The following is a 72,089-nucleotide window of genomic DNA, read 5'->3' as shown; positions in this document are numbered from 1 at the left end:
CTCCCTTTTAGGGTTTATGCACAGTTGATCAGCGTGAATATTAAGATGGAGATCATAAGACTGATAAACTGACTCTGTGTGACAATAAAATGCCTAACTCCAACTGGACGTTGGCATAGCATCACATGACGGGTAGCAGATCACAAGCCCTGAAGGAAATCTAAATATTTTACCCCAAAATATATGTTGTGACATATTTCAAAATGGCCCTACAAAGCTGTCTCTTGTGGGGGAAATTTGCATCTATAGAGAATCTCCTTCCCTTTTTTCCCAGATCTAGGAGAGACTGAGAGATTTCACTAAGAGTCTGACACCTTTTAAGATCCAAAAAGAGACATTTACCATCCATTCTCTCTGAAGCCTGCCACCTGGGAGCTTTATTTACATAGTAAGAACCTTGGCATCCACAACTCCCCTGTCTTAACTCAAGGATTTTTTTCTACTGACTTCAGCTCTTTCAACAAAGCTTAACTCTTTCAGTCAGTTGTCAATCAGAAAATCTTTGAACCCACCTATGACCTGTAAGCCCCGCTCCTCACCCCTGCCTGGGAGATGTCCCACCTTTCTGGGCTGAACCAATGTACACCTTCCTTGTATTCATTTATGCCTTCACCTGTAACTTCTGTCTCCCTGAAATATATTTTTAAACCACCTCGGGCACACATTTTCAGGCCCATTTAAGACTGTACCCCAGGCCATGGTGACTCATACTGGCTCAGGAAAAAAAAAAAACCTCTTTAAATATATGATGGTGTTTGGCTTTTTCATCAACCATGAGGACATTTCTGAGAGGCTGAAAGCAGACGCAGAGTTAAAGAGGCTGCTGTGTTTCTTAAGAGAAGACAAGGGTCTGTGCTGAAAGCTCCAGAGCATTCTGACAAGGGACAGAATGTGTTGTGCCCTGAGGTGCACCCGGGAACAGAGAAGCTTCACAATGCAGCAGGCTCCAGACCAGCTCAGCTCCCACCTCTGATCTCTGCCTAGGGATCAAGGGGCAGAATGGCTCAGCGTGAGAAAGTGATGTCCAGGGAAACAGAACACCAGGTCTTGCTTAGCTATGCTGTGGGGAGGTCCAGATAAAACCAGCAGGTTCCCAATCTCCTCTGGGGAAGGCCAGTGCAGCAGCCATAACTTAGGACCTTCCTGAATGTGCTGATACACATCATTGCTCACACAACACAACGAACTTCGATGGCTTGTCATTAGCCAACATGTCCCCACATTTGACACTCTTGCCATGGCTGGCAGCAATGTCACAGTCTCACTTTTGGAAGAGGAAGCCTCCTGGGCACCTCCCCAAGATCTTGACTGAAACTGTTAGTCGTTGCAAGAAAACCAGAGGCTAACATGCCACCATGTCAGGGAATGCTAGATTTTCTCATCAGGCTCAAGAGAACACCATGGACCAGAAGCGCACATTCCGAGCAAGGCCATGCCAGGCTTGGATCTCACAGCTCCCCTGAGAACTGGGGACACTCCACGGTAAACATCACATCAAGCAACATCCCTGTCTAGGGATATTATTCCATCCATCACATTATGCCAACTGAAAGGTGTGTGTGTGAGTGTGCAGGTCTGTGAACACATATTCATAGCTATAAATATGCAAACATATTCACGTGTGTAGAATGTGCACAACACATACATATGTATATATTTGTATATGTTAACATACACAAAAGTACATGTGCATTTCTATGTGTATGTGTGTATGCTATATGTACTAACACAGTTATATAAAATCTGACCTCCTTATGCCCATTTTAAATTATTGACTATGGCTCCCCTTCCCAAATTTACTGTGAGGCAGGAACAAACTCCCTTTACCTGTTCGGCAGAATTGGCAGATGACCCTACTGAAAGGGGATTAGAGTTGTACCTCTGAGCTCAAAATCTTACAGTGTTGGTTGACAGCTTTTTTCCTCCCTCCAGATTTATGGTGTTTTAATGAGCAAACCAGTGGCAGAGAATGTCATTATCCTCTCCTTTCACAGCCAAAGGAAGGATGGGCCACAGCATAAGTTCATACAAACAAACTAATGGAAGCAATTTGCACTATTGCCCAAATGGTTGGCTTTTTAAATCCCTCTGTTTCAGTCTCAATTGATTCAGAGAATATCCACATTTGGCATTATTTTTCCCTAGATAATAAATGAACTTGCCCTGCCCTCGACCCTGCCAGTAGCCGGAAGGGAAATATTGGAGAAGCAGTTGACAGGAGGGGACCACGGTCATGATTCAGCTACACACTCCTCTGTGTGCCTCTCAGCCTCCTGCTGCAATAACTCTGTTTCATAAATATTTAATATTTTAGCTATGTTATCTTAAACCAAAAGTTGACCCTTTTTCAAAGTAATCATATAAGTGATCAGTATTTGCACTGCCTGAGGAAACAGGAAATTTGCATCCAGCTTCTCTGAGCCAAAATTAAACATTTATACATTTTATTCACATTGCTTGTCATTAGGCCCAACTTACTAGGGCTCTCTGCATTTGGTTCCACACTAGAAAAATACTTTCTCTTTGAAATAAAATTGCCCACGAAAATTACACTTGTTCTAGGAATGGTAATGTGCCCCTCTAAACTTCTCTAAAAGGTCTTCTCAAGGAAGTAAATATTCGTTGGGAAAATATGCTCGACCTTTCTCGGAGAATTCTACATCTAAGAGGGCTCACGTGTCACTAATCATACCCCAGAACTGTTTGCTTGCTTTTGCTTTTTTTATTTTTTGAAATGATTCAATTTTTAATACCAACTTTGCATCTAGACTATTATTTTCCTTTTTCTACTAACGACCAAGAGGGGAAAGCAGACAGAGGGGCAGAAGGAGAAGGAAAATAATAGAGAAGTTGGCAGAAGGAAATGAAGACTGAGAAAAGTTGTAAGATTTCTAACACCATGAGAGTGAATTTGAGTCATCTTCAAAAGCTGAAGTTGAGTTACTTGGGTCTTTTTCAGCCTAAGATTTAAGTAAAATGTTTAACAGGATGATGTGACCAGCACCCATGAATTTAGAATAGTCTTTTCTTTGGCATTCCTTTTCACATTTGGAATTTCACAGCTTCCAAGACAATGGGCTTGATTTGCCCCATTTTATGTGGCCCCCCAACCTCTCAGTAACTTTCTTGGGGTCCTGATTAATGAGTCTCTGCAGGAATTCCTTGTGAAATTACATGATTGGCCATTCACTTGCCTATATTTTATTTTTAATCATTTTTTTTTAACTTTTACTTGGCTTTCGATTTTTTTAAATTTTTATAGATACAAAACAGTTGTATATATTTTGGTGATCTATATGGTAATAGATACAAGTATATAATGTATGATAATTAAACTAGGGTGATTGGAATATTTATCACCTCAAACATTTACCAGTTCTTTGTGTTAGAAGCATTCCAATTCCACTCTTTTATTTTAAAATATATGATCAATTATTATTAACTAGAGTTGCCCTGTTGTGCTGCCATACACTATCAGGGGTAGCCAAGGGAGAAAATACAATCATGGGTTCTTACTTTCAGTTTATGGTTGGGCAAGTAAAGCCTCTTTCTCATCCCTCTTTTCTGCATATCACTAGAGACAGAAACTAAAAACATGGCTGCAGGCTGCTAAAAGCCCACAACAAAACAAAACAGAAAAACAACAACAACAAAACAAGGCAGTTCAACAAGCTCGCACTTGGTCTTCTTCTTTCTGTTTAACTGTATTTTTTTACCCATTAACACTCTGTTCTTCATCCCTCCCTCCACACGACTGTTCCCAGCCTCTGGTAACCATCATTCTACTCTCTATCTCCAGGAGTTCCATTTTTATGTTTTAGCTCCCACATATGAGTGAGAACATGTGATACTTGTCTTTCTGTGCCTGGCTTATTTTACTTAACATAATGTCATGCAGTTCCATCCATGTCATTGCATATGACAAGATTTCATTCTTCTTGTGGCTGAATCATATTCCACGGTGTCTGTGTACCACATTTTCTTTATCCATTCATCTGTTGATAGACAATTCAGTAAAGTTGTAGAATACAAAATCGATGTACAAAAAAGTAGCATTTCTATATACTAAAAATGAACAATCTGAAAAAGAAACCAAGAAACCAATCTCATTTACAATTGCTATAAATAAAATAAAATACTTAGAAATGAACTTAATCAAATTGAAAAATCTCTGCAATGAAAACTATAAAAATAGATGAAAAAAACTGAAGAGGACACAAAAAAGATGGCAAGATATTCCATGTTTATGAATTGGAAAAATCAATATTGTTAAATGTCTATACCAACCAAAGCAACCTACTAATTTAATGCCCTATCAAAATATCAATTACATTCTTCACAGAAATAGAAAAAATAATCCTAAAAGGAATGTGAAACCACAAAAGAACGGCAATAACCAAAACCATCCTAAACACAAAGAACAAAGCTGGAGGCATCACATTATCTGACTTCAAATTATACTACAAAGCTACAGTAATCATTGTTTTAAAAAATTTACATAGATGTACAAAACCAACTAATGTCAATTTAATGAATTATTATAAAGTGAACAACGCATAAGCATTGTCATGCAACAGAACATTGTCAGCATTACAAACATTTCCTAAGTGACCTTTTTCAGTCATAACTCCTTCCTCCTCCCTTAATAGTAATCTCAATTTTAATTTTTATGGTCATCGCATCCTTGCTTTTTCTTTATGAGCACTACCATTTTTACCATTAAACACTGTGGTTTAGTTTTGCATGCCTGTTTTACTTTATATAAACATAACCATCCCTTATGTAACCTTTTCTTTCACACAGTATGACATGTGTGAGATTCATTCACATTGATGCGTATGGCTGTGGTTTCTTCATTTACTCATTACTTCTAAATCTGAGTTGTTTTCATTAGCTATTGCAAGTGATGAAGTGCATGGTATTCTTAAATATACTTTCAAGTGCATAAACTGTCATGGGGTAGACGCTTAAGGTTGGAACTGCTGGGTCTTGGAGCATGCGTATGTTCAACTCACACAGACATGCTGAACAGTTTTCCAGAGCGGTGTTCCAATTTACATCCATATCCAAGCATGTATTAGAGTTCCTATTGCTTCATACCCTTGCCAATGCTAAGTACATTCTTCCATCTCTTAAATGTTAGCCATTGTATATTAGTATCCCATTGTGGTTTTATTTAGTATTTTCCTGATTTCTAATGAAGTTGAGCAGGTTTGTCTGCCACTTTATCCTCTGTTTTTACTTTTTTCCCATATGGCATAATTTTTAAAGACTATTTCTGCCTCAATTTGTAGTGGGTGCCAACAATGTAACACAACTTTGCTGTAAATCAAGTGATGACACAGTGCAAATCTTTAATTTTGGACTCAATTCTATAACATTTGTTTAAATGTCCGTCTCTGTGCCAATACAACCTTTTCTCAATTACTGCAGTCTAGCTATCTAGAAAAGCAAGTGCTTTCGCTTTGTTCCTTGCCTCAGGGAGTGCCTTGCCTACTTTTGACTTCCTTGACATACGGAATAGAGCAGAGGAATAAAAGCTTCAAGAATTTGTCTAAGAGCAAGCAGGTGATATGCACACCCTTTTCCCGGAGCCTGGCTAATCAGCTCTTATCTCATTTAGACCATCCATTTGCACAGTCCACAGTAGGTGATGGTGTTCCTCCACAAAGACGATATTCTCAAGTCTCAGGTACATGTTTACCACTTTTCTATTCTTCACTCTTTCCTGCGTCTTCCACTTTTGGGGTCATTTTTTTTACTATCCTTCAGTATTTCTTTCAGTGCACATTTGCTGGTGACATATTTTGTGGCTGTGTTTTCCTGAAATCTATTTAATCTTCATCCTTGAAGGACAGTTCTGCTGGGGCAGTAGTTACTTTCACTCCATTGTTTTCTGCTTTTTTTGCTTATTTGTCAGCTGGATGAGGAGCCAGCTGTCATTCATTGATGTTTCTTCTGGCTGCCTTCAAGAGATTCTCTCCATCCCTTGTTTCAGGTTTCTCAATGACATGTGGAGGTGTATCTTTCCTTTATGCTGTTTGAGGTTTGCCAATTGATGTTAGTTACCAGTTCCAGAAAATTCTCAGTCACTGTTCTTTCAACTTTCACTTCTGCCCATCATGCCCCATCCCTCCTTCTGGGTCTGCAACTCAGTGTATATTAAATTGACTTTCTATGTCCTCTATTTCTCTTACCTTCTTCTATATATGCAGAATTCTTGTGACTTGCTGTGATTCATTCCAGAGAGATTTTTTTCCTAATAACTTCCAGTTTACAAATTACTTCTTAAGCTGTGTCTAGTAAGCTGTGAAGCTAGTTCATTGTATTTTTAATTTCGGTTTTTATATTTTTATTTCTAGAAGTTCCCATTTGTTCTTTTTTAAGTACGTTGTCACTTTTTATAGTCTTCAGCTCTCTACTACATTTTTTATTTTTCTTTTATCTCCTTGAGCAAACAAGCACAGCAATTTTGAAATTGGTGACTGATAAATCTAGTTAAAATTGAAGATTCCTTAGGATTGTCTATGTGGAGAATCATGTCATTTGCAAATAAAGAGTGTTTTACTTCCAACTTTTTTTTTTTTTTTTTTTTTTTTTGAGGCAGAGTTTTACTCTTGTTGCCCAGGCTGGAGTGCAGCTGCATGGTGGTCTCAGCTCACTGCCACCTCTGCCTCCCAGGTTCAAGCGATTCTCCTGCCTTAGCCTCCTGAGTAGCTGAGATTACAGGCCCCCACCACCACGTCCAGCTAATTTTGTATTTCTAGTAGAGATGAGGTTTCACCATTTTGGCCAGGCTGGCCTTGAACTCCTGACCTAAGGTGATTCACCTGCATTGGCATCCCAAAGTGCTGGTATTACAGTCATGAGCCACCGCTCCCGGCCTTACTCCTTACTTCCCACTTTCTATCTTTATTAGTTTTGTTTGTTTGTTTGTTGCCTTATTGCCCTCACCAGAACTAACAGAAAAATGTTCAATAGACATGCTAAGAGCCAACATCCTGGGTTCTAATCTTAAGGGAAAAACATTTAATTTTTCACCATGGAGCTGCCTTTGCTCTCACTCATATGAACACTGTCTTGGCCTCCTTCTTATCCTGTCCCTGCTTGTCATCCTTGACCTGCACATTTGGAGGCAGCCTCTATCCAGTTTCCATTTTCATGTCCTGGGTAAATAAGGCCCCACACCCTGAACCACTTGACCACTTTGCTTCTGCTTTAAGCCTGCTAGACCTGATAATGCAACCTTGGAGTCCCTGTGCTTATTCCTCTTCAAATTAACCAGTCCAACCCTGTCCCAGGAAACCCAAACACGTGATGTTCTAGACCCCAATAAAGGCTTCAGCTCACATGTTATCCCTTTCTCTGTCTTGCCCCCACTGATTGATTCTGTATGTCTTGACAGCTCCCTGTGTTCCATGGGCCCTTCGAGGCATGCTGCCCGCTTTTCCCTGGGACCTGTGAGTAGGAGAAATATTTTCGTGGTTCCAGTCTAAGTGGCCCTCACTGTGCTGTACCCGACTACACCAAACCTAACCTAAATACCTCAGTCAACACATCACAGCCTAAGTGCGGTGTTACAAGTTCTTTATGTAGATGCCTTTTATCAAGTTGAGGAAGTGTTTTTCTGTTCTAAATGTGCTGAGAATTTTCATCATTAATGAGTGTTGAATGTTGTCAAATGCATTCTTTGCACCTACTGAGATCTTGCATGAATTTTCTCCTCTTTTCAAGTGGTGAATGACATTGATTAGTTTACAAATGATCACCAGCTTTGCATTTCTGGGAACCACTTCACCTCTCCACAATATGTGTATGTAGGTACATATGTATGGTGTATGCATGTAGCATGTATAATGGGTGTATGTAGTGTGTGTATATGTATGATGTATGTATTTGTGTATATGTACATATATGTGTATGATGCTGAATTTTGTTTGCTAATCCATTATTAAGAATGTTATCTCTAGATTTACAAGGATATTGGTCATTTTCTCTTATTTTAATGATTTCACATGGTTTTGACTTTAGAGCTATGCTAGACTCTTAAAATGCCTTTATAATTGTTCCCTCATTTACTATGTTCTGACAGTGTGTGTAAGATTGTTATTTTTTCTTCCTTAAATATTTAATAGAGTTTGTGTTGGTGTCCTTGTCCTTGCACCTGAACAGCGACTGTATGACAATATAACTTGGCTTCAAGTCATGAGAACTCAATCAGTCCATGTCCAGTGGAGTGTTAGTGCTTCCAGGATCATTGACTAAGCCCATGCCAGGCCATTGTCACTGTTGGAGACACGCAGGAGCAGGCAGGGACCATGCTGCATGGGGATCTGCAAGAGTGAAGCACAGGCTGCAGGGGAACAGCCAGGGTGTCCACTTGCGCCTTCCTGGGGAGCTCAGGAGACCCTCCTGGGAGAAGTGATATTTGAAAATACTGGGGGGTGCCCAAGATGGCCAAATAGGAATAGCTACAGCCTCTAGCTCCCAGCGTAAGCGATGCAGAAGATGAGTGATTTCTGCATTTTCAACTGAGGTACCAGGTTCATCTCACTGGGGAGTGTCAGACAGTCAGTGCTGGTCAGTGGGTGCAGCCCGACCAGAGAGAGCTGAAGCAGGGCGAGGCATCGCCTCACCTGGGAAGTGCAAGGGAGAAGGGAATTCCTTTTCCTAGCCAAGGGAAACTGAGACACACAACACCTGGAAAATCGGGTAACTCCCACCCTAATACTGCACTTTACCAAGGGTCTTAGCAAATGGCACACCAGGAGAGTATATTCCACACCTGGCCTGGAGGGTCCCACGCCCACAGAGCCTCCCTTATTGCTAGCACAGCAGTCTGAGATCTAACTGCAAGGCGGCAGCAAGGCTGGGGGAGGGGCGCCTGCCATTGCTGAGGCTTAAGTAGGTAAACAAAGCCACCTGGAAGCTCGAATTGGGTGGAGTCTACCGCAGCTCAAGGAGGCCTGTTTGCCTCTGTAGACTCCACCTCTGGGGACAGGGCATAGCTAAACAAAAAGCAGCAGAAACCTCTGCAGATGTAAATGTCCCTGTCTGACAGCTTTGAAGAGAGCAGTGGTTCTCCCAGCACAGAGGTGGAGATCTGAGAACAGACAGACTGCCTGCTCAAATGGGTCCCTGACCCCCGAGTAGCCTAACTGGGAGACATCCCCTACTAGATGCAGACCGACACCTCACAGCTCACATGGCTGGGTACACATCTGAGACGAAGCTTCCAGAGCAACAATCAGACAGCAACACTCGCTGTTCAGCAATATTCTATCTTCTGTAGTCTCTGCTGCTGATACCAAGGCAAACAGCGTCTGGAGTGGACCTCAAGCAAACTCCAACAGACCCACAGCTGAGGGTCCTGACTGTTAGAAGAATAACTAACAAACAGAAAGGATACCCACACCAAAACCCCATTAGTACGTCACCATCATCAAAGACCAGAGGCAGATAAAACCATAAAGATGGGGAAAAAGCAGTGCAGAAAAGCTGGAAATTCAAAAAATCAGAGCACATCTCCCCCATCCAAAGGAACACAGCTCATCACCAGCAACGGAACAAAGCTGGATAGAGAATGACTTTGACGAGTTCAGAGAAGAAGGCTTCAGTCGATCAAACTTCTCAGAACTAAAGGAGGAACTACGTACCCAGCGCAAAGAAACTAAAAACCTTGAAAAAAGAATGGATGAATGGATAACTAGAATAATCAATGCAGAGAAGACCATAAAAGAACTGACAGAGATGAAAACTATGACACTAGAACTACGTGAATAATGCACAAGCTTCAGTAACCGACTCCATCAACTGGAAGAAAAAGTATCAGTGATTAAAGATCAAATGAATGAAATGAAGCAAGAAGAGAAGTGTAGAGAAAAAAAGAGTAAAAAGAAATGAACAAAGCCTCCAAGAAATATGGGATTATGTGAAAAGACCAAATCTATGTCTGATTGGTGTGCCTGAAAGTGATGGGGAAAATGGAACCAAGTTGGAAAACACTCTGCAGGATATTATCCGGGAGAACTTCCCCAACCTAGTAAGGCAGGCCAACATTCAAATTCAGGAAATACAGAGAACGCCACAAATATACTCCTCAAGAAGAGCAACTCCAAGACACATAATTGTCAGATTCACCAAAGTTGAAATGAAGGAAAAAAATGTTAAGTGCAGCCAGAGAGAAAGGTCGGGTTACCCACAAAGGGAAGCCCATCAGACTAACAGCAGATCTCTCGGCAGAAACTCTACAAGCCAGAAGAGAATAGGGGCCAATATTCAACATTCTTAAGGAAAATAATTTTTAACCCAGAATTTCATATCCAGCCAAACGAAGTTTCATAAGTGAAGGAGAAACAAAATCCTTTCCAGACAAGCAAATGCTTAGAGATTTTGTCACCAGCAGGCCTGCCCTACAAGAGATCCTGAAGGAAGCACTAAACGTGGAAAGGAACAACCAGTACCAGCCATTACAAAAACATGCCAAAATGTAAAGACCATCAATGCTAGGAAGAAACTGCATCAACTAACGAGCAAAATAACTAGCTAATATCATAATGACAGGATCAAGTTCACACATAACAACATTAACCTTAAATGTAAATGGACTAAATGGTCCAATTAAAAGACACAGACTGGCAAATTGGATAAAGAGTCAAGACTCATCAGTTTGCTGTATCCAGGCTCAAAATAAAGGGATGGAAGAAGATCTACCAAGCAAATGGAAAACAAAAAAAAGCAGGGGTTGCAATCCTAGTCTCTGATAAAACAGAATTTAAACCATCAAAGGTCAAAAGAGACAAAGAAGGCCATTACATAATGGTAAAGAGACCAATTCATCAGGAAAAGCTAACTATCCTAAATATATATGCACCCAATACAGGAGCACCCAGATTCATAAAGCAAGTCCTTAGAGACTTACGAAGAAACTTTGACTCCCATACAATAATGATGGGAGACTTTAACACCCCACGGTCAACATTAGACAGATCAACGAGACAGAAAGTTAACAAGGATATCCAGGATTGAACTCAACTCTGCACCAAGTGGACCTAATAGACATCTACAGAACTCTCCACCCCAAATCAACAGAATATACATTCTTCTCAGCATCACATTGCACTTATTCCAAAATTGACCACATACTTGGAAGTAAAGCACTCCTCAGCAAATGTAAAAGAACATAAATTATAACAAACTGTCTCTCAGACCACAGTGCAATCAAAGTAGAACTCAAGACTAAGAAACTCAATCAAAAACCCTCAACTACATGGAAACTGAACAACCTGCTTCTGAATGACTACCGGCTACATAACGAAATGAAGGCAGAAATAAAGATGTTCTTTGAAACCAATAAGAACAAAGATACAACATACCAGAATCTCTGGGACACATTTAAAGTAGTGTGTAGAGGGAAATTTATAGCACTAATTGCCCATAAGAGAAAGCAGGAAAGATCTAAAATTGACACCCTAACATCACCATTGAAAGAACTAGAGAAGCAAGAGCAAACACATTCAAAAGCTAGCAGAAGGCAAGAAATAACTAAGATCAGAACAGAACTAAAGGAGATAGAGACACAAAAAAAACCCTCCAAAAAATCAATGAATCCAGGAGCTGGTTTTTTTTAAAAGATCAACAAAATTGATAGACCACTAGCAAGACTAATAAAGAAGAAAAGACAGAAGAATCAAACAGATGCAATAAAAAATGATAAAGGGGATATCACCACTAACCCCACAGAAATATAAACTACCATCAGAGAATACTATAAACACCTCTACGCAAATAAAGGAGAAAACCTAGAAGAAATGGATAATTTCCTGGACACTTACACTCCCCCAAGACTAAACTAGGAAGAAGTTGAATCCCTGAATGGACCAATAGCAGGCTCTGAAATTGAGGCAATAATTAATAGCCTACCAACCAAAAAAAGTCCAGGACCAGACGGATTCACAGCAGAATTCTACCAGAGGTACAAAGAGGAGCTGGTACCATTCCTTCTGAAACTATTCCAATCAATAGAAAGAGAGGGAATCCTTCCTAACTCATTTTATGAGGCCAACATCATCCTGATACCAAAGCCTGGCAGAGACACAACAAAAAAGAGCATTTTAGACCAATATCCCTAATGAACATCAATGCAAAAATCCTCAATAAAATACTGGCAAACCAAATCCAGCAGCACATCAAAAAGCTTATCCACCATGATCAAGTGGGCTTCATCCCTGGGATGCAAGGCTGGTTCAACCTACACAAATCAATAAACATAATCCAGCATATAAACAGAACCAAAGACAAAAACCACATGATTATCTCAATAGATGCAGAAAAGGCCTTTGACAAAATTCAACAGCACTTCATGTTAAAAACTCTCAATAAATTCGGTATTGATGAAACATATCTCAAAATCATAAGAGCTATTTATGACAAACCCACAGCCAATATCATACTGAATGGGCCAAAACTGGAAGCATTCCCTTTGAAAACTGGCATAAGACAGGGATGCCCTCTCTCACCACTCCTATTCAACATAGTGTTGGAAGTTCTGGCTGGGGCAATCAGGCAAGACAAAGAAATCAAGGGTATTCATTTAGGAAAAGAAGAAGTCAAATTGTCCTTGTTTGCAGATGACATGATTGTATACTTATAAAACCGCATCGTCTCAGCCCAAAATCTCCTTAAGCTGATAAGCAACTTCAGTAAAGTCTCAGGATACAAAATCAGTGTGCAAAAATCACAAGCATTGTTATACACCAGTAACAGACAAACAGAGAACCAAATCATGAATGAACTCCCATTCACAACAGCTTCAAAGAGAATAAAATACCTAGGAATCCAACTTACAAGGGATGTAAAGGACCTCTTCAAGGAGAACTACAAACTACTGCTCAGTGAAATAAAAGAGGGCACAAACAAATGGAAGAACATACCATGCTCATGGATAGGAAGAATCAATATTGTGAAAATGGCCATACTGCCCAAGGTAATTTATAGATTCAATACCATCCTCATTAAGCTACCAATGACTTTCTTCACAGAATTGGAAAAAAATGCTTTAAAGTTCATATGGAACCCAAGACAATCCTAAGCCAAAAGAACAAAGCTGGAGGCATCACGCTACCTGACTTCAAACTATACTACAAGGCTACAGTAACCAAAACAGCAAGGTACTGGTACCAAAACAGCATGGTACTGGTACCAAAACAGAGATATAGACCAATGGAACAGAACAGAGCCCTCAGAAATAGTACCACATATCTACAGCCATCTGATCTTTTTAAACCTGACAAAAATAAGAAATGGGGAAAGGATTCCCTATTTAATAAATAGTGCTAGGAAAATTGGCTAGCTATAAGTAGAAGGCTGAAACTGGATCCTTTCCTTACTCCTTATATGAAAATTAATTCAAGATGAATTAGAGACTTAAGTGTTAGACCTAAAACCATAAAAACCCTAGAAGAAAACCTAGGTAATACCATTCAGGACATAGGCATGGGCAAGGACTTCATGTCTAAAACAACAAAAGCAACAGCAACAACAGCCAAAATTGACAAATGGGATCTAATTAAACTAAAGAGCTTCTGCATAGCAAAAGAAACTACCATCAGAGTGAACAGGCAACCTATATAATGGGAGAACATTTTTGCAATCTACTCATCTGACAAAGGGCTAATATATAGAACCTACAAAGAACTCAAACAAATTTACAAGAAAAAAACAAATAAACCCATCAAAAAGTGGGCAAAGGATATGAACAGACACTTCTCAAAAGAAGACATTCATACAACCAGCAGACACATGAAAAAATGCTCATCGTCACTCGCCATCAGAGAAATGCAAATCAAAACCACAGTGAGATACCATCTCACACCAGTTAGAATGGCAATCATTAAAAAATCAGGAAACAACAGGTGCTGGAGAGAATGTGGAGAAATAGGAACACTTTTACACTGTTGGTGGGAGTGTAAACTAGTTCAGCCATTGTGGAAAACAGTGTGGCAATTCCTCAAGGATCTAGAACTAGAAATACCATTTGACCCAGCCATCCCATTACTGGGTATATACCCAAGGGATTATAAATCATGCTGCTATAAAGACACATGCACACATATGCTTACTGCAGCACTATTCACAATAGCAAAGACTTGGAGTCAACCCAAATGTCCATCAGTGACAGACTGGATTAAGAAAATGTGGCAGGTATACACCATGGAACACTATGCAGTCATAAAAAAGGATGAGTTCGTGTCCTTTGTAGGGACATGGATGCAGCTGGAAACCATCATTCTCAGCAAACTATCACAAGAATAGAAAACCAAACACCGCATGTTCTCACTCATAGGTGGGAACTGAACAATGAGATCACTTGGACACAGGAAGGGTAACATCACACTCCGGGGCCTATTGTGGGGAGGGGGGAGGGAGGAGGGATAGCATTAGGAGAAATACCTAATGTAAATGACGAGTTAATGGGTGCAGCATACCAACATGGCACATGTATACATATGTAACAAACCTGCACGTTGTGCACATGTAATGTACCCTAGAACTTAAAGTATAATAATAATGAAAAAAAAGAAAAAAAAAAAAGAAAATACTACTTTGCTATATGGTGGTCTGAAATGCTTTTGGCACTGTTAAATATTTAATTTCATTTTCTAGATTTTTTAATACTCTTAAAATTCTCTAATTCTCTTTCAATGAATTGTTTCAGATGCAAAAAGTTTATGCTAAATACTAGAGGCAAAAAACAGAGTGGTCTCCTTGAGACCTTCAGAAGGGTCGCTTAGCCAGAATGCAAAGTCTGGGGGTGAAGTGCAAGGGTCAAACTGGGCAGATAGCCAGGTCCCTACCTTGCAGACTCCAGCTGAGGCAGTGCAGCCTGACTGCGAGGGCTCTGGGGAGTCAGCGGGGGAATGTTGGGGCTTCTGGTGCATGCACTGGGCAGAGGGAGGAGCCTGGCCTTGAGATGCAAGTCAGAGAGAATGCTCAGGTCAGCAGAGAGAGAGAAAGCTGGTTCAGGCTGGGACGTGGTGAGTGGGAGGGCCTTGGCACAGCCAAGTGCGTGGTCCTGTGGGCAGGTGGGGAAATGCCTATGCAGGGGAAATACCAGGGACAGGCCTGGAGATGTAAATCCATGCTTCCTCTGTGAATAGAAGTCCCCTGTGGCCATGAGAGTGGATGAACACCCACAGTGAAAAGAGGAGGAGGCTACCCACAGAGCCTATGGAAATCCCAACACTCAAGGCCCAGGAGGAGGAGAAGATGCTCTCGGAGAAACTCAGAAGGACACCCCCCGCCCTCGCAGAGACACAGAAAGAGGTCAGGGTTGGTAATGTCACATACACCCAAACAGGGCCAATGTGACTGAGGAACAGAGTGTCTTCCTTCACTTTTCTTCTGACCAGCACCTCTGATTGCCCCAAACGTACCATTACAACTCCCAGAATGTTCCAGTTACCTATGACTGGGGCCGGAGATGACAGGGAGCTTGCGGCTTCAGCCCTGCAGGGCACATTTGCTTCCAGCTTCCGCTACAGACACACACACAGATGTCCACCGGCAGATGGGTCTCCTGCAGCCCCAGAGGTCATGGGTAGACCCTGGAGATACTTACCACCTTCCAGGTAACCCAAGTGGTCACAGTCACACTCAAAGAGGCACTTTCCACAGGTGAGTTCGTGCCAAAGAGAGGCAGGCAGCCAAGGAGCAGGGGTGGGAACGTGGCAGAGATCTGGAGCTAAGACCACTTTGAAGACAGAGCCCTTCTTTCTTCGTGGAGCTCATCAAGGACAGGAGGTGAATACAAGCACATCTTTTTCTCAGTAATCAAAGTTTGATTTTAAATTATGTAAGGTGGGTGGTAACTCCCGGAGGTTAAGTGCTTTCTAGTTTGCTTTGCATGTGATAGCTGGTGGCAATGGCAAACAGGGCCTGGGAAGAACAAATGCAGTTAGGAAAGGAGATGGTTTGAAATGCAAATTCCCCATCCACCTCCCAAAAGAATCACTCCCGCACCGTCCACGTAGTCAGTGCAAGACTCAGAGAGAGAGAGAGGCGGGAGCACCGTGTGTAGAAGCCAAGCGTGGAATGTGAAGATGACCCGCGTGGTGCCAAGAAGAGCCACTGAGCATGAAGCCAGCTTTACTCTCCAGATGCTGGATGACTAGAGATGTTGTAAACTCTTCTAAATCTTTAGTTGTCTTATCTCTGTAAAGGGGAGCATAGCATCTCACCTAGTTAGCCTCAGCTTTGTGAAGACGAAATGAGATGATACAATATAACTGGTCCATGAGTTGCACAGTGGAGTGAATGTGCTGGTCGCATGGAGGGATGGGCCACCTCTGCTCTGGGCGGGTGAAGGGGGAGTAAATGTCATCCCACACTTAAGTTCAAAAGACCAAAGGCACAGCAGCTTGATGAACACGTGCAGCTCAGCAGAGGTTTAAGTGGTCGATAGGTCAAGTTGAGTCAACAGCGTGATGTCATCACAAAGAAGTTCATGGGCCTGCAGACCAGCCAGATAGACACAAGAGCACTGGGGATGACAGGCGTAACGGAGTCAGGGCCCCACTTGCTCCACTCCACAGTCCTCTGTGACACTCTAAGCATCGACTGAGAGATTGGGGGAATGGCTTGCGCTGGGTTGGATTCAGATTTGGGCACCAGTGTCTAGGCACCTGGACTACCTTCTGAGAAGAGTGATCAGGAATCGAGGGGTCAGAAAACAAGAGGAGCAGGAAATGGTTGAAGAGGTGTCTAACTGGCACTGTCTCCTGGCACATAACTGCTGAGATGATTGTCAAGAAGCAGCAATGCTGGGCTTGCTTTAAATGGCTCCTGAAAGCAGAAATTCCAAGACAGAGAGGCCGAGTCACCAGGGAGATAGAGTTTCATCTTCTCAACTAGCAGAAGCTTAATAGCAAAAAGTAGCTGAACCTCCACAGGACCCTTGACAGGCAAGTCCGCTCAGGCTCAGCCTGTGTCCAACATGGCAGAGGGATTTCCAATCTCGTTTTAGGGGAGGTCAGACTGAATGATGTCTAGAACCTTCCAACAACCTCCAGGTGCTGGAAGATTTGCAACGGGCCATTCACAGTTTCCCAATTGCTTCCCAAGTTCCTCATAGGGCTCTGTAACAGCTGATACGTAAGCCACGTGGTTACAGACACATGTATCATATTTTTCTGAAGAGTGGCACACAGTACTTTGGAAAATAATCCAATCTCATGTGGACAGTGTCTCAGTGTTTCAGTGGGCGAGCAAAAGACATGAGGATGGGGTCAGGGTGCCTGAGGCAGGAGCTGAGAATGGCCATCCTGTTACTGAGAGAGCTGCTGGCAGAGATAATCCAGGGCAAAAGAACTGACATGAAAAAGCAGCAAACCAGAAACCACAGGCACAGCGGGAACCCTCCCGCCAGGCCACTGCCGCCAACGGGAATGGTAGCCCTGCTCTGCCCTCAACATGGCAAAATAAAATGAGAGTGCAAGCCGACCATTCCCTTATCCTGAAAGATATGGAACTAAATCTGTGCAAGAACCCATCTCAAATTCAACGGCAGGTAAGCAAGGAATGAAGCTCTCCACAGACAGGAACCAACAAAGAAACACCTCCCTAGGTGCATAGTGATTTAGTCACCAAAAGAAAAGTAATAATCTGTGTAGTCAGAAGTGTCCGCCTAAGAACCAGGCTTACAGCAGTATCCAAAGAAAAAGTTTACATTGCAGTTTTGAATTTGTTTCGGGAGGTTTCAAATGGCAGAGCACTCTGCAATGAGGACCTACTGCTCTCAGCTGAAAAACACGATTGCTGAATTACAAAGGCCAATGGAGGGAGAGAGCAGAATTGAACCCTGGCAAAAGTGTCATCAGGGAACTGCAGGACCAACTGAAGGAAACCTCCCCGGACTACAGAGGAAAAGCATCAAGAGAGAAATAAAAGCAAAAAATAAAACAAAATCACAAGATATGTGCTCTTAAAACTAAGTGGTGAAAAGTGCAGGCTGTGGAAATGAAGTCCCTGGGGTTAAAATACAAGCTCTGCCGCTTACTGACTTCGTGAGTTCCGGCGAGTTCACCACCTTCAGAGTCTCTGTGTTCACAATTAAAATACGAGGTTGCTTGTTGAGTTGTTCTGAGGATTGAAAGGGGTAATGGAGTCCACAGCAATTGCCAAGCACATATTCAGCACGTGATAAGCAATAACCTTTTTTAACCTCAAAAAAGAAAAACCTGCCAACGATTACAATGGAAAACGTATAAAAAGCGCATCTGAACACAACATGGCAAAATGTGTAAAGTTGAAGACTTATGAGAAGCTATTATAAATGCGCTCAACATGTAAATCAGTTTAACCAGGAAAGGGTAGGAATCAGCTTGGTTTCAGATGTTTCTTCTTCAGAGGGTGTTGACGATGTCTTCTCCAAATCTCTGTTGGCACCTCCCTTACTGAGATCCACAGGCCACCCTGGTTCCCCCAGTGTTACAGGACGCAAAGGCCAGTGCCTGGTCCTGATGCCGCTGCTGCCTGTGTAAGGCTCCTGCCTCCGTTACAGAGGACATGGAGAAAGGACACGCAGTTTCTGCTAATTCATAGACTATTATTGAGCACAACAGAGCACAAGTGAGCATGGGCCACACCAAAAAGCAAATGGATAATACTGGTCAGGCGCGGTGACTCATGCCTGTAATCCCAACTCGTTGGGAGGCCGGGGCAGGCGGATCACCTGAGGTCGGGAGTTCAAGACCAGCCTGGCCAACATGGAGAAACCCCGTCTCTACTAAAAAATACAAAATTAGCCAGGCATGGTGGCCCATGCCTGTAATCTCAGCTACTCGGGAGGCTGAGGCAGGAGAATTGCTTGAACCTGGGAAGCGGAGGTTGCAGTGAGCTGAGATCGCGTCATTGCACTCCAGCCTGGGCAAAAAGAGCAAAACTCCATCTCAACAACAACAACAACAACAACAACAACAAAGGATCATATTGACTGTTGACGATCAAAAAATAAACAAACATACGATAAATGCTGCCATGCTTTTCCACAGCAACAGGTAGTATCTTAAAAAAATTATTTTTAAACAATAAAAGTAAATAAACTGAGCCTCTAATTTAAGAACCTAAGACAAGAATCATGAAATAAAGAGAAAAGAGAAATCAACACAGTTAAACAGAGGAAGAAATCCATTTGAAGTCGTAGAGCTCATAAATTTTGTTTGTGGGCTTTTAATTATGGCAAAAACTGATAATAAAGATAAGTGAATTAGATAAACATGGGAGTTATAATCAAGCCGAGGAAAAGAGAAAAGGAAAATGTAAAACCTGGGTGTCAAAACAGATGAAATCACAGGCAGGGAGCAACTTTTACAAATTGTCATGAGAAAATACCTTCAGAACTAGGACTAACTCTCTTCCTGTTCACGATTTTAGTAAATACTCTAAACCTCTAAGTTTGAAATCTGCCTGAATGTTAGCAGCTTGAGGCCAGGGATCTGGGGCTGTTTTGTTCAGAAATGACACGGAAGTCTCTGCAGAAGTGCCTGGCACTGAGCAAGTGGTCAATCAATGTCTGTTGAATGAATGAATGAGTGAAGGGAGGCAGAAAGGAAAAAATAAAGGAAATCTGCAAAAAAATTAAAGGTATTTTTAGGAGAGCAAACATTTCCAAACTTATTTAAGACAATGCTAGAAAATATAAATGAACCAGTAGCCATGAAAGAAATAGCCCCAAAGGTGAGACTAAGGTTCCTTCCATCATATAATATATTACACAATAATGAAATATAGAATGAGATAGAGCCATATATATTCACATGAAAAGGTTTCAAATATTTATTATTAAAAGAAAAGGGCAAGTTGAATACTATACATTCAGAATTATTCAATTTTATTAAAAATACAAAGAGGAACATTTTATATTTCTGTATGTACTTATACATGCTTTGAAATACATAGAAAAAAAATCTGTAAGAATCCACAGCTGGTGGCTGTGTTCGCTTCTGCTGATGGAACAGGAAAGGGGGAATGGAATAATCTAGAGAGATTTTTGCTTTATCTGTATATTTAAAATTTCACATAACAAAAGCATATTCATATATGGTTTATAGTTAAAAATTAATTTAAAAGATGAAATGTTTAAAATCACCCAAGAGCTAACCTCATAAAATACGCCAGGTGCAGGCATTTTTACGAGCAGGTTATTTCAAAACCAAAAAGAGATCATTCTTATGCTATTTAAATTATTTCAGCACATAGAAATTTGGAAAGCTTCCCAGTTCACTGCACATAACCCTGACACCAAAAAAAATTTTAGAAGCACAAAAATAAAACTATATAATAACCTTAGCTATAAATAAATATTTTTAAATTCTAAATAAGTACTAGCAAATATAATTTTTCTAATCTCTTAATATATCAAAATAACAGAAAATGACCAAATTATTTTTTCTAGAAACATGAATAAATTTATTAATATCATTCATCATAGTAAGACCAAGAGAAACAAACTGTATCATTATCGTAATAACTGCCTAGAAGCCATTTGGCCAAGTTCAATATTCATTTGTGATTTTTTATAGATTATTTGTAAAATAAGGATAGAAGAATATTGCTCAGAATATTTTAAAATAACATAAAAAAGATTTATTTCAAACTATTAGCCCTTGCTATCTGTATATAGTAGAAAAATACAAACTGTTTTCTCCTGCTATACTCTCAACACTCAATACAAAATACTTCTGCGGCCAGTCGTGTGGGTTTTTTCCCCACACACCAAGCAATTCACCAGTGGATACCAGTTGAGCATCCTAAGATTTAATTCAGTTCTGACATGGATCCGAGTTAGCACAGACCCCACAGGCCAGGGGCTCAGTCCCACAAGACTGCCCCACCCCAGATGCCAATCGCAAGTCCCGACCTCCAGTACTTCTGACTGTCCAGCTACAAATTGAGGATTCTTACTACTCCCTCCCTTGGCTTTGATTATTTGCTAGAAAGTCTATTACTGGCTTATTATAAAAGAATTTACAAAGGATACAGATGAATATTCAGATGGAAGAGATGCACAGGGCAAGGTATGGGAGTGTGATGGGTGCACAGAGCTTCCAGGACTTCTTCCATGCACCACCTCTAGAGACCACCACACTCTTCCATGCACCACCTCTAGAGACCACCACACTCTTCCATGCACCACCTCTTCAACACACCACCACCCTACACCTCTACATGTTCAGCAACTCAGAACTCCTTATGGTTTTTTATGGAGGCTTTGTCATGTAGGCATGATCAGCTATTAACTCGACTTCCAGACCCTCCAGACCTCCATCCTGGAGCTCCAAGCTCCCAATCCTGGCTCGGTCTTTCTGTTGACCTACCCAAAAGCCCACCAAGGGCCACTTCGTTAGAGCAAAAGCTGCTCCTATCACCAAGGTAATTCCAAGAACTTAGGAGCTCTGTGTCAGAAACCAGGATCATAGACCAAATATGAGTGCAAAAGATGCTCCTAGAACCCCTATTGTTCAGGAAATTACAAGGGTGTCAGAAGCTCCATGCCAGGAATTAGTGACAAAGACCAAATATAGATTCCTCTTATAAATGACAGTATCACACACCTAAAACAAAGTTGTTCATCATCACTACTATCTCTGAAATCAGTGCAAACTTTAAAATATAAAGAATTTCTGTTGTGATTTTTATAGACGATATGACTTAATGTCTATTGAAATTGCATTAAATCTGTAGTTAATTGCAACAGATTTAACGCTATAAATTTAATGCAATTTCAATAGAAATCAAAGATAGTTTGACTTGACAAAATGTTTAAATCACTTTGAAAAAGAAAATGTATAGGAATATTAGAGAAGAAGACAAAAAGAAGAGTGCTAAAGGTGCTTGCCCTATAAAATATAAAAAAATGCATCATTAGAATAACATATAAGTGTCTCACAGAAATACAACACACAAGGTATGGGGGAAAGAGTTCAGGGTATTGGAATGAAAAATAAACTAAGAACAAATCCAAGTACATACAACTACTTAGACTATGGAAGTGGGATTTCAAAGAAGTGGGGGGAAGATGACTTATTCAATAAGTGGGTGTTGAGAAAATGGGAAACCATAGGGAAGTGATGTCTAGATCCCTCTTGTATGACCTATATTAAAATGCGTCTTTGGTGGGTCAAAAACTTAAATATGAAGTAAGCCATAACTGTATTAAAAGAAAATGCAGATTAATTTTTTTTTTTTTTTTTTTTTTGTTGAGACAGAGTCTCGCTTTGTCACCCAGGCTGGAGTGCAGTGGCCGGATCTCAGCTCACTGCAAGCTCCGCCTCCCGGGTTTGCGCCATTCTCCTGCCTCAGCCTCCCGAGTAGCTGGGACTACAGGCGCCCGCCACCTCGCCCGGCTAGCTTTTTGTATTTTTTTTTTAGTAGAGACGGGGTTTCACTGTATTAGCCAGGATGGTCTCGATCTCCTAACCTCGTGATCCGCCCGTCTCGGCCTCCCAAAGTGCTGGGATTACAGGCTTGAGCCACCGCGCCCGGCCAAATTAATTTAACACGTAGAGGAAAGGAGAGTCTAAACATAATGGCAGGCAAAAGAAACAACAGTTACACTTGCCTGTATAAAACACAAAACTCTGTATCTGAGAGCATCATAAACAAAATTTGAGTGAACCAACTCTGGGGAAATATTGAAGGCACACCTGACCAAGGTTTAATATTCCTAATACATAAAAACTTATAACAAATCCATCTTAGAAGCTTACTGTGGAATAGAAATACATGCAAAGTCGATTCACAAGAGAAGACTAGCTCATAAACATATGAAAATATTCAGTCTCAAGAGGAATGAAAGAAATGTAAACTGTAACAACAACGTAACAGTCAAGCTGCAAAACAGATTGGTTTCACATTCTTAATGTGCTAATAAAAACAGTAATAGAACCCAAATAACACTCATGTAAAAATAAAATTCAATGTTTATAATGCATTGGATACAATTGGACACCCATTCCTGATTCACAGAAAGGAAAAAAAAAAAAAACTTTTGAAAGCTTGACATATTGAAATAGTTCTACTACATGTAGAATCATAATTTATAATTAAATACTAAAAGCCTCTAGTTAAAATAAGGAAAAACCAATCCATTAACTCCCACCATAACTACTTAAATTGCTTCAGATGTGTAGCCAATGCACTAAATCATGAAACAGAAAAGAAAAAGAGGATAGATTTACCTTGAAGGGAGATTTCTTTAATCAAAGAGAGAGGCAAAAATTGCAGCAAATTGAAGTGATCATGCAAAGTCATAAATAAAATTATAAAACCTAGATAAAATTATTTAAAACAACTGGTGACAGATACCTGGACAGCAGGAAACAGTGGGCAAAAACCAGGGGCTAGTTCATACTGTTTTTAAAAAATGCAATTGATGGGAGTAAGAATTGTGAATTGGTGGCATTTGGGGATCAAGGGAACTGCCCAGCACCCAGGCTGTGGCTGCAGAAGTGACAGGTAGCCCACCCTCTGATGGCACAAAATCAGAAGTCAAAACAGGAAAGTGCTGGAAATCTCAAGGGGAGACTGGGAGTGAGTGCCCTGCAGGAGTAAGAAAAAAATTAAATATGAACCTCTCCAGATCAGGGGCTGGCAGCTAAGCTGTGCCTATGTGGGGAACACTGTAGGGGACTCAGTGGAAAAGCCACAAGATCAAGGAGGGAGTTCTTCTTGGAAATTGGAGCTGCACACGTGAGATCTGTGAGTTTGCTTTATTGTTAACTGAGAACATTCCCGATCCTGCAGCTCAGGTGGCAGAAAGCTAGCACCTCCTGGGCTTGGCACGTCACAGGACAGAGCCGTAGAGGGCAGAGCTGCTGGAAATTCAGAGGGAATCTCCAGAAACAGGAAACCCCCAGAAAAGCTGAGCCCCCAAATTTGAGTATAATCTTAGCCCAAATCTTTGAAGGATTGCTAAATTATTCAAGCAACAGTTAAATCCAAATACATACAGAGCTATGACAAATTGGTTTTAAAAGTAATAATAAAATATAAATATTGACAAATGCAATTTACAAAAGTAGGCTGCATAACTGAAGCTGAAATACTTGAAACCAGAGTAGAGATTTTAGCAGCTGCATAACGCAATAAAAGCAAAGTTTATAATTTGAGGCCAGGCAGATTAATTACAAGGTAGAATAAAAATAAACAAACACTCAGAACACAACAGATTCCAGAATCACTACACTATACCACCTACAGTGTTTAATTTTTAAACCTAAGTTACTAGACATGCAAATAAACAGAAGAGTTTATACCCAGGAAAAAGAGGCAGTCAATAGGCAGTATTGGTGACTTAGATGTTGGTCTTAGCAAACAAATATTTCAAAGCAACTCTTAGAATTAAATAATAAAAATATCTCAACTGAGAAATGAAAAACATAAAAATGAAAAATTCTACAGTAGAAAAATATAATAACTAAAGATTGATGATGACACAGAAGAAAGGGCCAGTTAACTTCTATGTTGATAAAAAGAAATTAATGAGTCTGAAGAACAGCAAGAAACAAGATTAAGAGCCTCAGAGACAATATCAAGCAGTCCATAATACATATTGTTAGAGTCCCACTGGGAAAGGAGATAAAACGGGACAGTAAAAAAAAAATCCAGTGAAGAAATATTATACAAAAACTTTCCAAAGTTGGGGGGAAATGTTAACTTACAGATCCAAAAATGGCGGTGAACTCCTAGTAAGCGAAACACAAAGAAACCACTGCTAGTTACATACCAATAAAACTGCTGAAACTGCAGGGCATAGTGGCTCATGCCTGTAATCCCAGCACTTCGGGAGGCCAAGGTGGTGGATCACTTGAGTTCAGGAGTTTGAAACCAACCTGGCCCACATGGTGAAACCCCATCTCTACTAAAAATACAAAATTAGTCAGGCATGGTGGTGCACGCCTGTAATCCCAGCTACTCGGGAGGCTGAGGCAGGAGAATCACTTGAACCTGGGAGGCAGAGGTTGCAGTGAGCTGAGATCGCATCACTGCACTCCAGCCTAGGAGACAGAACAAGACTCCATCTCAAAAAAGAAAAAACCTGCTGAAACTAAACAGAAAATTTTTTTTCCTAAAGCCAGAAGAAATAATTTGTTACATACAGAAAAGCAATAATATAATTAACAGTCAGCTTCACTAGAAACTGTGGTAGTCTTAGGAAATTTTTTTACGTGCCGATAGAAAAGCAAATGTTTAACAAAACCTCTACATTTAGCAAAACTCTCCATCTTTAGTGGAGATGACATGAAGACACCTTCAGATAAACAAAAGCTGAGACAACTGGTCACCAGTAGACATACACAACAAGAAACGCTAAGGGACTTTCTTCAGACTGAGGGGAGAGAACACCTGCGAGAACCTTAGATGCATGGGAAGCGGCATCATGGGCCTCCACATCTGTGAGCTGGATTTGACCAACTGGAGATAGAAAACTAATGAAAAGAAAACCTGTCTCTCTACTGAATATGTGTGGACTTTTTGTTATTATTTCCTAAACAATACAGCATAACTGCTATTTACATAGCATTTACATGATATTAGGTTTAAGTAATCTAGAGATGATTTAAACTATATGGGAGGAGGTGCATAGCTTACATGCAAGTACTGTGCCATTTTATATTATGGCCTTGAGCATCCACCAATTTTGGTAACCAACAGAGGTTACCAAAGATTTTGGTTCCAAGGGAGGTCCTGGAACCAATTCTTTATGGCTACTAATAGACATCTGTACAGAGCAACAGAAATATGAACTATATGGCTAAATAAAAGCGGTTACACATTTTTTCCTTTCTTCTTTTCTTTGAAACACATATGATTGTTTAACTGAAAAGTATAACATGAGATTGATTTATAATGTATATAAATGTAACATATATGGTAACAACAATAATAAGGATAAGAGAACTGCAAATCTATTTTGCAAGTTTACTTTACCTCGAGTAATTCCATATTAACGCTAAGTAGATTGAGATAAATTAAAGATAAATACTACAATCCCAAGAGCTTGCCACCTATAATTAATTCAGAGATAATATAGCTAGGAAGACAATAGAATTTAAATGAAAAATTCTAAACTTCCTGATTAATACAACGTATGACTAAAACAAGAGACAAATAAATAAAACAAATAGAAAATAAGTGACAAAATGGCAGACCAAAATAGAACTATATCAATGACTACATTAAATATAAATGGATTAAACACTTTTATCAAAAGGCAGGTTTTACCAGTCTCGAGAGAAAAAAAACCAAACAACGAACTGATATTTACAAAAGTTGTCCTTTAAATGCAAAGATACAAAGAAAGTAAAAGAACGGAAAAAGATACACCATGTTATGAGTAAGCATAAACATGCTACAATGACTATGTTAACATGAGACAAAAGAGTCTTCAAGACATGGAGGATTGTTAATAAAAAAGAGATATTTTACAATGATAACAAAGCCAAAGCATCAGGAAGGCATAACAGTCATAACAACAATGCGTCAAAATACATTCACCAAAAACTGAGAGAACTATAGAGAGAAATGAGTTTACGGTGAAAGTTAGAGGATTTAACACACTTTCTTCAATAATTGATAGACCAACTTAAAAATGAGTAAGGATATAGAAGATTTGATATTGACATTATCAACCATCTCAGCATAATAGAAAATTGTAGAGCACTACCTCTAATCACTACAGAACACATTTTTTTTTTCAAGTGTAGGAGGAATGGCTGCCAAAATAAACTATATGCTGAGCCATAAATTCTGTGGTAATCATAGAATATTTTCTACAATATTTCAGTCTTTCAATTTTAAAACATTAAAATACTGTAGAAAATATTCTCTGATTACAACAGAATTAGGTTAGATATCCACAACCATAAAACATCTTTAGAAATCCAAATATCTGTAGATTAAACACTTGAGCTTCAAATAATCCACAGGCAAAAGAAGAAATTAGAAAAAAATTGAGATAATACATTGAACCAAATGAAAAGGCAACATATCAGAATATGAAGAAACAGCTAAGGAAGTGCTTAGACTAAAATCCAGAGCTTTAAAGGTGTCAGTAAAGAAGAAAAATTTTAAATTTAATAATGTAAACTTCTACTTCAAGCAGGTAAAACAAAAGAACAATTAAGCTCAAAGATAGGTAGAAGGAAATAATAAAAAGAAGCAATGGAATCAAAATAGAAAAAGTAAAGGAAAGTTGGTTTCTTTGAAAAGATCTATAAAATTGAGAAACCCGCACAACAAAGAAAAAAAAGGACACAGGTTACGAATATCAGGAATAAAAGAGGAGACACTACTATGGGCTCTACAGATATTAACATGATAATAAGGGAAAGACAAAAACAAATGTTATGTCTATAAATTTGATGCCTAAGGTTGAAAAACACAAATTGTCAAAACTGGCACAAGAACACACAAAAATGAGCAAAAGCGATGGAGGAAAAAACAAAATTGCTAACCTCACTGCAGGAGCTGTTTCACTGGGGTGGGTGAGATTGTGTGACACATTTGTTACAGACAACTCGCATCCCTCCATCTGAGAAGAGCACCCTCCTTCCGCAGGGACTGAGAATAACACCCTCTGATGCAGGATGAGCCTTCATGAAACATAGTCGGCAGCAGTGTAGAGGGCCACCCAGTCTATCCCTGTGGGAGAACAGAACTGTCCCATCCCCTCAACACCATCTGGGGACAGTGGAAGGGGCCCTGACCCTCCTGTGTATGGCCAGGCAGATGGCTGCCATTGTGGCTCTGCAGGAGCTTCCCCATTGCTTCATGGTGCTTTCCTTAGCCTGGTGCATCCTCACTCTGACTCTGTAGTCATGAGGCCGAGGCCTGCTGTGGAGGCTGCAGGGACAGAAGCTGACACATGGTACCATCCCTCAAGAGGTCAAGAGACCACCGGACGGCAGACCCACACATCAAGATAACAGTCCTCTTTGTCCAGCACTGGTGAGTGCCATCTGAGGGCCACCAAGGAGAAAGAGAACAGAGAACATTCTGGAGGAGCCTCCTCCCTCCTCCTCTTCTCCCTGGTCTTCAGGGAAAGATGGTGTTAACTAAATCAACCTTTTAAAACCACCTTTCTTTTGGTTTATTTCTGTTTTTCACCTATAAAAGGCAAGGGTGCACGGGTAGATGTTGAACAAGAGGTTCTTTTGCAGCGTAGTGGGGTAAGGGCGGGGAAGCCAGGGATTGTAAGATGCTAATTTCCAGGATATACATTCTCCCACCACAGCCATTATCAAGTTACAAGGGTAGCTTCAGCAAAGATGGAGCTGGGAAGAGACATGCGTAGTCAGTTGTGGGACGCATCTGAGCCGGCTCCAGCAAAGCACTGCAATTGGGCACACAAAACAAGTCCTTTCATCCCTGGCTGTTCAGTATAAAAACTCCTATAATCCATTTGGAAAGCAACTTGGAGATATGTGTCAAATGCCTTCAAAGTGATCATGACTTTTAACCTAGTAATCTTATTTTTGGTCATCTATGTAACACAAAAATAGAATTATTCATTGCCATCACTTTATAATAACAGAAATTGGAAATCACCTAAATACTTAAAGATAAGTAGACAGTGAGGAAAATCATTGCAATTATTTTTAAAGATGTTTCTGGGTTGTTTATTGAAACTTTGGGAAGGTTTATGCTCTGGTGTCTTCACTGCATGGGGACACCCTGGGGGCTGCGGATGTTGACCCTGCAGAACAGGTTCTACCAGGTGCATGGACTTTCTGCTTTACCTCAGTGTCTAACAAGGGGAGGGGAGAGGAGGTTCCAGAGAGGACCAGGCTGATGGTCCTCAGTGTGGCTCCATGCTGGCTGCAGTGATTAAGAGCCTCTGCCTTGGGAGAACTCTGGTGGCACCTGAGGCAGGGGCTTGCCCCTTAGCTTTGGAGCTCCAGGACTGGCTCCCAGCCAGTGCTGGGCAGACAAATGAATGAATGAATGAACTAATAATGAAGGAATAGATATGGAGGTTCTCTGTCAATAGAGCCAGGCAAGCCAGCCACTGGCCAAGAGGAGTTTCTGAGGAACCCCACCCCACACAGCCCAACTCAGCTTTCCCCACCTGAAGGGGAGGCTTGGGAAAGAGGTAGCTTCATGCCAGGGCTCCCTCTACCCCAGAAGATTCTCAAGCAGCAGCCACTGCCCTGTGTGATCCAGCCATGAGGCCAGAACCACACAGCTCCATGATCTCACGCCTCATGACGAAGACGCTGTCAGGGATATGGGAACTCACGCCTCGTGATGAGGACGCTGTCAGGATGCTGTCATGATGACGATGTGGGCAGGGGGTTCGTGGTACAGTCCCTGATCATCAGGTCACGCTGTTGCCCCTGGAGCTAAGTCCCTGGCAAAGCTGTCTGGCCTCTGGAACGCTGGCCCGGAAGGAAGCCACTGCTAGCAGCTACTCCTCTGGAGGGCATGGAGACTTGGGGATGAAACAGCTGGCGCCTATGAACCTAGGCACACAATGGCATCTGACTGAGGTCTGTCTGCGGGGCAAAGGCAGGGAAAGTCCCTTTCATCTGCAGCTTGGGGCCAGTGCCATCTGTCATACAGTGAGTGCTTTTGTGTTACCTTTTCTTATGTGCTAGTTGACAGTCCTTGGAGCAAGTCAGACATGACTATTTCTCCAAATTCCTCTTGTTGGAAAGAATCAGTTCCAATCGAGCCATCTCCAATCCCACGGGGCACCCTAACCCTAACCCTAAGAGAAGTGCCAGCTGCCTTGCCAGCAATGTGTGTTTATGCAGGAAATGTGATCAAATGGTCAAACGAGGGGGTCTTTAGTGACTTCCCAGCAGCATGGATGCCCTTTCCCCACACCCTGGCCATCAGAGCATGCAGGGAACACCCCTAAGGACAGTTCCGGAAGAACTCAGCCAGCTCCATCTGGATGGAGAGAGAGTGGCAGCTACTGGGAGAAGCCCTTGGGGGAGGGGGTGTCCCATGTGGTCAGCTGAGCTCGCTGTGGGCAGCATGAACAGGTCCTGAGGCACAGGCGAGGTCAGCTGAGCTCACTGTGGGCAGCAGCATGAACAGGTCCTGAGGCACAGGCAAGGTCAGCTGAGCTCACTGTGGGCAGCAGCATGAACAGGTCCTGAGGCACAGGCGAGAACAAGGAGGACACAGGAGCCCCATCCCACAGCACGTGGACTCCATGTGGGTTCTCAGTGGGGACAGGCTGCACGTGGCGCTCAGACCCTGAGTCCCCTCTGGTTTGCCCGGGGTGTGTAACTCTGATTTGGAAATGATCCAGCTCTTCAGGAGCACAGGCTCGGCCATTCCCACCTCGTCCTCTTTCTTCGGTGTCCTGTGTGAAGAGCACATTCTAAAAGCACAGTAATTAAAACCACTGGAATTCATTCATTGAGCTTGTACTTATTTAGTACCTACTAAATGCAAGACACTGTTCTGATTGTGGGGGACAAAGCCAATGAAGCTTATATTACAAAAGAGATGACAGGCAACAAATACCAAAACCAATAAATAGGTAAGACAACTCAGAGTGCGATGAATGCTGTCAGGAAGATGAAGCAAAGGCAGACAGTGACCCGGAGAGCCATGCTGCCTTGGCAAGGGGAGCACAGGAAGGTTTTCTGAAGGGCAGACATTGGAACTGATACCTGAATAATGGGGGGAAAAAAAAACAATGGGCAGCCAATGAAACAGAATGGGAGCTCAAACACATGAGCACACAGAGCACAATAAGGACACGTCGTGACCATTTATAGACAGAAGGTTTACTGGGTCTAGGGAGCCAGGGAAGTTGGCTGGTAATTGGACAATGTTCTGCTTTTTCGAGTAGTGCACAGTCTAATCCACATATGAGTTAAAGATGTAAGCACAAAGAGCCATCACAACAGAGCCCTGGAAGATGCCGTAGAGAAGGTCCGCTCTGAGCAGAGACTCCGGAGAGACAGTGTAACGTGGTGGTTAGGGAGACCATCAGCATCAGGACAATCTGGTGGATTTTCAAATCTCAGAAACAGGATGTGTGGAGGCAAGCAATAACTAAGAATGGTGGACGTCCCTGATGGTGTCAAGGAGCCACCGTGCCAGATGAACCGCCCACCCCACCTTTTTTCTTGTTGCATGAGACCGGCAAGGCCCCCAGCTCCTTAAAGCAAATATGTATATAAAATAAAATTTAAACATTTAAAAACCTCAAAATTAAAAAGTCCTCCAAATTTTTGAAATGGAAATTATCATAAATCCAGCCTCACAGGGCTTGGGGAAGACTTACTGAGCGAGCTAATTCACAAAAACCATTAACGGCATAAATCAGAGGGTTAATAAATTTAATGAATGAAGTGCCCCAAAAATCAATGAGAAAAAAAATGAGATAAAATGAATATGGATAGGCAATTAACAAAGGAAGGAATACAAATGGAAAATAAACCTATGAGAACATGTCACAGCTATGTAATTAAATTAATGGGAAATTTAGCAAGATAACATTCTCATCCTGCCAGCCAAGGCTTTCAACGACTTTAATATCTGTTGTTGGTGAAGCTGCAGGGAAGAAAAAATGGGGGCAGTGGAAGTTCTAGGAGTCACCGGAAACATCAGACCTCCAGCAGTTTGGAGTTGGGGGCTGGACACCGCAGCGGGGAGTGTGGGCGGGTCTTACGAGATAGCCCACAGCACCATCGAGGACAGCCTGGGGGAAGCACCTGAGAGGGGACCCTCGGAGACTCTGTTTTGAGTGTACAACGTGGGCTTGGAAATGCCCCAAGAGCTGGCTCGACGAGACGTAAATGGCTTTATTTGTATTTTTTTAAGCCCCACTGTGTTTTAGATCCAATACTTTAAACAGAAATACTGCCTCTCAGTTCTGAAGTATTATCAAGAGCGTGGTGTCTCTTCAATTTTTATAAAAGCAGCACCTCCAGAAATATCTTCCTATTAGAGGCATCGATTTTTCCAGGTCTCTCATATCTTTGCTAAAGGACTTTGCTCCAGGAGCTGGTATTTCCGCACTGATGTCCTGACACGCAGATCAACAGGTGTCTGGCTGGGTGCTGGTTCTATCAAGAACAATAAACTGCAGGCACATTCCTGCCTAATAGAAATCACCTTCCAGCCCTGCTCCGAGATTGAGATTCCACACACCTGGCAACCGAGCTGTTGCAGGGCAGGAGCTCCCGGCTGCATGCCTGGTGAAAACATATTTGCACACGGTGCGTGGCAGGGCTGCTGCTTGCTCCTTGCCCTTATTGACATCACAGCTGACAAGGGTCCCACTGGACCATGTGCCTCGGCAGCCCTATCACCATGCTCCAGGCTCCTGTCTGCTTCTCTCCTTCCTGCCTGAGGAAGGTATTTATGGCTCCCAAGGGGTCATAAATGTTATGACAGTGAAAACAATCAGACTGAAATCTCTTGTCTGACTCAGCACTGTTGAACATCTATTTAGATCTTGAAATTAAAATCTCATGCCTACAAAGTCCTTGAGAAGATAGCAAAGGACATCTCAGTGCTGCGTTTCATGACAGAAAAGCATTCAATCATGCACACATTATGCCACATAAAAGTAAGCTCCTTTGTTAATTTGAGTCACCAGAATTTATTAATCATCTATTGTGTGTGGGACTTTGTTCTGGGGACCATAATAGCAGCTGAAATAAAAGAGGCACAATAGCCAGGCTCTGCTTCCTGTGGCAATTGCAAGCCAGCGAAACACATGAACAATTAAACTCCATTAAATTCCTACACAGGGTAAGACAACCTCACGGCTAAGTGGAAAATCATGGAAGCCAAGGAAATGGAGCAATTAACTCTCAAACGAAAGGGACGATCTGGGCAGAGAGATCGCAAAGTAACCTTTTCTCTGCAAAGCTGCTCTTCCCAGAGCCCCCTATTCCAAAGACAGGCACGGTGTGCACCTGTCCCAGCTGCCATATCACCAGCATCACTCTGATCTACTCCTGTTCCCTAGAGCCCATGTTTAGTTTATCCCTGGGTCCTCACTCCCCAAGCCGCTTCTCTCTATCCCGGTGCCAAGCATCTGCTCCTGGTTTCCACTGCCTCTCCTGGGGATGGCTTCCCACTCCAGTCTTATTCACCGAACACACCAAAGCTAAAATGAATCTTACAAATATAAGTAGGATCATGTCAGCACCTGGACTAGAACCATGTGAGGGCTCCACATTGCCCTCAAGCTAAAGTCTGGAGTTCTTAACAGGCTTGGGAGGTCTCCTCACGCTTCTCTCCCCACTCATACTGTCTTCGTCATCATCCAGCTCCTCACTGAAACCTGCTCTGGTCTGCACGATGGTCTCCCAGACCCCAGACTGGGCTCTCCCTCACTCCTGCAATGTCCATGCAACCTTCCCGTCTCCCCATGGAGGTCAACTCCTCTGAGACTCCGAGGCTGAACGGCGAGTCTTCCTGCTCCTCCTACCATAGCTCCTGGCACCTTACCCAGACTGTGATTCCCATGCTGAGTGAGGATGGCCTGTGAGCCAACCTAGGAGCTCCACAGGGCAGGGACAACATCTGTCGAGGTCACCTTCTCCTCTCCAGCACCTCGCCCCGTGCCTGCTCTGCAGGATATGGGGAAGCCCTTTCCATGGCGGAGACCTGGGATGTGAAGCATCAAAAACTGATAACAGGAGATAGTGGTAAAAGTGTTTAACATGTGCAGAGGCTCAAAAGCAGAAAATATGTAGGCTTTTTAGAGAATTACAAAAAATAGGCATGTGATGACATAGTAGGTTGGAAAGGCAGATTGAGGCCAGGTCATAGAAGGTCTTGAATGTCAAGCTAAGGAGTGAGGAGAGACTTCTGCTGCCACAGACAAGATTTGCTGTCTAACCCTAAACAATCTAAGGAGAAAATCCGAAGAAACATACCAAGCAACAGTTTTCAGGATGCCAGGCTCGGGGCAATGAAGAACAGCAACACGTGAGAGTCAGGTGTGTTCATGAGGTGAGCCCTGGGAGGCTGCTCTTCACTGCCTTGAGGGAGCCCCAGGCCATAGCACAAGGAAAGGGAGGCCCAGTGGGTCCTGGTGGTTCCCATGAGTTCAGGAGACAGAACTGCAGTCCTGGATATCCAAGGTGACCAGAATCTGAAAAGCAGAGTGCTGACCAAGAGAGAGCCCTAACGTTCTGCAAAAAGAATGCCCTGAGATATTCAGCAAAGTACTGATGAGTATGGGGTGGTGGATGTGGGAGGGACTTACATGAGGTTAGGGAAAAAGCTACCCCAAAAGATTAGAAAACTGTGCTTCACACAGGGCCATAACTTGTCCTTGTTTCCACCAACCAGATTTAGAAACCATAATTCATAGTACATTTGGAAAAATATTCAGGAAGGTCTCGCCTGGATTGTGGGCAATGGTTATTTCTAGAGAGTGTACTGCCGTGAACCCACTTCACAAATCAGAGAAGCAAGACCTGGAAGAATCAAGCTGTTTCCCATTAACTTAACTGTGTCTCAGAACAACATTCAATAACATTTACGGGAATATAAAAATATCCACTACGGTCCAATTATCCCTGATGAGCATTGATGCAAAAATCCTCCCCAAAATACTAGCAAACTGAGTTTAACAACATATTAAAAATATCAGTCATCATGTCCAAGTGGGATTTATCCCTGGGATGCACGGATGGTTCAACATACATTAATTAAACAATGAGATACAGCATATCAACTGAATTAAGGATAAAAACCATATAATGGTTTCAAGTGATGCTGGAAAAGCATTTGATAACATTCAACATCCCTTCATGGTAACACCCTCAAAAAACTGGGTATAGAAGGAACATAACACAATACAATAAAAAACCATATACAACAGATCCACAGCTAGCATTACACTCAATAGGGAAAAACAAAAAGCCTTTCTTCTAAGATCTGGAACACAAGGATGCCCACTGTCACCACTGATAGTCAACATAGTACTGGAAGTCCTACCTAGGGCAATTAGACAGGAATATGAAATAAAAGGCATCTGAATTGAAAAGGAAGAAGTCAAATTATCCTTGTTTGCAGATGATGTAATCTTATATTTGGAAAAACCTAAACCACTCCACCAAAAAAACTATTAGAATTGATAAACTAATTCAGTAAAGTTACAGGATGCAAAATCAACACACAAAAATCAATAGCATTTCTATATGCCAACAGCAAACAATCTGCAAATGAAATAAAGTAATCCCATTTATAACAGCTACAAATAAAATACCTAGGAATAAACTTAACCAAAGAAGTAAAAGATCTCTATAATAACAACTATAAAACATTGAAACAAGAAATTGAAGGTGACATTTAAAAAATGAAAAGATATTCTATGTTTATGGACTGGAAGAATAAATATTAAGATGCCCTTGCTGCCCCAAACAATCTACAGATTCAATGTCTTTCCTATTAAATTACCATTGACATTCTTCACAGAAATAGAAAAAAAAAATTAAAACATATGTGGAACCACAGAATACCCAGAATAGCCAAAGTCATCCTGAGCAAAAAGTACAAAACTGGAGGAATCATACTACCTGACTTTAAATTATACTACAGAGCTATGGTAACCAAAACAGCATGGTACTGGCATAAAAGAGACACATAGACCAATGGAGTGGAATAGATAACCCAGAAATAAGTTTATATATCTACAGTGAACTCATTTTCAACAAAAGTACCAAAAACATACATTAGGGAAAGGATGTCTCTTCAATAAATGATGCTGGGAAAACTGAATATCTATATGCAGAAAAGTGAAACTAAACCCCTATCTGTTCCCATGAATTAAATCAAAATGGATTAAAGACTAAAATCTAAGACCTGAAACTATGAAACTACTAAAAGAAAACATTGAGGAAACTCTCCAGGACATTAGTCTGGGCAAAATTGTCTTGAGGAATATTCTACAAGCACAGGCAACCAAAGCAAAAGTGGACAAATCGGATCACATCAAGTTAAAAGGCTTCTGCACAGCAAAGGAAACAATCAACAAAGTGAAGACATAACTCACACAACAGGAGAAAACTTTGCAAACTATCTGGCAAAGGATTAATAACCCTTGAATACATAAAGAGCTTAAACAACTCAATAGGAAAAATATTGAATAATTCAATTAGATATAAGCAAAAGATATGAATAAACATTTCTCAAAGAAGACATACAAATGCGAAACAGTTATATGAGAAGGTGCTCAACATAATTGATCATCAGAGAAACGCAAATCAAAATTATAGTGAGATATCATCTCATCCCAGTTAAAATGGCTTTTATCCAAAAGACAGGAAATAAGCAATGCTGGCAAGATTGTGGAAAAAAGAGTGAGCTCATATAGTGTTGATGAGAATATAAAGTCATACAGTCACTTTGGAAAACAGTATGGAGGCTCCTCAGAAAACTAAAAATAGAACTACCATACAATCTAGCAATCCCACTGCTAGGTTGATATGGTTTGGCTGTGTCCCCACCAAAAATGTCATCTTGAATTGTAATCCTCACAACCCCATGTATCAAGGGCAGGGTCAGGTGATGGGAACTGGATCATGGAGGGGGAAGTTTCCCTCATGCTGTTCTCGTGACAGTGAGTGCGTTCTCAGGAGATATGATGGTTTTATAAGCGTCTGGCATTTCCCTTGCTTGCACTCACTCCATCCTACTGCCCTGTGAAGAAGGTGCCTGCTTCTCCTTTGCCTTCCACTATGATTGTGACTGTCCTGAGGCCTCCCCAGCCATGTGGAACTGTGAGTCAATTAAACCTCTTTCCTTTACAAATTACCCAGTCTCAGGTATTTCTTCATAGCAGTTTGAGTATGGACTAATACATAGGTATATGCCCAAAAGAAAGGAAGTCAAAGTATATCAAAGAGATATCTTCATTCCAATGTTTATTGCAGCATTATTCACAATAGCCAAGATTTGAAATCAACCTAAATTTCCAACAACAGTTGAATGAATAAAGAAAATATGGTGCATGTTCACAATTGAGTACTATCCATATGGTGCATGTTCACAATTGAGTACTATCCAGCCATAACAAAAGAATGAGGTCCTTTTATTTCCAGTAACATGGTTGAAACTGGAGGACATTATGTTAAGTGAAATAAGCCTGGCACAGAAAGACAAACTTTGCATGTTCTCACTCATTTGTGGGAGCTAAAAATTAAAACAGTTGAATTCATGGAGATAGAGAGAGTAGAATGATAGTTACCAGAGGCTGGGAAAGATAGTGGGGTTAGGGGAGGAGGTGGGGACAGTTAATGGGTACAAAAAATATCGTTAGATAGAATAAATAGGAGCTAGTATTTGACAGTACAGCAGGGTGACTACAGCCAACAGTAATTTAATATACATTTTAAAACAACTACAAGAGTATAATTGGAATGTTTGTGACACAAAGAAATGATAAATGCTTGCAGTGATGGATGTCCTATTTGTCCTGTGCCTTGATTACACATTGCGCGACTGTGTCAAAGTATCTCATGTATCCCACAAACGTGTGTGGGATCAACATTTTAATAGTTATATCCAGCACCTAAGTAAAATGCCTGGCATCTAATCAAACATGAACAAATATGCAAAGACATGGGAAAAAAAACCCACGAGGAGAAAAATAATCAATCAGCCAAAACCAATCCAGAACCAACACAGATGTTTAAATTTAGCAGACAAGGACATTTAAAATGATTACAAATGTATTCCATATGTTCAAAAGTTTCTTAGAAACATGAAAGATATAAACTAAAGAACAAAACAGAAATTCTGAACTCCAATGTTTGAAGTGAAAATTACACTGGATGTGTAGATTACACGCTGCAGAAGAAAGGAAGAGTAAACATGACGTAGCCAAAGAAACTGCTCAAAATAAAGCGCAAAGAGATAAAAAATATTAGAGAAAAATTCAATCAGTTCCTTATGGGACAACCTTAAGAGATTTAACATACCTATATATTGAATCTGTAAAGGAGTGGATGGAGGGAGGAGCAGAGCAAAAAGTAAAGAAATCGTGGCTAAGAAGTTTTTTGTTGGTAACTTAACTGATATTGATAAAATAATAAATCTACATATCTAAGAAGTTTAACGAATCCTGAGCTTAAAATGATGGTAAAACCTGTGATAAACAGAACATCTTAAAAACAAACAGAGAAAAACAAACTCATTATATATATAAAAAAAAAAAAACAAGGATAAGGATGACAGCCTGTTACTCATCAGAAATAATGTTAAAAGACACAAAGCAGCCTCTTTAAAGGACTGAAAGGAAAAATTATAAACCTGGAATTCTATACACAGGCTAAGTCTCCCAAAAACGAAGGCAAAATAAAGACATCTGCAGAAATGCTAATGCTAAAAGAATTTATAATGGTAATAATTTATAACTTATAATGACAATGCCCGCACTATCAGCAATGTGAAGGGAAATCCTCCGTACAGAAAGAAAATGATTCCAGATGGAAGTATAGGTGTGCAGAAAGGAATGATGTGTACAGGAAACAGTACTTACCCTGGCAAATGTATAAGATTTTCCCCTTTTACTTAGATATTTTTCAAAGTTAATTGGCTGTTTAAAGAAAAATTACGATAGCGTGGAGTTGATAACACATGTATAAATAAAATATTTGACAAAAATAGCTTACCAACTGAGAGGAGAAAGATGGTAGGTGCTATTTTAGGGCTCTCCTGTGTGCAGAAGTATGGTGTCTCTTCAAGATAGACAGTGATAAATTAAAGATGAATGCTATAAATCCTATAGTAACCACTAAATTTTCAAAAAGCATTATAACTAATAAGCCAACAGATGAGTAAAATTATAACATATCTACCATTAAAAGAAAGCAAAAAAAAAAAAACATGAAAGGGGAGCAAAGAAAAGATGGGACAAATAGAAAACACAGAGCAAGTTTAATTAAGAACTGAAACCTATAAAATCGATAGTCACATTAAATGTAATCTGACTAGACATTCCAATTAAAATGAAGATATTGTCAGATTGGATGAAAAACAAGACCCACGTATCTGCTTCTTATAAGAAAGCTGCTTTAAATATAAAGACAAAAATGAGTTAAAAGCATACAGAAAATATATATCACACTAACACTGTCAAAAGAAACCTGGACTATTTTATATCAGCCAAAAAAGTTTCAGAGCAAAGATTCTCAATAGGGACTTAGAAGGCCACTTTATAGTGAGAAGGGGATCAACGGATCAAAAAGCTCAAACAAGTGTAAAACCTTTATGAACTGAATAACTGGTAATAACTAAAAACCATTATGAGCTTCACAATACTTTAGGCCACAGTTGATATAAGTGCAGAGAAAAACAGATAAATAAACAATTATGGTCAGAAATTCCACTACTTTTCCCTTCATAACTGATGGAAGAAGTATAAAGAAAATCAGCAATGATATAGTCCACTTTAATAATACTATCAACAAACTTGTCTTACTTTTGTAGAATGCAGAATGCAGACTCTCTTCAAGTGTACACATCAAGTTTACCTGTGTAGACCATATCCTGGAGTATAATAAAAGACTAAACAAATTGGAAAGGTTTCCAAGTCATAAAATTGTGTGCTCTGAAAAAAAAATGGAATTAAATTAGAAATTAATAACATAAAGCTATGTGGAACATGCCCTATATGGAAATAAAATAACACACTTTTAAATAACTCATAGGTCAAAGAAACCAAGAGGTAAATTATAAGGTATTTCAAACTGAATAAAAATGAAAATGCATTATATCAGAACGTGCAGCTAAAGGAGTAATTAGGGTGGAATTTATAGCACCAAATACTTGTAGTAGAAAAGAAGAAAGGTCTTAAATCAGGGACAACAGCTTCCTTTCTAAGAAACTATAAAAATAATGGTAAATTAGACAGGATGCGGTGGCTCACAACTGTCACCCCAGCACTTAGGGAGGCAGAGGCGAATGGATTACTTGAGGTCAGGAGCTCGAGACCAGCCTAGCCAACATGGTGAAACCCCGCTTCTATTAAAAATACAAAAATAAGCTGGGTGTGGTGGCGGGTGCCTATAATCCCAGCTCCTCAGGAGGTTGAGGCAGGAGAATCACTTGAACGCTGGAGGCAGAGGTTGCAGTGAGCCGAGATCGAGCCATGCACTCCAGCCTGGGTGACAGAGCAAGACTCTGTCTCAGAATAAATAAATAAATAATAAAAATAGTGGTAAGTTAAACCCAAAGCAGAAGAAAGAAAAGATAAAAATGGAAGCCAAATAAAAAGAAAACAGAATGAATAAAACTAAAACTAGTTCTTTAAGATTACATAATTGATAAACTGATCAAGAAACAAAGACAGAAGACAAAAATTACCAATATAGGAATGAGAGGTGATGACACTATAAACTCAATCGATAGCTATTAAAGAATAATAAGGAAACATTATGATTGACTTTAAGCCTATACATTCAAAAACATATATTAAATGAAAGATTTCTTGAAAGATACAAACTATCAAAGCTCATTGAAAAATAGGTTAATAGCCTTATACCTATTTAAGAAATAAAATTTGCGTTAAGAACATTATATATGGCCGGGCACAGTGGCTCATGCCTGTAATCCCAGCACTTTGGGAGACCAAGGCAGGCAGATCACGAGGTCAGGAGATCAAGACCATCCTGGCTAGCACATTGAAATGTTGTCTCTACTAAAAATACAAAAAATTAGCTGGATGTGGTGGCGGGTGCCTGTAGTCCCAGCTACATGGGAGGCTGAGGCAGCAGAATGGCACAAACCTGGGAGATGGAGGTTGCAATGAGCTGAGATTGTGCCACTGCACTCCAGCTTGGGCGACAGAGTGAGACTCCATCTCAAAAAAAAAAAAAAAAAAAGAATATTATAAGAATATTATACACACACATAATACACACACCCACTGCTCTGTGACCAGATCCCTTTATTAGTAAATTATAGCAAATATGTTAGAAAGAAATATATCAGTTCACCACAAACATGTTCATAAAATTGAAGTGGAGGTAATACATCCCAATTCATTATTCGAGACCAGAATTACCCCAATTTCAAAATATATCATCAGAAAAGAAGAATAGATAAATATCTCTCATAAACATAGATGAAGAAATCATGAAACACAACTTTAGCAAGTTATCCACCATTATATTATAACAATAATATATCAGGACCAAGTACAGTTTATCCCATAAATATAAGGTTTGTCTAACATTTGAAAATCAATCAATATGTCACCATATTGATGAACTGAAAAATAAAAGCTATATGACCATCTCAGTTTAACAGAAAAGATGTTTTATAAACTCCAACATCTGCTTTCTTAAAAAAAAAATAAAGTCATAGCAAACAAGAAATAAAAGCAAACTTCCTCACCCAGATAAAGGCCATCTATAAGAAAATTACAGCTAACATCATAATGCTGAAACAGTGAATGCTTGTTAGCTAAGATGAGGAATAATACAAGGATGTCCACTGTGACCATGTCTATTCAATAGTATTGGAGTGCTCTCAGGCTGGAACAAAAAATAAAAGGCATAGAGACTGGCAAAGCAGTAAAACTGTATTTGTTCCTAGATGGCATGATCACCGATAACAAAAATTCGGTGCAATCTACAAAAGCTACTAGGGCAAATAAAATAGTTTAGCAAAGTTGTAGGATAATACACCAATATTTAAAGATCAATTTTATTACTATATCCTAGCAAAAATATTCAGAAATTTAAATTTTAAAAATACAATTTATAATAGTATTAAAATATGAAAAAGATAAATCCAACAAAAAAATGTACATAGTGAAAACTCTAAAATACTGCTAAGAGAAATTAAAGACTTAAATAAATGAAAATACCCATATTATTCATAGGTCAGAAGACTCAGTATTGTTAAGATGTCAATTTTCTCCAAATTGATTTGGAGATCCAATGCTATCCCAAACAAAATGTCATAAGGCTTTCTGTTGAAACTGACAAATTGATTTGAAAATTCATATGAAATTGCAAGGACCTAGAATAATGAAAAAGAATGTTGAAAAAGAAGAATAATATTGGGGAAATCACTCTACTTGAAGTCTTATTATAAAGTTACAGAAATCAAAATGTGTATTGTAACTCAAAATGGACAAGTCAAAGGTACAAAGTACAGATTCCAGCAACAGATACATTAGTACAGACACTGATTTTGACAAAGGTACAAAATCATTCAGTGGGTAAAGGATAGCTTTCAACAAATGATGCCGAAAATCATTAACCTTCTAAATGCAAAAAATAAGCTTTGAAAGCTGCCTCACATCATGCAAAAATTTAACTCAAGTGTTCCACAGACATGAATGTAAAACTCAAACTCTAAAGCTTCTAGAAGAAAATACAGGTGAAATAAAATTTTAGGTAAAGACTTCTCAGATAATATACCTAAAGCACAATACATAAAATTTAAAAAATTATAAGTTGGAACTCATCAAAACTATGCATTTCTGTTCTTCCAAAGACAGTTTAAGAGCATGAAAAAGTATCATGACAAATTATTTGCAAATCACACATCTGACAAAGGATGTCTGTCCAGAATCTATTGAGAACGCTCAAAACGCAATAAAAAATAAAAACCCAATTTTTTAAGTGGACGAAATATTAGAGCAGCTGCCTTATCAAAGAAGATATATAGATAGTGAGTAATCACATAAAATATAACATTAGTCATTAGGGAAATGCAAATTAAAACCATGAGGAGAAACCACTACACGCCTATTAGAATGACAAAAATTAGTAAGACTGGTCATACCCAGTATTAATGAGGTTGTGGGCAATTAGAATTTCCCTGCATATGAAACAGTACAAACACTTTAGAATGCAGTTTTCCATACATTTCAGCATGCATTATTTTTTATTTATTTTTTTTTTTTTTTGAGATGGAGTTTCACTCTTCTTGCCCAGACTGGAGTGCAATGGCGAGGTCTTGGCTCACTGCAACCTCCGCCTGCCAGGTTTAGGTAATTCTCCTGTCTCAGCATCCTAAGTAGCTGGAATTACAGGCATGCACCATCACCCCTGGCTAATTTTTGTATTTTTAGTAGAGAGGGGGTTTCACAATGTTGGCCAGGCTGGTCTCGAACTCCTGACCTCAGGCAATCTGCCTGCCTCAGCATGCATTTAACATACGATCTTGCCATTGTACTCCCCAGTGTTTACCCTGGTGTAAATGAGGCACGTGCCCTACGAAGATTTTTACATGAATGTTCACAGCAGCTTTATTTGTAAAAACCGAAAACTTGCGGTGGGGGTATGGTTTCACCCACAGATGAATGGATAAACATACAGTGGTATGTATGCACAATGGAATAGTTCTCAGGGGCAATACAAAGTAATGAATATTGGCGCATGCAACAACATGAATGAATCTGCAATAATTTTGGTGAGTGAAGGCAGGCAGATAAAAATGAGTATGTCTGGCAGGGCACGGTGGCTCATGCCTATAATCCCAGCACTTTGGAGGCCAAGACTGGCAGATCACGAGGTCAAGAGATGGAGATCAGCCTTGCCAACATGGTGAAACCCTGTCTCTACTAAAAATACAAAAATTAGCTGAACGTGGTGGCAAGCACCTCTAATCCCACCTACTTGGGAGATTGAAGCAGGAGAATCACTTGAACCCAGGAGGCAGAGGTTGCAGTGAGCAGAGATCGTACCACTGCACTCCAGCCTGGCGACAGAGCAAGACTCCATCTCAAAAAGAAAAAAAACAAAAGAATATATCCATTACGGTTCCCTTTCTGTAATACTCTAGAGTTTCAGTGACAAAAAGCAGATGAGTATGAGTAGGTGCCTGGAGGAGGGTGTGTACATAGGGTCAGGAGGGCAACGTCATTAAGAGACATGAAGCTTGTGGAATGATGGACAGGTTCATTCTCTTGATTATGTCAATGATGTTATAGATGTATGCATATATCAAAACTTACCAAATTGTACACTTTAAATATGTGCAATTTACTGGAACTAATAAGTATAGTAAGGTCACAAGATACAGGTTCAATATATAGCTGAAAATAACAATTATATTTCTGTATACAAAATATAAACAATCCAAAAATGAAATCAGGAATACAATACCATTCACAACATCATTACAAAAGATAAAATACTTAGGAATAAAATTAACCAAAAAATGCAACACTGTTGCACTGAAATTTTCAAAATATTGCCAAGAGAAATTAATATCTAAATCAATGGAAAGGCCATCCAAGTTCACGGACTGGATGACTAAATGTTGTTAAAATAACATTTCTTTCCAGATTGGCCTCTAGATTCAACACAGTCTCTGTCAAAATTCTAGTGGGCTTTCTTGCAAAAGTTGACAAAGTGATCTTAAAATTATTTTTTCTTTTAACTTTTATTTAAGGTTCAGAGGTACATGTGCAGACTTGTTAGATAGGCAAACTCAAGTCATGGGGGTTTGTTGTACAGATTATTTTGTCACCCAGGTAGTAAACATAGTACCCAATAGTTGTGTGTTCTGATACTCTCCCTCCTCCCAGCCTCCATCTTCAAGTAGGCCCCAGTGTCTATTGTCCTCCTCTTTATGTCCGTGTGTTATTATTTAGCTCCCACTTATAAGTGAGAACAGCAGCATTTGATTTTCTGTTCCTGTTTTAGTTTACTTAGGATAGTGGCCTCCAGCTCCATCCATGTTGCTACAAATTACATGATCATATTCTTTTTTATGACTGCATAGTATTCCATGGTGTGTATGTACTACATTTATTTTTATCCAGTCTACCACTGATGGGCATTTAGGTTGATTCTATTTCTTTGCTATTGTGAATAGTGCTGTGAGGAACATACTCATACATGTGTCTTTATGGTAGAATGATTTACTTTCCTTTGGGTATATACTCAGTCATGGGATTGCTGATCAAGTGATAATTCTTGTTTAATTCTTTGAAGAATCACCACATTGCCTTCCACGATGGCTGAACTAATTTACACTCTCACCAACAGTGTAATAAACATTCCCTTTTCCCCATAACCACATCAGCATCTGTTTTTTTTTTACTTTTTGATAATAACCATTCTGAATGGTGTGAGATGGTATCTCATTGTGGTTTTGATTTGCATTTCTCTAATTATCAGTGATGTTAAGCTTCTTCTAATATGCTGTTGGCTGTGTGCATGTCTTGTTTTGAAAAGTATCTGTTCATGTTCTTTGCCTACTTTTTAATGGGGTTGTTTGTTTCTTGTAAATTTAAGTTCCTTATAGATGCCAGATAATAGACCTTTGTCAGATGCACAGTTTGCAAATATTTATTCCCACTCTGTAGGTTGTCTGTTTACTCTGTTGATAGTTTCTTTTGCTATGCAAAAGCTATTTAGTTTAATCAAAACCCCGTTAGTCAATTTTTGCTTTAGTTGCAATTGCTTGGGGCATGATAAAATCTTTTCCAGTTCCTATGTCCAGAATGGTATTTGCTAGGTTGTCTTCCATGGTTTTTATAATTTTAAGTTTTGCATTTAAGTCTTTAATTTATCTTGAGTTGATTTTGTATATGGTATAAGAAAAAGTTCCAGTTTCAATGTTCTGCATATGGCTAGCCAGTTATCCCAGCACCATTTATTTATTGAATAAGGAGTTCTTTCCCCATTGCTTGTTTTTGCCAGCTTTGTCAAAGATCAGATGCCTATAGGTGTGTGGTATTATTTCTGAGCTCTCTATTCTGTTCCATTGTCTATATATCTGTTATTTTGTGCCAGTACCATGCTGTTTTGGTGATTATAGGCCTGTAGCATAGTTTGAAGTCTAATAAGGTGAAGTCTCCAGCTTTGTTCTTTTTGTTTAGGATTGCTTTGGCTACTCAGGCTCCTTTTTGGTTCCATATGAATTTTAAAATATGGAAGTCCAAAAGATATAGAATAGCCAAAACAGTTTTGAAAAAGCAGAGTGAAGTTAAAAGACTTCTAAGTTTGTTAGAAGTATTATCAAGATAGTATGATCTGGCTTAAGGATAGACATATAGCTCAGTGGAACAGAATTGCTAGTCTGAAAACAAATTCTAATATTTTAGTCACTTGATTTTGGGGAAAGGTGCCAAACAAGCAATAAGCTGGGGACAGTATTTGCAAAACACATATCTAATAGAGGTCTTCTGTCCAAAATATACTAACAACTCTTACAACTTAATAATAAAAAGATAATCCAATGAAAACATCAGCACACAATTTCAACAGACATTTCTGCACAGAAGATGTACAAATAACTAATAGGCACATGAAAAGATGCTTGACACAATTGGTCATTGGAGAAATGCTAAATGCTAATTGAATCCACAAGATACTGCATTCCAAATGGTGGAATAGGAACAGCTCCAGTCTACAGCTCCCAGCGTGAGCGACGCAGAAGATGGGTGATTTCTGCATTTCCAAATGAGGTACCAGGTTCATCTCACTGGTTCTTTTTGGACAGTGGGTGCAGCCCGGGCAGTGTGAGCTGAAGCAGGGCGGGGCATCACCCCACCCGGGGAAGCACAAGGAGTCAGGGAATTCCCTTTCCTAGCCAAGGGAAGCCATGACAGACGGTACCTGGAAACTTGGGACACTCCTGCCCTAATACTGCACTTTTCCAACGTCTTAGCAATTGGCACAACAGGAGATTATATACCGCACCTGGCTCGGCAGGTCTCATGCCGAGAGAGTCTTGCTCACTGCTGGCACAGCAGTCAAAGATCAAACTGTGAGGTGGCAGCGAGACTGGGGGAGGGGCGTCTGCCATTGCTGAGGCTTGACTAGGTAAATAAAGTGGCCTGGAAGCTCAAACTGGGTGGAGCCCACTGCAGCTCAACGAGGCCTGCCTGCCTTTGTAGACTCCACCTCTGGGGTAGGGCACAGCTGAACAAAAGGCAGCAGAAACTTCTGCAGACTTAAACGTCCCTGACTGACAGCTTTGAAGAGAGCAGTGGTTCTCCCAGCACAGAGTTTGAGATCTGAGAACAGACAGACTGCCTTCTCAAGTGGGTCCCTGACCCCTGAGTAGCCTAACTGGGAGACCTCTCCCAGTAGGGGTTGACTTGACACCTCATCCAGCTGGGTGCCCCTCTGAGAAGAAGCTTCCAGAGGAAGGATCAGGCAGCAAGATTTGCTGTTCTGTAATATTTGCTGTTCTGCAGCCTCCACTGGTGATACCCAGGCAAACAGGGTCTGGAGTGGACCTCCAGCAAACTCCAACAGACCTGCAGCTGAGGGTCCTGACTGTTAGAAGGAAAACTAAGAAACAGAAAGGAATAGCATCAACACCAACAAAAAGGACATCCACACTAAAACCCCATCTATAGGTCACCATCATCAAAGACCAAAGGTAGATAAAACCACAAAGATGGGAAGAAACCAGAGCAGAAAAGCTGAAAATTCTAAAAATCAGAGCACCTCTTCTCCTTCAAAGGATCGCAGCTCCTTGCCAGCAACAAAAAAAGGATGGATGGAGAATGACTTTGACGAGTTGACAGAAGTAGACTTCAGGAGATCGGTAATAACAAACTTCTCCAAGCTAAAGGAGGATGTTTGAACCCATCGCAAAGAAGCTAAAAATGTTGAAAAAAGATTAGAAGAATGGCTAACTAGAAAAAACAGTGTAGAGAAGACCTTAAATGACCTGATGGAGCTGAAAACCATGGCATGAGAACTATGTGATGCATAAACAAGCTTCAGTAGCCAGTTCGATCAAGTAGAAGAAACGGTATCAGTGATTGAAGATCAAATGAAGGAAATGAAGTGAAAGAAGTTTAGAGTAAAAAGAAATAAACAAAGCCTCCAAGAAATATGGGACTATGTGAAAAGACCAAATCTACGTTTGATTGGTGTACCTGAAAGTGACAGAGAGAATGGAAACAAGTTGGAAAACACTCTTCAGGATATTATCCAGGAGAACTTCCCCAACCTAGCAAGGCAGGCCAACATTCAAATTCAGGAAATACAGAGAATGCCGCAAAGATACTCCTTGAGAAGAGCAAACCCAAGACACATAGTTGTCAGATTCACAAAGGTTGAAATGAGAGAAAAAAAGTTAAGGGCAGCCAGAGAGAAAGGTCAGGTTACCCACAAAGGGAAGCCCATCAGACTAACAGCGAATCTCTCAGCAGAAACTCTACAAGCCAGAAGAGAGTGGGGGCCAATATTCAACATTCTGAAAGAAAAGAATTTTCAACCCAGAATTTCATATCCAGCCAAACTAAGCTTCGTAAGTGAAGGAGAAATAAAATATTTTACAGACAAGGAAATGCAGAGAGATTTTGTCACCACCAGGCCTGCCTTACAAGAGTTCCTGAAGGAAGCACTAAACATGGAAAGGAACAACCCATACCAGCCGCTGCAAAAATGTGCCAAAGTGTAAAGACCGTTGATGCTAAGAAGAAACTGCATCAACTAATGAGCAAAATAACCAGCTAACATCATAATGACAGGATCAAATTCACACATAACAATATTAACCTTAAATGTAAATGGGCTAAATGTCCCAATTAAAAGATACAGACTAGAAAATTTGATAAAGAGTCAAGCCCCATCAGTGTGCTGTATTCAGGAGACCCATCTCACGTGCAGAGACATACATAGGCTCAAAATAAAGGGATGGAAGAAGATCTACCAAGCAAATGGAAAACAAACAAACAAAAAAAGCAGGGTTTGCAATCCTAGTCTCTGATAAAACAGATTTTAAACCAACAAGATCAAGAGACAAAGAAGCCCATTACATAATGGTAAAGGGATCAATTCAACAAGAAGAGCTAACTATTGTAAATATATATGCACCCAATACAGAAGCACTGAGATTCATAAAGCAAGTCCTTAGAGACCTACAAAGAGACTTAGACTCCCGCACAATAATAATGGGAGACTTTAACACCCCACTGTCAACATTAGACAGATCAACGAGACAGAAAGTTAACAAGGATATCCAGGATTTGAACTCAGCTCTGCACCAAGCCGACCTAATAGACATCTACAGAACTTTCCACTCCAAACCAACAGAATATACATTCTTCTCAGCACCACATCGCACTTATTCCAAAATTGACCACATAGTTGGAAGTAAAGCACTCCTCAGCAAATGTAAAAGAACAGAAATTATAACAATCTGTCTCTCAGATCATAGTGCAATCAAATTAGAACTCAGGATTAAGTAACTCACTCAAAACTGCACAACTACATGGAAACTGAACAACCTGCTCCTGAATGACTACTGGGTAGATAATAAAATAAAGGCAGAAATAAAGATGTTCTTTGAAACCAATGAGAACAAAGTCACAACATACGAGAAACTCTGGGACACATTTAAAGTAATATGTAGAGGGAAATTTATAGCACTAAATGCCCACAAGAGAAAGCAGGAAAGATCTAAAATCGACACCCTAACATCACAATTAAAATAACTAGAGAAGCAAGAGGAAACACATTCAAAAGCTAGCAGAATGCAAGAAATAATTAAGACCAGAGCAGAACTGAAGGAGATAGAGACACAAAAAACCCTTCAAAAAATCAATGAATCCAGGAGCTGTTTTTTTAAAAGATGAACAAAATTGATAGGCCGCTAGTAATACTAATAAAGAAGAAAAGAGAGAAGAATCAAATAGACGCGATAAAAAATGATAAAGGGGATATCACCACCAATCCCACGGAAATGCAAACTACCTTTAGAGAATACTATAAACACCTCTATGCAAATAAGCTAGAAAATCTAGAAGAAATGGATAAATTCCTGGACATATACACCCTCCCAAGCCTAAACCAGGAAGAATTTGAATCGCTGAATAGACCAATAACACACTCTGAAACTGAGGCAATAATTAATAGCCTACCAACCAAAAAAAGTCCAGGACCAGATGGATTCACAGCCAGATTCTACCAGAGATACAAAGAAGAGCTGGTACTATTCCTTCTGAAACTATTCCAATCAATAGAAAAAGAGGGAATCCTTTCTAACTCATTTTATGAGGCCAGCATCACCCTGATACCAAAGCCTGGCAGAGACACAACAAAAAAAGAGAATTTTAGGCCAGGCGCGGTGGCTCAAGCCTGTAATCTCAGCACTTTGGGAGGCCGAGACGGGCGGATCATGAGGTCAGGAGATCGAGACCATCCTGGCTAACACCGTGAAACCCGTCTCTACTAAAAAATACAAAAAAACTAGCCGGGCGAGGTGGCGGGTACCTGTAGTCCCAGCTACTCGGGAGGGTGAGGCAGGAGAATGGCATGAACCCGGGAGGCGGAGCTTGCAGTGAGCTGAGATCTGGCCACTGTACTCCAGCCTGGGCGGCAGAGCGAGACTCCGTCTCAAAAAAAAAAAAAGAGAATTTTAGACCAATATCCCTGATGAACATCGATGCAAAAATCCTCAATAAAATACTGGCAAACCAAATCCAGCAGCACATCAAAAAGCTTATCCACCATGATCAAGTGAGCTTCATCCCTGGGATGCAAGGCTGGTTCGACATATGCAAATCAATAAACATAATCCATCATATAACCAGATCCAAAGACAAAAACCACATAATTATCTCAATAGATGCAGAAAAGGCCTTTGACAAAATTCAATAGCCCTTCATGCTAAAATCTCTCGATAAACTAGGTATTGATGGGACATATCTCAAAATAATAAGAGCTGTTTATGAAAAACCCACAGCCAATATCATACTGAATGGGCAAAAACTGGAAGCATTCCTTTTGAAAACTGGCACAAGACAGGGATGCCCTCTCTCACCACTCCTATTTAACATAGTGTTGGAAGTTCTGGTCAGGGCAATCAGGCAGGAGAAAGAAATAAAGGGTATTCAATTAGGAAAATGGGAAGTCAAATCGTCCCTGTTTGCAGATGACATGATTGTATATTTAGAAAACCCCATCATCTCAGCTCAAAATCTCCTTAAGCTGTTAAGCAACTTCAGCAAAGTCTCAGGATAGAAAATCAATGGGCAAAAAATGACAAGCATTCCTATACATCAATAACAGACAAACAGAGAGCCAAATCATGAGTGCACTTCTATTCACGATTGCTTCAAAGAGAGTAAAATACCTAGGAATCCAACTTGCAAGGGACGTGAAGGACCTCTTCAAGGAGAACTACAAACCACTGCTCAATGAAATAAAAGAGGACACAAACAAGTGGAAGAACATTCCATACTCATGGATAGGAAGAATCAATATTGTGAAAATGGCCATACTGCCTAAGGTAATTTATAGATTCAATGCCATCCCCATCAAGCTACCAGTGACTTTCTCACAGAATTGGAAAAAATCTACTTTAAAGTTCATATGGAACCAAAAAAGAGCCCACATTGCCAAGACAATCCTAAGCCAAAAGACCAAAGCTGGAGGCATCACATTAGCTGACTTCAAACTATACTACAAGGCTACAGTAACCAAAACAGCATGGTACTAGTACCAAAACAGAGATATAGACCAATGGAACAGAACAGAGCCCTCAGAAATAACACCACACATCTACAACCATCTGGTCTTTGACAAGCCCGACAAAAACAAGAAATGGGGAAAGGATTCCCTATTTAATAAATAGTGCTGGGAAAACTGGCTAGCCATATGTAGAAAGCTGAAACTGGATCCCTTCCTTCCACCTTATACAAAAATTAATTCAAGATGGATTAAAGAGTTAAATGTTAGACCTAAAACCATAAAAACCCTAGAAGAAAACCTAGGCAATACCATTCAGGCCATAGACATGGGCAAGGACTTCATGACTAAAACACCAAAAGCAATTGCAACAAAAGCCAAAATAGACAAATGGGATCTAATTAAACTAAAGAGCTTCTGCATGGCAAAAGAAACTAATGTCAGAGTGAACAGGCAACCTACAGAATGGGAGAAAATTGTTGCAATCTTCCCATCTGACAAAGGGCTAATATCCAGAATCTACGAAGAACTTAAATTTACAAGAAAAAATCAAACAACCCCATCAAAATGTGGGTGAAGGATATGAACAGACACTTCTCAAAAGAAGACATTTATGCAGCCAACAGACACATGAAAAAGTGTTCATCATCACTGGTCATCAGAGAAATGCAAATCAAAACCACAGTGAGATACCATCTCACACCAGTTAGAATGACAATCATTAAAAAGTCAGGAAACAACAGGTGCTGGAGAGGATGTGGAGAAATAGGAACACTCTTACACTTTTGGTGGGAGTGTAAACTAGTTCAACCATTGTGGAAGACAGTGTGGTGATTCCTCAAGGATCTAGAACTAGAAATACCATTTGACCCAGCAATCCCATTACTGGGTATATACCCAAGGGATTATAAATCATGCTGCTATAAAGACACATGCATGCGTATGTTTATTGCGGCACTATTCACAGTAGCAAAGACTTGGAACCAACCCAAATGTCCATCAATGATAGACTGGATTAAGAAAATATGGCATATATGCACCATGGAATGCTATGCAGCCATAAAAAATGATGAGTTCATGTCCTTTGTAGGGACATGGATGAAGCTGGAAACCATCATTCTGAGGAAACCATCGCAAGGACAGAAAACCAAACACTGCATGTTCTCACTCATAAGGGGGAAAAGAACAATGAGAACACTTGGACCCAGGGTGGGGAACATCACACACTGGGCCTGTTGTATAGTGGGGGAAGAGGGGAAGGATAGCATTAGGAGATATACCTAATGTAAATGACGAGTTAATGGGTGCAGCACACCAACATGGCACATGTGTATATATATATACACACACACACACACACATATGTATATATACACACACATATATATACACATATATATACACACACACATATATATATGTAACAAACCTGCACGTTGTACACATGTACTCTAGAACTTAAGGTATAATAAAAAATAATCCACAAGATACTATGTCTTTATTTCTTTTCTTTTTTTTTTTTTTTTTGAGACAGAGTCTCACTCTCTCACCCAGGCTGGAGTGCAATGGCACAATCTGGGCTCACTGCAACCTCCGCCTTCCGGGTTCAAGTGATTCTCCTGCCTTAGCCTACTGAGTAGCTGGGATTACAGATGCACGCCACCACCCCTGGCTAAGTTTTGTATTTTTAGTATAGATGGGGTTTCACAACGTTGCCCAGGCCGGTCTCGAACTCCTGACCTTGGGATCTGCCCACCTCGGCCTCCCAAAGTGCTGGACTTACAGGCGTGAGCCACCACATCCGGCCACAAATACTATTTCACACCCACTAGAATAGCTATACTTTTACAAAGACAGACGACGACAAACGTCGGAAAGGATGTGGAAAAATTGGAATGCTCATACATTGCTGGTGGGAATGTATGATGGTGATATGGTTTTGCTCTGTGTCCTCTCCCAAATCTCATCTCAAATCATAATCCCCAGGTGTTGAGGGAGGGACCTGGTGGGAGGTGGTTGGATCATGGGGATGGTTTCCCCCATGCTGTTCTGGTGATATTGAGTGAGTTCTCATGAGATCTGATGGTTTGAAAGTGTGGCACTTCCCCTGCCTGCCCTCCTGCCGCCATGTAAGATGCGCCTGGATACCCCTTCACCTTCCACCATGATTGTAAGTTTCCTGAGGTCTCCTAGCCATGTGAAACTGTGAGTTAATTAAACCTCCTTCTTTACAAATTACCCAGTCTCAGGTATGTCTTTCTCACAGTGTGAGAATGAACTAATAAAGTTGGTGTGGCTACTTTGGAAACCAGTTTGTTAGTTTCTTAAAAAGTTAAGCATACATTTACCATATGATATAGTAATTTCAACCTTACGTATCCATACAAGAGAAGTGAAAATATACATCCACACAGAAACTTTTACATGTTTCATTGCTGCACTTTTCATCATACCCCAAAATTGACAACACAAATGTCCGTCAACTGTTAATGAGTAGACAACAGAATACAGTTCTGCAACAAAAGGGAAGGATGTCATATACATGCTAGAACATGGATGAGCCTCAAAACATGGCGTCAAGTAAACAAAGTCAGATATGAGAATCTACAAATTGCATGATTCGATTTAGAAGAAATATCCAAAAGGGGCAAAGCTAGAAAGAAGGAAAGTAGATGACTAGGCAGATAAATGCACACAAGGGATCATGTTGGGTGATAAAATGCTCTAAAGCTGATTTGTGGTGATGGGTGAGTAACTTTGTGAATTTACTAAAAATCATTGACTTATAAACTTGAAGACAGCGACATATATAAAATGCAAAATATACCTCCATCGAGATATTTAAAAACAAACAAAAGAAGTGGTTTAAGAAAAGGTAACAAGTGTCTCTGAAAGTTTTGGAGGATCTGTGAATTGATCCAACCTGTGCTTTAGAAAGAAAACTCCTGTCGTTGTATGAAGGACAGATTGGGTATGAGAGAATGACAGTTTTAAAGCTGTACAACTACTAAATATGACACCTTTCAGTCAAATGCATAATGTGGTATGACATGTGAGGTTACCTAAGGTCCATTTCAGAAACCCATGTAATAGACTCGACGAAACACTCTCCTAGCTTCCTAGCCACCCCCAGCTGCAACAGAGAAATCCACCAAATCACATGGAATTAAAGAAAAGTGAAGGCTGTCAAGCGAGGACTTCCGTCTCACCGCCATCTACTCTGTTGTGACGTCTGACAAAGGCGGATGTGGGTTTCTGAATTCACTCCTCGTGCAGCAAAATTATTTTTCCTATCACAGCATATTTTACTGATGTGACAAGTTGGAAATATGATAGTGATGATGTTCTGTGCCAAAAACCATTCAGCAGGTGCCTGAACTTAGCTCACCGTTTGAAAGCTAGAGCCATCTGTCAACTGTAGGCAAGCGAGTCCTGAGAAAACCTCAATGTGGAGGTTAAGAGTAGGTGATGTACATGCCAATCCCAACTCTGATTTTGACAACTGACTCATTCCAATGCAAATACATTACATGAGTTAAAGGTATGATTTTTTGCAACATCAAAGCTTGTGCGAGCTTGTACAAAGGGACTTTGCCTGCCTAACAATTTCTTGCTTAGCTCTCTAGAAGGGAATTGCCATGTCACTTTCCTTTCTTAAACATTCCCTTATCCTGCCCCTCAGCATATTCCAGGCCTAATGCAGTCCCTCTTCAGACACTTTGCTGAAGTCATTAACATTTAGATTTTGTTCTTCATTTCCTTTGAACAACAGCTGGTTTTAAGCAATAAGCCACAGCCAGACAGAAACACGCCTTTCCCAGTTTTCATTCACACTGCCACCAGCTTTTATTCACACTGCCACCAGCTTTTATTCACACCACTAGGGAGAGATCATTCCCTCACATTTGTCTAAAATGCAACCAGCATCAATGCAGCTCATGTTTAAGGTTAAAATGAGTAAAGCATAATCCCTTCATTTGAGGAACGGGGGTGTAGGCTTCACATTGCAAAAGAGCTGTTCACAAAATAAGAAGCCATCCTTGACAAGTGGGCTGGATGGGTCTGCACTAAAAACCCCTGTACGTGGGGATAGGAAGAGGGGTGGGAGAGGAACACCACCAGAAAGGATGTGAAGATATAGGGGAGCTGACTGTAAATGCCCAGAGGGCTGCCATCTGGAAGAGCAATTAGGCTCTAGACCCTGAGTATCGAGGCTGAAGGATAGAAGCCGTGGGGGAAACGTGCCCGTCAGTCTCAGGAGGTTTTTTCCAGCTCTCCAGCGTCGGTGTGTAAGTCCTTTGGAAGGGCTCACCATTCAGAAGTCACCAATGGAAATTAGAACAGCCCAGCACCGGAAAAGGTTGGATTTAAATAATCTACAATTTCTCTTCCAACACTGAGTCTATGATCAAAGATGATCTTCAATTCCTTTCAAATATTTATATTACATGATTTTATGCTTTTGACAAACCTGAGCATTAAACTAAGGGAAGATTATGTCAAGTGTGGATTAAAGGAGAAATAAAAATATGTAATTCATGTTAGAAAGTGTGATAAAAACTATGAGTTTATATTTTTAAAGAGGCAAACAAGTTATGGGGAAAATTCAAATACATATAATACTTAAGGCCAGATGATGGACTTGTTTTCTATGATTTTATCATTAGACAATAGTCAAAAAGGCATTTGCCTCTAACAACTCATCAGAGATTCTTTACTTATGATCCCTAAAATGTAGGCCACATTTTGTTGGTATATACTTTTGCTAGTTTTCTAAGGTGAAGATCCTTAAATGTCATCAAATTTGCAAAAAAGTCTGTGAATCCCCAAAATGCACAAATCTCTGCATTCGGTTTTTGGTTTTGGGCAATATTGCAGACCAGACGTCTCAGAAACCTTCATTCTGGGAAAAAGAAACACTAGGAATGTTGTGGACTAACACTTAGCACAGGAACTAGTCCACGCTGCGTACAGCACAGAGCTGGAGGGTCAGGAGGGCAGCAGCCCACCACCTCAACAGTGTGGTTTGCAGGGAAATCTGGGCACCCAGACACATCCAGTTGCCCAAGTGGGGCTGCAAGAGGGAGCTGGTGTCAAAGGACATAGAAGGCCAATGGTCTGCCCAGCAGAGGGCATGGGGTTGCTGTTGGACCCTGTGGGCCCGCAGGGCTGGTCATGAGAGACCAGAGCCGAACTTGGATTGAAGGAGAGGGAGGACATGCTTGTGGCTGCCGGATTCCCTGCATCTGCCTCTCAATCTGACCACGACGGCTTTCACTCTGTTTCCGCCTTCTAAAATCACATACGACTTTTTCTTTTGGCCAATTCTCTTCAGGCGTCATACAGGGAAGGGAATTATGGGACTACTTCCCAGTCAACTTAGCTAAGTTAACACAGAACAAAACCACTGCAAGGTATTCTACTACCACAACAAATCCACACGGTGCTGGAAAAATACACAAGACATTGTCTCAAGTATGCAAATGAGCTTTAAAAATTAAGGTAATACTCAGAGGCTGCCAACAAAGCCAATATTTAAAACTAAATGAGCACCAAGTCTGGCGAATACCCAGGGTGGGTGCTGCCCTCCAGGGACTCGCACCCCTGCGGGGAGGCAGGATAGGAAGCCAGAACCCCTGCAGGCCCACATCCTGGCAGAAGATAAAAGTCAATCTCAACTTCTAAGCAAAGAGAGCAAGGGAACTTGAGTCTCCTGGCCCTGGCTCTGGGCTCAACGGGACACAGTCCCCCAAGATGTTGATGTGTTGGCTTTCAGAATTACCATCTCACTGTCTGCGTCTGCGTGGTGCAGCAACACGAGCTGAGGTTCAGATTAAAAGGGTCCCAGATAGGAAGTCTCCCAGGTTCCTGAAAGAAGCAAGTCCAAATCTTTCCCCTGAAAAGGGGAAGTCTCAATCATAAGGAAACAAACACACCAAACAACAAATAAGTAATAAAACAGGGAAATAAAGGAACTTGAGCAACAATTGGGAGAAATAACAAAAAGCAGAATCAGACCCCAAAAGTTCAGATCTTAGAATGTTACACTCGAAATATAAAATAATTATATGTTTTATGAACAAACAAGAGAGACAAAATATTAACAAACAATAAGAGATAAATGATCATGCAGATTTAAAAATAAACAGAAAAACTCTTGAAGAAATTGACAATATGTTAAAGTCAAAATGCATGGGATTGAACAGACAATTAAACTAGGTACAGAGATAATTGGTGAATGGGAAAACAGATCTCAACAAGGTATCCAGAGCATCGCATCAAGAGACAAAGAAATGGAAAATGTGAAGGAGATGGCAGGCGAGATGCAGAAGCCTAGCACACAGCTCATCAGGTGAGAAGTCTAGCACATATTAATGGAAGTTTCAGAAAGGAATGCAAAGACTGGCAGAGAGGCAGTATTGCAGATACAATGTCTGGGAAGCTTCCATGAACATGAAGAACATAAATTCTCAGAATCACAAACACAGTGAATTCCAGAGAGTAAATAAAAAGAAATCTCATTATAGCTTGCCATACAGAAATTATAGAACAGTAAAGTCAAAAAAGTGCCGGGCATGATAGCTCATGCCTGTAATCCCAGCATTTTGGGAGGCCGAGGTGGGCAGATAACTTGAGGCTAGGAGTTCAAGACTAGCTTGGCTAACATGCGAAAACCTCATCTTTACTAAAAATACAAAAAAAAAATAAAAATAAAAAAAACAGTGGGCCATGGTGGAGTGTGCCTGCAGTCCCAGCTACTCAGGAGCTGAGGTGAGAGAAGTGCTTGAACCAGGGAGGCGGAGGTTACAGTGAGCGGAGATTGTGCCACTGTACTCCAGCCTGGGATAGAGTGAGATCCTATCTCAATAATAAGAAGGTCAAAGAAGGTCTTAAAAGCACCCAGGAAGAAAAGAGAAATAATCTAAAGTTGGATGACAATTAGTCTGGCAGCCTTCCTCTCAGCAGCAACAATGGTGGCCAGAAAAGAGTAGATTGGTGATTTCAATATGCCAAGAGAAGTTATTCCTCGGTCTAGAGGTCTAGAGAGTCACACCCAACAAAACCCCTAGAACCAGAGCAGAACAAAGACACCTCCAGCTGACAGATCTTGAACTTACTGGCGATAGAACCCCACAAAGGAGACTTCTTTTGGGAAGAAAGGAAGGTGATTCCAGAAGGAATTTCTGAGATGGAAAATGCATCTGTGAAAAAAGAGAACAGTAACTATGAGTAAATTAAAGCCAGCATTAACTGTGTCCTTTTACCAAAGCAAGACTAATTTGTAAAGGTAAAAATAATAGGATACGGATTTCCGCTTTTGGAAATGGCAGATTAGGAAGTCTGAACCAGGTCTTCATTGAAACAGTGAGAAAGACTGGACAGGATTTATTTTTAAAATGCATTGAAGACACAGCATCCAGCATTGGAGGAAAAGCGTGACTCAGGAAGGTGAGCCCTGGCTTTCGCATCACTGTCTTCCATGGGGCTTGATCTTTATTCCAGAGAACAAGGCCAAGAGGACCGACAGCCCATTTTACACCAAAAATTAAATCACAGCCACCTGGAAAGGGTAGGAAACCACTTTAGCTTGATAAAATTTTTCTACCTTAATAAAATGTGTTTATGATAATAACTGAAGAGTAAGAAATTGAACTATTATTATTCACAGATGATATGATTGTGTATGCACAATAAAATTCAAAGTTACGTTCAAACAAACTGTGAGCGTGAACGGGAGAGGTTTGAAAAGTTGTTGCACACACATTTAATGTGTAAAGACCATCTGCATTTCTACTGAGAGTCAGCGTTTAAAAATACATTTTATAAAGACACTATTTACAATAATGTCAGATATATCTAGTACCTAAGAATGAATCTAATAAACAATATGCAAGACCTTTATGCATTAAAAAATGATTGAGAGAAATTAAGGAAACCCTGAAGTAAAGAGGAATAAATCACGTTCATTTGATTTAAAGGCAATAATATAAAATGTCAATTTTTTGCGAATTGATTCAAAACAGTCCAACTAAATTACAAATTTTCTGTTGAACTTACAAGCTTAGTCTAAAATTTAAATGGAAAGGCAAAGGACCCAGGCTAGGCTGGATGGTCAGGAAGAGGAAGAATAATGGGATAGCTTGCTCCACCTGACATCCACATTGATTATAAAGCTGAAGTAAGTAACACAAACTGGTACTGACATGAGGATACACACACCAACGAAACAAAATAAAAAGTCCAGAAATAAACCCACACACACAACATACACAGACACCTGGCTTATGACACAACGGCACTGCAGAGCAGAGGAAAGGATGGCATTTTCTATAAATAATGCAGGACTGATTGAAATGTAGACCTAACCATGAAAAGCAAAACAGCGTCACTTCTCAAAAATAATGCAAGATGTGGCATTTTCATGGCTTGGAGTGGGGGATGTTTTCTTAAATAGAAAATAAAAATTATGAACTATAATAGGATTGATAAGCTTGACTATTTTTAAATTACGAATTTGTGTTCATTAAAGGTCATCATTAAAGCTGAAAAGGCAAGCTGACTGAGAGAAGATATTTACAACACCATAGCCAACAAATATTTCATGAAAACTTCTACCAAGAGTGCGAAAGTGACGGATAATGCAGCAGAGGAAAAATAATAGGAAAGAAAAGGCAATGAACAAAAGAAGGCATTCAAATCATGAAAAAATATGCAAAAGCTTACTCAGTGACATTCCTAGTCAAGAAATGCAAACAGAAACCATTATCCAATCCCTAAAAGAGCTGACATAAAAGGGGTTCTAGTACCCAGTGTTGATGAGGATCTGGACAAGTGGGAATTCTCGCTTCTACTAGGGGTTCACAATGTTACAAACACTTGAGAAAACTGTTTGCTACCACCTGCTAAAGTTGAACGCATCGTGCCCTACGACCCAAGAATTCCACTTCCTGTAGATACACGTATGCACTGGAACCACAAAATAAAAGGCGTAAGAATGTTGATTGCTGCAGCATTCAACATTATTATTATTGCAACAGCATTCTAAACTAGAAATAAACTCAAATGTTTTGCAATAGAATAATGGATATATGCATGTGGCTGATTTATGTAATGAAATACTACACGGTGTGAAATGAATAAATTACTATGGCTTCACTCCACAAATTCCATCACTTGCCAAACCAGTCCCTGTTGATTATAGATCTAAATATAAATGACAAAACAATAAAACCTTAAGATGAAAATTAGCAGAAAATGGCCAGTCTCAGTGGCTCATGCCCGTAATCCCAGCACTTTGGGAGGCCAAGGCAGGCAGATCACTTGAGGCCAGGAGTTCAACCCGAGCCTGGGCAACTTGGCAAAACCCCATCTCTACTAAAAGTACAAAAATTAGCCAGGTATGGTGGCACATGACTGTAATCCCAGTTACTCCAGAGGCAAAGGCACGAGAGTTGCTTGAACCCAGGAAGTGGAGGTTGCAGTGAGCCGAGATTGTGCCACTGCACTCCAGCCTGAGCAACACAGCGAGACTCTGTCTGGGAAAAAAAAAAAAAAAAAAAGATGTCAGGTGCTCACACCTGTACTTCCTACACTTTGGGAGGTCAAGACAGGCGAATCATGAGGTCGGGAGTTTGAGACCAGCCTAGTCAACATGGTGAAACTCCGTTTCTACTAAAAATACAAAAAAATTAGATGGGTGTGGTGGCAGGCGCCTGTGATCCCAGCTACTCAGGAGGATGAGGCAGGAGAATCTCTTGAACCCAGGAGGTGGAGGTTGCAGTGAGCTGAGATTGCACCACTGCACTCTAGCCCAGGCGACAGTTCAAGACTCCACCTCAAAAAAACAAAACAAAACAAAAACAAAGAAAGAAAGAAGGAAGGAAAGGAAGGAAGGAAAGAAAATTAGCAGAATATCTATGAATTTGAAGTTGGAAAGCATTTTTAAACAAGAAGCAAAAACATAAAAGAAAAGAGATACATTTGATTATGTTAAAATAAAAACACCTGCTGATAAGGTACACCAAAAAGCATGGGGCTATGTAGCAACAATTTTTTTATTAACAAAAATATAGAATATATATAAAAAAGAACTTCTCAAGTCAACAAAAATATATAGTCAACTCAACAGAAAAATAAGAAAAAAATCTTAAACACATCTTCTACAAAAAAAAAAAAAACATAAAACATATGAAAAGATGCTAAGCTTCACTAATAATCATGGAAATGGGGAGCTAGAACCATAATGACTATCTCACACCCACCAGCTCTGGAAATATCGTTAAAAATCTTACAGTAGTAACTTCTGACAGGTAGGAGAAGCAATTGAATTTTGGGTGGGAGTGCAAAACGATGCAGGCACTTTGAAAACAAATAAGCATCTCCTCATTAAATTAAAAGATATGCATACCCTATGCCCTGAAATACACACACATACACACACACACAGATATATATATAAACAAATTATATATATTATATATATACACAAATTATATATATATTATAAATATACAAATATATATATAAAATATTTGCTTATATGCAGCAGGAAACAAGTTTAAGAATATTTGTAGAAGCTATTATAGTAACAAAAACCTGAACATAATTCACTGACAGAGAAATGGGTAAATAATTTCATCCCCATTTAACAGAATGCTATAAAGCAGTAAAAATAAATGAACAATGATTCCTTCCATTCATCACCATGGAAGAATCTCACAAACTTAACATTAAACAAAAAAGCAAACCACAAAATAATGCATATAGTGCAGTGACAATTATATAAAGTCAACAATTTTGCAAACCAAACAAAATGCCATTTAGGAAGTGGTACATGTGTAACAAAAAAAAAAAAAGAAAAGAAAAAGAGTAAGGATTTGTACCCACAAAACTTGACTCTGATGGTCTCAGGAAGGGAGGATGATGCTGAGGGAGGAAGATGCCATGGCAGACTTCAAAGAGTTGCTAATGTTCACTCTCATTAATTGAGTAGTGGGTATGTGTGTGTTTGGTTTATTAGTATTACATTATACCTATAGTATATCTTCCATATGACTTTTTCTAAAAATGCAATATTTCATAAAACATACCCACTGCATATGTGACTTGGCTTCTCCTTTGATCTCTAAATTTTCCCTTCAGTCTTTCCTTGGCCAGCCCTCTTTCTATAGGAGAGCCTGACACCAATGTGTGTGTCCAGCACCTAGCTCTCTTGGATTTGTCCTGTTTCCAGGTTCCATTTGAAATCCAACGGCTAACTTAAAGCCATGGAGCCCTATCGTCCCCTTTCCAGGTTGCGCTAGTTCTTACCTACTGCTGAAACTGATAACAGAAACACCACGAATGTTAAATGATGCTTTGAACAGCATGAAGAACGCTTTTGAGTATGGGTCTCTCTGGGTGTCATTCACTCCCGTGGAACTCTTTCATTGCTGATAGCAATGTGAGACCCCTAGGGTGATCTCAGAGTTGAGTTTTGATGATATATTTTGAATTTCACTTGACCCTCCCTTCCATACCAGTCCCAGATGGTGCAGAGCACTAACTGCCTTCGTCACTGAATGTCAGGAATGCTTACACCCAAAGGTAGAAGTCAAGGATGAACTCACTTCTTCATAGGGCACACAGAGAACATGGATTGCCTGGGGTTTCTCTGAACCTCAGAGACTGCAGTGGGTACAGTGTCTCTTGAGAATAAAAATAACCAAAGATTCAAAGATGGTGCACATGTCCTAGTCAGTAGGCAAAATGAAAGTCTTCAGTCTCATCACTGTTGACAGCTGTGGGAGCCCTGAGGAATCTACAAAAAGCATCCCGGAAAAGAAAGCGAATGTATAAGGGAAGTAACAGGGAGGGAAGAGGGGAAAGAGAGAGTGCACAGCAGCGGCAGGTGACAGGACAGGAGCAGAGCAGGCTGAAAGTCACGGTGAAAACCCTTCATTGTTTTTGTAAGTGACCACGCACAGGAAGGAGGCACAATGGCACAGGGACAGGTCCTCAGATGGGATAGGGCAGCTCTGCAAATTGTCTTGGCTCCAAGGCATCAATGTGCCTCACTCAAAGCTCTCCAACTCTGCGTGCATCCTGGTGTAGGATGGCCACATCCAGGCGGCCAAGCAGGCTGTCCTGATCCCTGGAGTAATCATGGAGACTGCGCTGCGGACCCCCAGCCTCCCACGTCTATGAGGGATCCATCTGGAAGTTGAAGGAGCAGTGTCCTCTGTTAACTGGGTGGGATGCTGTATGCTGAAGACTGTGAAATGGACACACGGACTTGTAAATGGACGTGTAAATATGGCCTGGGTTTGCCTTCCCCTTGCCGGTTCAGAGGACCCACTCTCTCTCTCACATTTCTTCCATCCCCTCACTCTGCGCTCCTTGCAGCGGTCTCTGAAGCCAAGCCAGGGTCTGAGGACAGCGAAAGGACAAGGGACCAAAGAGCAGGTGTCAGGGAGATTTTCCAACAAGTTTTAAGAGAGGTCTGGAAGCAACTGGGCATGTAAGGGAAATGGATCACAGGGAAGAGCTTTGTGTCTCCGTCTTGTTTCCTGAAGAATGCAAGCTAAGGAAGTTTCTCTCTGAGAACAACTTGGATCACTGCTTAGAGATGAGCCCACATGGATATGACATCATCAGGTTATAAACAACCAGTTTTATAAAAACATAGTGTGTCCCTCATGTTATTAAAATGGTTTTAACAGTTGCAAGATTAAACACACCTGTAAGGAGATTAGTAAGGGAACCAGGTAACAAGGTCTGGACAAACGGGGCATAAAATCCCTCTTGTCACTTTTTGAGTCTGATCTGCCCTCAGAGACTTGCCCGAGTCTCCTCTTACCTTCCCCTATCTTTTCTGCAGCCTTGGAGATTCTAAGTCATTGGATACTGGTACTCATTAACAGTTAGACAATTGGCTAGAATCATCCTCCTCCTCACAATTAACATGTTCATGCCTTTAAAAGCTTACCAATGCCCCTGGCCTGTTGACATGATTATTATAATTATCATTTCCATTTAACACATAGGACAATCCAAGTTCAGAAGGTTCAGGAAAATTCCCCACATCTGCCATCAGTTAAAAGAAGCTGAGATTGAAACCCTGGGCTGTCTGACTTCAAAGCCCTTGGTCCCAACCACAGGCCACAGCTACCAGCCTTCCTTCCCCGACTTGACTGCAGTCTCCCCTGGGGCATAACAGGATGTTGGCATTTAGCAAGGGGTTGGTCAAACAGCTGACACTAGCTAAATGCTGATTAACAGAGCTAGGATGGGAAGTTTGGGAATTTTAACCCATATAGAACAGTGTTTGTTTCTTCCTTACATTTACTGCATCCCAAACAGATGGTGGAGTTCTGCAAGAAGATGGATACACTTCATTAAACGCGTACATTAACCACTGCAACTATATACGCTTTATCACTCAACTTGAAAATTGCAATAATTCTTTTTTATTTAATTGCAATAATTTCTTTTTTATTTAAGCACTTTCTTGATGGAGCTGTTGCTCTTGAAAGGCTTGCAAATGCATCTGGTTTGTAATCATTTATATATATTCCCACTTTAAATGGACAAATGTGGTGGCTTTTCTTGTTTTTTAGAAGAAACGAATGACTAACAAGCCAACCTTCCTAAGAATTTAGATGGTGTGAGAAGGTTTTCTTTCTTCCTATAAACGGTTTATTTTTCTGTAGTCCTGTATGATACAGTATTTTAGTTGATTGAAGCACAGTGGTTGAATACAAAGCTGGCCCTTTACAACCTGCCAAAGGACAAGAGTCAAACCCCACCCAAACACACGTGGACGCAGGGAGGAGAGCCCAGTGTGACAGTCTGGTTGAGTTCTGTGCCCAAAATGCAACACGATATTATCAAAGAGCCATGAAAACTTCTGATTAGAATGTGCAAGAGGACAAACGTGACTCAAAAGAAAACGAAAAATCAAATAGGCCAGTAGCTATGAAATAAACAGAACAATGTTTTCGATGAATTGTCTTACAAAAATCTCTAGTCTCAAAAGTTTTGCTGAAGTCTTTCCCATTTTCATCTGGGAGGATACGTTACCTTTTCATAGGCGAAAGATATGAACAGCTCCCCAAATGTTAAAGTAGCCGACCCTGGCCACCATGCTCAGTGAGCCACAGTGACATATGGAGCAAGGGAAAGTCATGGGGGAGGCAGGTGGAGAGAAGGCAGGAGGAGGTGAGGCCCTTGGAGAGGTCAGGCCACATCCCCTACGACGGGAGGGAAGGAGGAAGGAGGGGCAGGGGACACACCGATAGCCATCCTGGAACAGGATCGGAGGAAGCAGAGACTGGGGAAAGCAGGTATTGAGAGAGCACCCCACTTGTAGAGGATCTTGAGTGCAGCTCTATCTGTTGTATTAAATGGGCTATCAGAACCCGAGGCTGAGGACAAAGGGGCATCCAATACCTCAATACTTCACCTTTTAAAAGAGCTGCAAACAGCTAGGAACAGATGTCCCTCAACGCTTAAGATGGAGGCTCACTAGTTCTGCTGCCTCCACCAGGGGAGGGGCAGGACTCCCCTGCCCAGGCCCACAGAGGCAGCAGCACAGGGAAGGGGAGGAGAGGAGAGTCAAGGTTTCAGAGCTTTGGCCGGGCACAGTGGCTCATGCCTGTAATCCCAGAACTTTGGGAGGTCGAGGCAGGTGGATCAGTTGAGGTCAGGAGTTTGAGATTAGTGTAGACAACATGGTGAAACCCCATCTCCACTAAAAACACAAAAATTAGTGGGGCATGGTGGTGCGTGCCTGTAATCCCAGCTACTCAGGAGGCTGAGATAGGAGGATTGTTTGAACCCAGGAGGTGGAGGTTGCAGTGAGCCGAGATGGTGCCACTGCACTCCAGCCTGGGCAACAGAGTGAGACTATGTCTCAAAAAAAAAAAAAAAAAAAAGATTTCAGAGATTTGTGCGCTCTCTGCCTAGGGGGAGAGTGGGTGGCCCCCTGGGCACAGGGATCCCAGGAGCAAGGGGCTGCCGGGAGCCAAGTGAGAGGATTTTGGACAAGGTCGGCTGAAGCGACTCCTTCAGGACTGGGAAGGAAGCACGGGAGAGTCCCCTGCTGTGGCCCCCTCCAGGTAATTCGCAGGCACCTGCCCGAGGACAGCACTGGAAGTCTGCAGTTTGGAAAGCACCAAAGAAGCAGGACAGCAGGAACCTGCTCAGCAACCAGGTGACTGAGGAACACATGACCCTTTCCCTATATGTCCCTCCCACCTGACACACAGTGGAGACGGGGACCCAGGAAGGGAGGGAGGAAGAGTGAAAACATTGACCCGGTCCCTCGTGGCCAGTGGCTGCAGCCTCATGGGGCCACGGGAGGAGATGGACGGAGCTCAGGTTGGACAGTTACTAAATTAAAGTGACCGGAAATCTACTGAATTCTGCCAAACTGCCAGCAAGAGGCAGGAATAGGGCTGCAGCACAGCTGAAGGCAATGATAAGAAAACATTAAAATCCTTTTATGTCTACCCCAGAGGGCTGATATGCCAGATATATGTGTTTGGACCATTGGTGAAGGAGAATGGAAAAGAAGGAGGATGGGCAAGTAGAGGAGAGTCTGGGTGTGCCTGGGGGCCCCAGGGGGCTGGGAGTCCATGGAACAATGAGATTCTCACCCCCAAAACCCAAAGCCCAGGCTGGACACAAAGAAAGCAAAAGATGTGTAACATTTCTTTGTAAACTATAGGCCATCATAGAAACAATTAATAATTATGTCTTCTTTTTTTTTACATGGTAACTGAAAGTCAGTTACAGAGCAAGGTTCTATTTTAGACTTCCCATAGACAACACAAAAGCTAGCATGGGCACCATTCCATTCAAACTCTCACTAATTCGAGATGCATAAGGGTCTCTCTGCATGTGCCTGCCTACAACCTTTGTTTGTCTGAGGGTTGGAGACAGGCTGGTGCAGCAGGCGAAGTGTGATTTCTGGAGCCAGACTGCTGCACTTCAAATCAAGCCCACCACTGACTCACTGTGTGGTCGCAGGCAGGTCATATATCAACACCCCACCGCCTGCATGCTTTGATCGTGAAGCGCTGGTTGGCATTGTCTCAGCCTCATTGTGTGGTGTGGTACAAACACAGCTTCAAGCCACACTCCAAACTGGATCGCCACTAGAATGTACTGGGGAGAAATCCTGGAGCTGCCACTGGTCTCCTAGTCAGGCCATGCAATGAGAGCCCGTTTGTGGAAAGGAGTGATGTGCAGGACAGGTGCTCCTCAGACGCCCCTTCCCATTGAGGGCAGAGACTTTTGGCCTTTCCCGTAAGTCCATCTCTGTGTCTGCATGCGGAAGTAAGGTGTGCCATCTGCCTCATCTTAACAAGGCTTCACAGTGTCTCCCGCACTCAGCACTGATGAAGCTCACTGGGGTCCAGAACCAACTGGAATGACAGGACTTGGGGATGAGCACATTTCCTGAGATCTGCAGATCACAACATCTCCAATCGAGCTGGACAATTCTGGTGTCCATTTGTCTGCAAAACCCTGCAACTAAAAGGAAAGACAGAGACTGTTTTGCTCAATTTAGAGTCTACTTGAAATTAACGGAGAATACATGTTCCAAACTCAAACCTTTCAAGGGACAATTTCCATTAAGTCCAAGCTCAGCTTCATTGCTGATCCACTGTTGCAAGGAGTAACAGCTGTTAGGGGCACTATAACTGCCATCGAACCACTGAGGCCATAAGCTCTAAAAAGGAAACTCTTTTTTTCTGATGGTCACCAGGAGAAAAGGAGAGTGAGTGGCACATTTCATGAAATCTGATCACACTGTGGGCACCCACCAAATCCTCAGAGCTGTCCTGAGAGTCATCGCACGGAGACGCCAGCTGCCAAAAATACTCCCCTTGCCCTCGGTGGGTGAGCAAGCCAGGAATGATGAATCAGGAGGGTTAAAGGAGGGGAAAGTGTAGCAGGAAGCAGAACACAGGTCCCGGCATGTCTAGTGTGCGGCAGAATGAAGTCGGCGCTCTGAGGACAGGCTGGAGATGATCTGCCTCAGTTCATCAACAGTTCAGTGGTCCAGCTGTGCAGTTGGGTGGCTCCTATGTCCAGCACAACCCTGGGCTTGGGGACACATCAGTAAAAGAGCCCCCACAGCCCCTTGTGCAAGTCTACAATTCACTTAGTGAGGCAGAGAGGAGATAAATACTTATACAAAAAAATGGTTTGCCTTTTATGGTGATAGCAGCTATAAGACTTGAGCAAATTCCATGTAACTGTATCCTGGAAGCATCTAACACTGCCTTTGAAAGGGATAGTTAAGCTGAAACTTGACCAAACCAAGGGCAGAGGGACGTGGGAGACACAGTCCTTCCAAGTAGCAGGTCAAGCACATGGAGAGTCCCCCGAATGAGAAGGAACTGGAGAGCCCAAGGTGCTGAAGAAGGCTGGTGTGGGCGGAAAGTGTGAACAAGCAGAGCTGGGAGAGGGGGGCAGATGTGCAGACAGACTGGGTGGATGGGACCCTGTAGGCCACCTGTGTTCTTTCAGAGCAGCGCTAGCCTCACAGCGTCTCCGCAGGACAGTGACCACATCTGGTGGGCATTGTCAGGAGATGCTTCCCACAGTGGTGTCGAAGGGCCAGAGTGGTTGGGAAGAAAGCAGCCAGCAAACAAGTGCAATAGCCTGGGCAGGGAATGTAGGGGTGCAGTGCTTGGGAGAGGAGGATGAAGCCTCCCAGGACCTGAAAAAGGGCAGGTGTGGGGTGATGGTTTCTGGCGTCAGCGATGGCAGTCCATGTCACCGTCATTGATATGCAGCATCCCAGGAGAGAAATGGACTTTTCCTCTTGGTTTGCTTGTTACTTTGCTTGGGGTGATAATTGTCAAGGGAAGGACAAGGGGAGATGATGCCTTTAGCTTCAGAAATGTAAAAGTTACAATTCTGGGGAGACACCCAAAAGGAGGTGTCAACGAGGCAGGTGCTGACACAAGTGTGTGGCTTGGACGAGCGGTCTGAACAGAGAGGTGAGTAGCATCTGGATGGGACAGGGAGCTATGAGAATGTGCTGGGCCCTGTGGAGACAGACAGAATCAGGGAGATGAGACATGCACTGTGGCCCATCACTAGGAACTCTAATATACGAAGACCAGAGAGGAGAAGACCCAGGAAGAGAAGGGGAGACCGGGGGACCACGAATACAAACAGAGGGAAAGAGTGCCGTGGACTCTCCCAACTGGCGCCCTCTCCAGTTTCCTCCCAGGCCAATAAAATCAAACGTGACCTGCTAGTCCCCTGGCGGAACAGGCCACCCTCCCTGCCTCTAACACGGTGATGAATATGCCAGGGGGAGTGTCGTGTCTGATGCAAACCCAGGAGCGGGAGTGGCCAGCTGCATCTGAAGCTGACGAAAAGTCAAGTCAGAAAAAGACTAAAATCTTCTATTGGATTTAGCCACATTGAAGACATTAGTGTCCTTAAGAGAAAAGTTTTGGTGAAGGGGTGGGAGTAGGAATGGCATAGAAACCAGCTGGAGGGAAGAAAGGAGGGGAAGGGAGGGAGGAGAGTTAAACCTTTCAGAAAGGTTGGCAGCAATGAGACTTCCTGGGGGCAGAGACCACGTTTTCGTCTCTGCAGTTCTCTCACACAGCAGGAGGGATGCGGGTGTTTGACGGATGAATAGGTAAGTGAGTGAATGAATGATTTTCTGTGGGAGCTTAAAGTAGGGAGAGATGGAAACCAGGTGCCCGGGCCAGAGGGCATGGGATTGAGCAGTAATGTGTTCCTTAGAGGGAAAGTATCAGGGACGGACTTGATATCTCAGGAGGTGTCTGTAGGAACGGAGTGAGCAGGTGAGCTCCCATGCAGAGGAAGCTACGAAAGCAAAGACAGCCCTTGCACCTTCAAGTACAAAGTCATGGCCGGACAGGAGGAACGTGCAGACTGCGCCCGGACAGGGGCGACCTGACTGCTACACTGAAACTTTCCTTCTTGCTTCAGGAGGTCATGGGGAAATATACCAGGGCTGCGAGTGGCATCCCGGTGGGTCAAATGCAGAGTGCGCTAATAAGAAGAGGGAGCGCAAATCCTCGAAGGTAAAACCAGATCTATTTGTTACTGGCTTCCACAGATAACGCATCACCTGTCTTCCTAGTGGAAGAATAAAACATTCTACAGAAGCTGTTATTTCAGGCCCCATAACCAAAACATAGCAATGCTGAGGATACCACCGGAACAATGCCAGGCTCTTCCCTTGTGACGTGGATCACAAGATTCCAGAAGAACACACAGGGTACATGTGGAGACGTAAGAAGATCGTCTGGATGTGAAACCATGTTGTGGGCATTCAGACGTTGGAGTTTGTCCGCTTGAAATAAAAATGCAAGTACCCTGTCTCTGTAGTGTGGAGTTTAAACAGTCCAAGCACTCCTGTGTCTGCCCTGAGACAGAGGGCAGAGGCCCTGAAGGCACACCAGATGCCTGGGCTCAAGGGAACCCAGGTGGGGTTTGGATTCCAGGGACCATGGTCCTGAGCTCGATAGATCCTGCAAACCTGCAGGTCCCAGGAGCTTCATGCAGTCTTCTGATCTGCTCCTCTCTAGAAGTCCAGGGAAACGGCTGCACCCTTTATTCCTCCCGTAAATTGTTTCCTATGCAAAGAAAATATTTGCTTGAGAGAGCTCAAGACTTCTAAGACCTTACCTGGCACCTGAGGTCCTTGCAGATTCAAATATAGCTCACTTCGGTCAAGGAAAATTCAATGCTCAGAAACTGAAGACTTTCCTTAAGCTGACCTCATGGGCCCTCATCAGTTTCACATTTTCTGTGAAAACCAGCATACGCTACGTCCCTCAAATCTAACAATGGGAAAGCCAAAGGGAAAATACAAACCAGAACCAAGTGAGAGCTGTCTCCTGGCCACGAAGCTAGGAGGCCGCAGAGCTGAGGAAGGAAGTTGGTCTTCAGCCTGAAATTGACATGGCATAGTGACATTCAGGCTTATGCTGCGCACTGGGGACAGGTCTGGAAAGAAGACCCAACGTTCTCTGAGCTGAGAAAGAAGGAACGGAGCCAGGGGCACGAGGATGGCTGAAGGAACGGAGCCAGGGGCGCGAGGATGGCTGAAGGAACGGAGCCAGGGGCGCGAGGATGGGGGAAGGAACGGAGCCAGGGGCGCGAGGATGGGCGAAGGAACGGAGCCAGGGGCGCGAGGATGGGTGAAGGAACGGAGCCAGGGGCGCGAGGATGGGGGAAGGAACGGAGCCAGGGGCGCGAGGATGGGGGAAGGAACGGAGCCAGGGGCGTGAGGATGGGTGAGTGCTGCCTCAGCCGACTGAGTCCTTACTGAAGGAGGTCAGTCTTTGTGGGATTAGCCTTCGAAACGTTATAGTCCTGGTATTTAACACCCTATTACTTGCAGGATGAGAACAGGAAGAGCTAAGATTTAAAATCCTCTTGGAAGTCTTCACATAGCCGCCTCCAAAATTAAGCAGCAAGAGAGAAACAGCACGTGTCTAGGATGGGAGTAGGCTGAACATGCAAAAAACAATAACGAGAACTGACGTGTAGGGAGGGTAGGTTTTTGCCAGCTCCATCAATGACAGCCCTGGGTGTGACGGAAGGTCCAGAAACGAGTCTTGGCCAGTGTCTGCCCTGAGAATCTCAGGACACCAGGAAGAAACACTAGGGCATCTGCAGAGAACCCACCATGAATAAAGGGATGGA

This window comes from Macaca fascicularis, chromosome 9 (genome assembly GCF_037993035.2).
Source record: "Macaca fascicularis isolate 582-1 chromosome 9, T2T-MFA8v1.1".
Taxonomy (NCBI): domain Eukaryota; kingdom Metazoa; phylum Chordata; class Mammalia; order Primates; family Cercopithecidae; genus Macaca; species Macaca fascicularis.
Note: the sequence above shows the minus strand (reverse complement) of the source record.